The sequence below is a fragment of the Myzus persicae genome, unplaced genomic scaffold, assembly GCF_001856785.1.
Source record: "Myzus persicae strain clone G006 unplaced genomic scaffold, MPER_G0061.0, whole genome shotgun sequence".
NCBI classification, from domain to species: domain Eukaryota; kingdom Metazoa; phylum Arthropoda; class Insecta; order Hemiptera; family Aphididae; genus Myzus; species Myzus persicae.
Genome location: NW_019104015.1, coordinates 1793 through 73881, shown reverse-complemented (window position 1 = coordinate 73881; position 72089 = coordinate 1793). Strand labels below are relative to the sequence as shown.

At 29.2% G+C, this 72089-nt stretch overlaps 6 protein-coding genes and 1 non-coding gene across 7 annotated transcripts in view; 2 read left to right on the top strand and 5 right to left on the bottom strand.

Annotated features, from left to right (window-relative positions):
- LOC111037614 (glycine receptor subunit alpha-4-like) overlaps positions 1 to 5313 on the bottom strand; it is a 25733-nt gene extending 20420 nt beyond the window's left edge. Inside the window, exons 1-2 of the mRNA XM_022320280.1 lie at positions 5118 to 5313; positions 1819 to 1897 (exon numbers count right to left, since the gene is read on the bottom strand). Coding sequence (XP_022175972.1) covers positions 1819 to 1897; positions 5118 to 5121 — 83 coding nt within the window. The 5' untranslated portion in view covers positions 5122 to 5313. The remainder of the gene's footprint in view (positions 1 to 1818; positions 1898 to 5117) is intronic.
- A 6761-nt stretch (positions 5314 to 12074) lies between these two features.
- LOC111037611 (adenylate kinase isoenzyme 1) lies at positions 12075 to 19954 on the top strand. The gene is made up of 5 exons (XM_022320277.1): positions 12075 to 12202; positions 15967 to 16024; positions 16087 to 16250; positions 16366 to 16482; positions 19481 to 19954. Exons 2-5 carry the CDS (start codon positions 15988 to 15990, stop codon positions 19736 to 19738), a joined length of 576 nt encoding a protein of 191 aa, XP_022175969.1. The 5' UTR covers positions 12075 to 12202; positions 15967 to 15987; the 3' UTR covers positions 19739 to 19954.
- Positions 19955 to 21880: 1926 nt separating this feature from the next.
- Positions 21881 to 23967, bottom strand: LOC111037610 (jerky protein homolog-like). The gene is made up of 2 exons (XM_022320276.1): positions 22155 to 23967; positions 21881 to 22086 (listed from the first exon to the last, which is right to left on the bottom strand). Exons 1-2 carry the CDS (start codon positions 22234 to 22236, stop codon positions 21902 to 21904), a joined length of 267 nt encoding a protein of 88 aa, XP_022175968.1. The 5' UTR covers positions 22237 to 23967; the 3' UTR covers positions 21881 to 21901.
- A 32-nt stretch (positions 23968 to 23999) lies between these two features.
- On the top strand, positions 24000 to 30911 carry LOC111037609 (kelch-like protein 8). Its single transcript, XM_022320274.1, has 8 exons — positions 24000 to 24157; positions 24322 to 24568; positions 27408 to 27590; positions 28513 to 29251; positions 29313 to 29421; positions 29488 to 29606; positions 29673 to 29924; positions 29996 to 30911. Exons 3-8 carry the CDS (start codon positions 27417 to 27419, stop codon positions 30259 to 30261), a joined length of 1659 nt encoding a protein of 552 aa, XP_022175966.1. The 5' UTR covers positions 24000 to 24157; positions 24322 to 24568; positions 27408 to 27416; the 3' UTR covers positions 30262 to 30911.
- Positions 30912 to 38837: 7926 nt separating this feature from the next.
- On the bottom strand, positions 38838 to 38910 carry Trnan-guu. Its single transcript has one exon. It is a non-coding gene; the product is annotated as a tRNA-Asn (tRNA).
- Positions 38911 to 44311: 5401 nt separating this feature from the next.
- LOC111037613 (facilitated trehalose transporter Tret1-like) lies at positions 44312 to 53555 on the bottom strand. Its single transcript, XM_022320279.1, has 5 exons — positions 53355 to 53555; positions 53134 to 53269; positions 50500 to 50685; positions 45897 to 46685; positions 44312 to 44610 (listed from the first exon to the last, which is right to left on the bottom strand). The coding sequence occupies exons 1-5, from the start codon at positions 53388 to 53390 to the stop codon at positions 44366 to 44368; spliced, it is 1392 nt and encodes a 463-aa protein (XP_022175971.1). The 5' UTR covers positions 53391 to 53555; the 3' UTR covers positions 44312 to 44365.
- Positions 53556 to 60446: 6891 nt separating this feature from the next.
- LOC111037607 lies at positions 60447 to 68768 on the bottom strand. The gene is made up of 4 exons (XM_022320272.1): positions 68607 to 68768; positions 67278 to 67490; positions 66639 to 66780; positions 60447 to 60772 (listed from the first exon to the last, which is right to left on the bottom strand). The coding sequence occupies exons 1-4, from the start codon at positions 68766 to 68768 to the stop codon at positions 60447 to 60449; spliced, it is 843 nt and encodes a 280-aa protein (XP_022175964.1).
- Positions 68769 to 72089: the final 3321 nt, after the last annotated feature.

The following is a 72089-nucleotide window of genomic DNA, read 5'->3' as shown; positions in this document are numbered from 1 at the left end:
AGTTTCTATTTTGTGTGAAGAAACATAATGAAATTTCGTTAATTTTTTAAAAGTAGGTACATCGAAGATTTTATTTGTCTCTTGTGTTGTCCAAATCTTCTTAAATATAGGAAATTTAAACAATTCTTATGGCAAAATTGTTTATAATTTTTTTTTCTCGAGAAAATTAGTCAATATTATAATGAACTATATTATATGACAAGTAGTTATAAAATTGACAATGTTAACAAGAATGCCGAGTCAGTCTCGGTGGCTTCATCAGCCTTAATTCGTATGAAATAAACAGAGTAAACATTTTAAAAACAAAACAACTATCTAATTAAACATTTAAACAATGATCACTACAAGTTATGTAAAGCAAATTTAAAATTATTGAGGAACGAAAAATGTTTTTTATTTCGGAAGAAGTAATTCCTTAATTTAAGCCAGGAACGAGAAACGATTTAGTTCATTTTTAACAAAATGAACATGAACGTGAACTAATCCCTTTTTGAAGGATCTTTCCAAACACCGCAGTATAACGTGAGTTCGGTAGCTTAGTCCATAAGCTATTATAGTTTATAAACAACTTTACTAGTTTTATATGACTTGTGTATCACTTAAATATTAGTTTTTAAAATTATGAACACCAAATGATCACCCCAAAACACCAAAATATAAATATCGTTCAAATATTGCTAAAAGTATAATACAATTTTGATACAACTATTCTGCATAACTGATGCGTTTGTTATTAATGAATAAAAACGCATATTTAAATAAATTGTCGCCCATGATCATTGAAACTTTATAGGCTCTTTTATATTTTTTTTCCTGAAACTTTCAAATTGTATTTAAATTTCTGTGCATGTTCTTTATATTATATAATATTAGTGGTATACTGGTGGTAAGTTCAATAAGAATAAAAAGTTACAACTAATACGTGCCACATCATGTACTTAGTGTAATTTTAAATTGTTGTCAAATATTGAAATTTAAAAATAGTATAATATTTTTATAAAACAAACTTTTGTACATAAAAAATACGTGATTATGTTTATTCCGAAGAGACTATAATAACTAACAAGTTATCAAAATGCCTCTTTAAAAAAAATTGTTATTTCATATTTGTTATTAACTATGTTTAGCAAAAGCTATGGTCAAATAAAAATCTTTTTATAATTATTAATTACGGAAAAGCGAGAAGCAACAAAAAACTATACATTTTTTACTTTTAACTTTACTTTTCACATATTCTTATGTTTCAAACAATGCTGCACTAATTAAATTCGTTGAAATTTAATGTCTACAAATACTACATCGTTACCGTAAAAAATAATACGAAAATAAATTATCCTATGTTTTACTTTTATAGTTTTATGTAACTCTTTTGACTTGTTAGATTTCTGTTTCTATTTTTATTCAAGAATATTATGTTTAAGACGTTCATAGTATACGAAAGTGTAATAATGTTTTCGTGTACATGTTTATTTTTATGATGATTTAAAAATTAGCGTCATGACATACTGTAAGATAGTTTAGGTACTTAAATTGTAATAAGATCGACTTTGTATTATTAGTCAAAAGACATTTACAATCTATACGACTATGTATAACGTCATGTTGTAATTGTCATTAGGGCAGGTACATTGTACAATAATTGTACACACATATATGGTTTTTAATGATTATGGACGAACGAATAATCAGCCACGCCAACTCTGCATTCTTATAATATTATTATAATATTCCGACGCGTATATTAGATTTTGGAGTTAGGACTCGGTTGTGCTAGAGAGACGTAGTCTGTATAAAATTAAATAGGTGTCATTTACTTACTGCGAACTCAATGCGGTCTGACCGATAATAAGAAGAACATAAATCCCGTACAGAAAAAACAAATTTGTCATTAGACTCGCTGTAAAAAAAAAAAAAAATAAAGTCAAAATTTTGTTAGTGTATATTATTATTATTTTCCGACTTGTTCAGTGTAAAAATATTCGCAAAAAAATATTATAAAACTATATCGTGCTCATCGAACGGTCCTAAACACACTATCAGCTGCGTTAGATTAAATTTACATTTTGTACTACGAGGACTCGCAGTATATCATGTACTTATATAGAATACCTGTCCAATGCCATGGTAACGAACATAATATTATTTCTAAAAACTAATTAATTAATTAATTGTTTTACGTTGTGAATAAGTTTAATTGGAATACACGCGAGGATCGCATAATACAGTGTATGATATATTTATTGTAATAGTAAGTAGTACATTATATACATCGTTTAAATTTTATCGTAGTATATTATTGCTAATGATTTTATTGAGAAAAAAGTTACAGCAATATATTCTTAAAAATACTCTAGGCTTTCATCACATCATAAATATATCGGGACTTTAGTTTCGAGGCAGTACTCGAGTAATATGGTCAGTGGTCTAAAATTTCGTTTCATTAGGAGTGTAATCTTACAAAATATTAAAGCCCGACCCTTTTTTTATGGCGACCCTAAAATAATAATTGAGCACTGAAGAACATAAAACGTTGTCACTTCTAACGTTCATTTTTTTTGTATTTTTGTATGGGTATTTCATAAACTATACCTTCATTACTACACTTACATATAGTTTATTGTATATATATATGCAATTAAACCTATGTCGTAAATTTATAATATGAACTAATTCGCTGTTCATATATTATTCTGTTACCTTGTCGATTTTACCACCAAAACCGGGGATTTATTGTATTGTTATTATTGTTATGGACTTAAATACTTAATAACATGATCTATAATGTCATTTTATTTACCAGTTGTGATAAACCGTATACATTTGTCGCGTTTGTACGTATGGCGAATCTGTGTAAAGTAAGTTATATAATGGAAAATTGTAGAATTAAAATGATTTAATCCTGAAGACTAAAGACGTAAAGAATGTAATGTCGGTTTCAATAAGTATAGATTTATTAGATAGAATAATATATAGATATAAGAAGAACGACGATGCACGAAAAACGTGTGTATAATATACCTACTGCAGATATGATTTATTCTGGACCTGAAAAAAATCGTATTACTGTCGTTAACATGTTTGTATAAAATCGGAAGGTACTCTAGTCATACTTATAGGTATTCTACTAAAAGTTGTGTTTTTAAATTATGTGTGTGTATAATTTTGTATTTTATATGATATGGAAATTGACAACATTGCATAGATTTCCGTGCTCAATCATGTCATTTATTTTTAGGATTTCTATTGTTAAAGATTTTCTGTATTCAACCATATAATATCTGCGTGACCTGTGTTGTTAAAAAGGTACATTGTGCTCAATTGAGTCGCAGCCCTATATTATAAATTACCAGGGCTCGTAAGTTCATGAATTTGCATATCAATCTTGCTAAGTTGTATTTAATGCTAGATGATATAGAAATCCATTTCAAGGTACCGCGGTCAAATGTGTGAAGTCTTATTTTGCATGTTTTTGCATACTTAGATGTTTTTTTGCCTATTTGGCATATTTATGCATATTTCTATTTTATACATGATTTTGATATTCATATTCATATTATTATTGTTATATCAATATGTATTTTTTTATGGAAATACTGTGAAAGAATCAACATTTAACGAAAAAAAAAAGCGATCGTCTATAATTTTTCATTATAATATTAATATATTATTTATTTATATAATATGTTTGGGAATTCGGTAACAGTATATGTACAATTAAAAATATAAATTGTCTTATATTCTTGATTATTTAACAATAGTTTCTCGGAATTTGGAGAGTGATTACATTTAGATATAAAAAAATTAAATATAATAATAAAAAAATGAATGGATAATTCATGTTATTTCAAAAATTGTTTATGATTTTTCCAAGTAAGCATTTTTAAGTGGATAAATTCAGATGTTTAGTGCATATAAATGCATATATTTTAACTTTTTAAGGCATATTTCAATGAATATACTGGCAATTTTTAGTGCATAAGCGCATGCTTATTTTGACATTTTCAGGGCATGAACTTATGAGTCCTGCTTATACACTATTAAAAATTGTACCCGATTGCCTTGATAAAGTAAGAATTTAGCATACTTTATATAGGTTTCTCATTGAGTAAAAAGTACCTAATACCGCGGATAGCCCAAAGCATAGTACAAGTTAATTTAAATTGTTCTTACTCATAGTTTTATGTTAACATTTCAATAATGTAATCGAATCAAATGTGGTCTGAGAATATTATTTGAAAAACAATCTAATGTTTTAGAAATTGACATTTAAACCTATACGACCAGCCGCTACACAGCCACGGGTTTAAGTAGAATAATTAAAAATCGTTACGGCGACTGCTGCTGATATATAATATGTATGGCCATATAGGTATAATAATGTAGTACTTACCTACAACGTACATATTATATGGAGGCAGTTGTCGGTTATTGGTCATAATAAAATCGACAATAACAATATAAAATTATGTAAAATGAAGATCGAGCTTGTGTTATACTTAACATAGATATGTCCGCCGGGCGCAGGCTTTATTTTAAAGACTTGTAGAAAACTAAATTATATGTGATAGTGTTATGATATTGAGAGGTATGTCCATATATTATAGGTAGGTAGGTACTTACGCGGAAAAGTGTACATTTTTGTTGTTATATGCTTTAAATTTGAATTTGAATTCGACTTTTCCTAGTGCCGCTTCTCATTAACATCTATACCTATTTCTTCTTATTGTTTATTTATTACGTTGTTTTATTACGCGTTTTCTAAATGGGTGTTTGGGACCAAAGCATTAGCCGTACAGACTTCAAAAATTCGAGACAATCGGTACGCCTTTATCAGCATCTATAGAGCCTACACACATACACACACACACACACACACACACACACACACACACACACACATTTTAAATGTACATAAATAGAGGTGCACTAAACGGTAATATAATAATACACAATATATAGGCAGGTAATTATTTTTCAATAAAAACTTGAATAGCACACGACATACTCATTATATAGTTTATGTACGTCCTGTGATTTTATTTTTTTTTTGTACAAGATGAGCGTGTAAGATAAATTCTAAGTTCTAAGCTCTACATTACATTGGTACGACTACTCACCCATATCATTTTGAATGGCGGAATATGTTTTGACTCGTTCGACACCAAACAACAATCATAACACACACATATAGCTTACACATTGAGTAGTTACATAACATACAGCGGACACTGAGGGTTAAAGTATACTGTTCTTTTTTTTCACTATTATTTACACGGCGCTGACCCTTTGCAGGTGTAATAGAATAACACCCAAGCGTTGGTTATAATAGGATTCACTAAGCTGATACCATTGCGTACGCTCTAGTAAACCTAAATATACAATTTAGATTACTGATTACAATATAATGTTGACTTTTGTTTTTTATTTTTTTATTTTGCTTTGACCATAGGTAAACCTGCGCGTTTAGACAAACAATCGTAGACGACCGAACAAATCTCTTCGCGTCCACACATGTCCATCTATTGGCCGCCCGTTGACAAGAGTCTGACTATAAACACAGAATGACATTAACTATATACTAATATACTTAAATACCTATACCTATAATGGCACAACTAAAACATTCAGGTCTATACTATATCAATTTGTTTAAGATAATGCAATTAATGTACACATGTCGTTTTCGATGTACCTAACCTATTTTCTTGCTATCCCAGGGCAATTCATAAAAAAAAATCAATACTCCGTTTAATCAATCTCGGCGAGCGTACCTATAACCTAATACCTGAATATTTTAATTTGTTGCTAATAATATATACCTACCGCCGCGTCGCCGAGTAATATAAATATTTAAAACGTTGACTATGTATAATGTGTATTGTGTATAAACTGTTTGAATTTGACTGTTAATAGTATCGGAAATTAATGTTTTAATTGTTATATAGTACCGGCACCAGTTACCAGCTAATTGCATATACGGAGTGATCCATTTACATAGGGCACTCTTTATTTAAAAAGACATTAACGTTTTTGAAAATATTTCTTTTACGTAATTTTAAGTCGTTAAGACAACATTTTAATTTTTTTTATCGTTTTATTTTTTAAATCTTTTGAATGGCAATATACAACTTTAATGTCATATTCTGAAGCAAAACATTGTTCGGAGTACAATTAAAATTTAATTAAAATCAAATTTTCGGCAAGTGTCTAGAAGTCTTTTTTTTATTCGAATACTATTTTAAATACTTTTTGAAAAAACTATTCAAATAAGTATTCTGAATATTTTTTTTGTATTTATTGATTAAAAATACTTTTTTAAATTTGAAAAATAGTTTATATTTGTGACAAAACAAAATCTTCTCTTAAAAACCGAGCACTTTATAAGTTAAGAACAATAGTTTTTCTCTTTAGATGAAATATGATTTGAAAAAATTGTATTCTATAATAGTAATAATACTTCCAATACTTTTTCGAGTATTCAGAACATATCTTTTAAAATTTAACACATATTCGGAATACTGAAATACTCATTTATTCGAGTATAAAATAAAAGAATTCCTTACAAGACTGGTACCTAGTTTGTTAGTTATAATAGTAGGTATTTAAAGTTAAGATATGCGGTGACGTAGTGGACCAACATTTTGCGGGGTATCATTTCACTACGCTCAACAAAACTTTGAAATCTTTGAATACTTATTGATCTTGCCACTTGCATAAATTCGATTTTTATGTTTCTATGTGACTGTGTACTCCAAAAAATATTCTGCTCTGAAAAAAAGAATTAAAAATGCATTTTGTCATTAAAAAGTAAATAAATCTATTCTATAATATTTCTAGAGTAAAAGATCTATTCGAAAATATTTTCAAAAACGTTAATAGTTATTGAAATTATACCAGGTACTTAAAGATAAAGTTTCTTTATCTTAGAGCCTGAGATTTGGATGATTGATGTAGATTTATATCCAATCGATTGGCATAAAAAAATATGTCAAATATACGATCGGATAACATTAATTGTATATTATGTACCCTATTTTAGCATACCCGCCAACACATAATTTGTCTTTTACTTTTATTATTTGGAATATAATTTCATTCATTGTCATTTGTTAGTATAATATAATATGATGTTGCACACCTATACAAATACCTATAGTAAATCTAAAGTTAAAAACAAAAACTTTTAAGTATTTACTTTTGTGTAATTTTTCTTTAGTTTTAATGATCATAAAGCGTACTATAAATATTTTATTACAAGTTTAAAAAAAACTAAATTTCTGTATAAATTGGACTCATGCCTTAGGTACATTTTTATGTTATGCAGGCTTTTAATACAAATTATGTTATAACCGGGCGCTTCGTATAGGCTATTTCAGTAATTGTATGCGAAAACAAAAATAACAAAACATTAAAAATAGATATAATAGTTGGTTTGAATTTACTTACTTCAGATCTTATGTAATATGAAATTAATGTGTATTATAATAATAACTTAATTTATGAGTTTAAACCAAACAAAATATTATATTATATAACATAGTATAAATAAATCATAAAAAATGTATTTTACACATTGGATTAATTAAATTAAATAACAACATATTTTGAGTGAAATGGTTGTTTTCAAATTTAAAACTACGATATGCCGATAAATAGGTATAGGTATGTACTATAGTACCTACAGCCAGGTTCATACAAAATTGGTAAAATATTTCTTGATAATATATCTTATACAATGGCTTATTCGTATTTTAAAAAATTATCAATAAATTAAAACAATATTTTTTTTGATGTTGTAGTTTGTATCTATTCATTTTCGTTCTAGATAAAAAAACTTCCAAGAATTTTTTTAATTTTTACAGTTCCATAGAATTTACAGAAATAAAAAGCATATTATTGTAATTATTGTAAATAATGTTAAATTGTAAAGGCAGTGATATTTCATGATTAGAATTGAAAATAAAAAATATTATCTTTGACGTTACAATTTAAAACTAGATAAATAAATTACATCTTTTTAAGTGTATATACTATAAATGTATGAAACAACTGTTCATTTGGTTATACTATTAGTATTTCAAGACTTATGTTATTAAAATACAATATACATAATTTTATATAAATTACAAACTACTAATAACCGAGCATGTTGATGTATTTTAATATTTTTAATATTGTCGCGTCTTTAAAATGAACAAGTTATGTCTATTACTCGGCGTCTCGGTTCGCATACCTATCACTTCAGTCTATGTAACTCATAAATAATAAGAAATCATTTTTTTATTTAATGGAAGTTTACAATCTATATTGTGTGTACGATAATTAAATGAATGAAATATTATGAGGCAGTGGACAGATAACATTGAGTAGGCGTTTCACATGAGAAAAACCTAAAAATGGGTGAACTAATAATTATAATATTAATGAGTTAATGATGTTACAGTACCTATTTAGCGATAATTTGAATATATTCTATGATAGTTTTATGTTAGGGTTCATTAATTTGAATTAATAAAAAAATAATTTAATACTACATTCATTACTTTAATACACTTTAAATCAGTATTTCTAATCAATACCATTGTTTCTAAATAAAGATTTGAAATATTTGTTTAATCATGAATTGTAATCGGTCTTCGAATGTCCAATATTGCAGAATTCCAATATTTTTCAAAATTACAAAGTTTTTTCTGAGATGCAAAATGACATTAAATAATAATTCTATTTTTCATTGAAAACCAATATTTTACTGACTAACCATATTACAGTTTATAGACTATCACTTCGCTCGGAATCTAAAAAAAAGTAAATAAATATACTGGATACCCATATAGTGGTATAATATATTTAAGTATTAAGTACCAATATTTTTTTTTATGTATATTAAATAAAGGCTTCAACGTCTCAGATTATTAGCCTAGAGTAATTCAGATGCATATAAGTAAATATACATAAAAAAGAAAAAATACAGTTAATGATGATTCTTAAAGACATAGGCGAGTATTAGAATATTAGATGTATAAAATATTAGAACTTATTTATAAGGTGTGTTTTGGTTAAGAGTTTGATAACTTTGGTGGTGTTGATTTCTTTTAGCACTTCTTCCATATTTGGTGGGACAGAAATATAGGAACCTACGTATGTTTTGGTATTTTGCGCATTCTTGAATTATGTGTATGAAGGACAGTTTGGTTTGGCATTTGTAGCAAATGAGTGGAGGATTTTTGTCGAAGATAAAAGAATGGGTGACGAATGATTGACTGATTCTAGTTATTGTGATGACAACTCTCTGGCGTCTGTCGAGGTGCCGAGGGAAGATCCATTTTTTTATACATTTCTGAATTGGTTTAAGTTTATTTGTGTGTGTGTGGGGGGAGGGAATAGAGTCCAAATTATTTTGCCTCAAGGAATCGATGTTTTATGTTTGATAAATGATTTGACGCCATTAGTCGGTATTTAAAAATGTATTTACCATTAAATCTACTAATTATAATAGTAGGTAATGTAATATGTACCTTCCTAATACCTAACCAAATAATGGTAACCCTATAAATAAACAAAAAAATATTTTTTTTTCGTAAGCCTAAAAAAAATGAATGCAAGTAGAAGCTACCTTTTAGCTGCTTATATATAGGGATTAAAAATAAGTAAATACTAATTCGTTCTATAGCTATACAAAAATGTGAAGCCTGGAAACAATTTATAAATAAAAAAAAATTGTAGAAAAATCCTATTGAAAAAAAGCCTTTCTGCAGTTTTCCCCAATTTTCCTAACAACTTTTACAATTTTTCTTTCCTTAAAAACCTCATTAGAAATATTATGAACATTTACAAAAAAAAAAAAAATGAGCTAAATCTGTTAAGCCCTCCAGCCGTTTTCAATTGCTCTTACCAACGAACAGCTTTTCATTTTTATTATATAGAATTATTATTAACCGTACAATAGCACCATTCTTTAATTAATACAATTTATGTTAAAACGAATAACCATTAAAATATTGTTATGATGCGATTTCTTCTGAAAATGTTCAATTAACATCACTAATAATAACTAAAACAATTGCGCACAGGTTTTTCATTTAATGTTTTTTTTTATCCAACTAACTCATTATCAACTTGCTCTGTTCACATAAACACAATGTAAGTTAAACAAGAAAATAAACACAATAAAACAATTTGTTTTCTTCAAAAATTTGTTATATTTTATTATAAGGTATGAGGCATTGTTTAATTTACTAAAAAACAATAAGCACCAATCAGCCGTGAAAACCTATTAAGATTTTTCCTCGTTTAACAAAAAGATTAACATTTTTATCGTAATCACAATAACAAGTTATTGAGTAATCGTTATCCGTTATTATAGTACAACAATTAACATCGTAATGTGATATTGTAATGGTTGAATTATAGCTAAGCAGGTCAAATCGGGTGTATACGAAATAATAGCTGGTCTCACTCCGTATTATATGCTTCCAGACCCCAGGACGCGACGATATAGATTTTATTTTCAGGTCCACTGGCAGACGACAGTACCGTAGTTATTACATAGTTACGAACTAGGTTAATGATTTATAGTAGGTACATGTATGCCTATAAATAATGATGTTCTCATTGCAATTACTTACAACGTTTAGTATACTAATATAGTCATAGACATTCCTTCGACGAGCCCCACCTAGCTCTTCCGCGACCGAACCGTTTTGATTTGGCATTTTCCGATGGACAATTTACTATTATTCTGACTTACGAGCTTATTATTGTAGTGTAGAAGTTCAAACAGCGCTGGCTCGATGTATATGTATATATGGACGCGCACGCCATGCAACCTTGGCCCGATCAATACCATTTCGTATATAATACTATATTATATAAGTATATGTGATTATACGCACACGATGTATCGGTTTTATACTGGTGACATTTTTTTTTTTTTAGCTACTTCGTCCATTAAAACAATATAATATTGCGTATCTAAACATTTCTTCTTTTGAAGAATACACTCATCATACATACCCCATACAAAGATTTTACCGAAAAATTAATGTTCATATATTTTTTCAATATTTTATCTTAATGAATCTATAGACATTTCTCGAAACATTTTAAATTTCTTATACTCTGAAGCAAAACAGTTAACTGAAAACATTTTAGTTTTTGATGTCAACTAAAGGAAATCAACAAACTAGGTTTACCCGTAAAGTTTATATTCGTGAGTATTATTGATAAATATGATATATATTATCTAGCTATACCCATTTATAGACTCGTAAGTCCTGTGTGTACCTATAAACGCAGCACGCGATTTCGCTAGATCATAATAAACTACCCACTCTTGACACCGAACGTTATTTTTTTATCTTTTAATTAACATAATTCGATGCATTTTGGAACACATAACAAAAAAAAAACCAAATATACAAGGCTGCATTATCTGCAAACTTAAACAGGCCAATGTGAAATGGGAAAAAATAATCTCGCATACAATTAATATATAAAATTAAACAGCTATAGGTACGTTATTCGCATTTCGCAGGAGCGAATAAATTACAAAAAATTAGAGACATTTTATTTTTCAGAGACACGGTGAATTTATAAGCTAGTATTATATCATACTGACTGAATCCCTTTGGCGACGGTGCAAGCCAAAATGATACGGCTATACAATATTAATATACGTGTATATTACTTTTTTTCCCTCGCGAGAACCACGCTAGACGATTTTCACAATAACAAAAAAAATATTATGCATACACATGTAGTAGGTAGTGTAAAATAAAATACGCGGCCGTTAGTGGCCGCGTAAAAATAGAGACGACCTTAATTTCCGACCTGCGATACAAGTATAATCGCGGCAGCGACTGAGTGTAGCCGTGAAAATATTTTTTCGCAGAGCTGATTGCCAAAAAAAAAAAGTTTTCCTTTCCTCGCTCTCGACCCCCCCCCCCTTCACCACCACTACACACTCCCGTCGACGGCGCGATATTATTATCATCACTGGTTCAGCAGCCGCGCCTCCTGAGCCGCCGCCGCGCCGCTGCCGTCGCCGCCGCCGCCGCCACCGCCCAACGAAATAATAGCCGAAAACCCTCTCCCACGGGCCGCGCACTTTTGTTGTCGTGTCGACGTTTTACGGTCCTCCTCCGCAGCAGCAGCGTAGGTCTCTCATTCGCATAATATCTGTCCAGTCGCGTATACAAACACCGTGAGTATAGCATATATTATAATACTGTATTGTAATAATAATAATAATAATAATAACATGAAATACCTACTATGCAAAGTCCGCATGCGTACAACGTATTATCTCGTATAGCTAGGTCGAGTGTCGAAGGGGTTTTCGATACTGGCTCCTCGATACGCGCGTCATGTCGTCATTTTTTTATCGGTACTCAATATTATTAACACGCATGACGTGTATTTTTTCATACCGTAATATAGGTAAAATCACGTCATCAATTTGCTCGTGATAATTTTAAAATAATAACTCATATATACCTAGATACCTATAAGCTCATAACTAACAACAATGGTATAATATTGTCCGATTATAGTAAAGATCGGACGACAATATTATAATATTTACATACGGCGTGACAGCGTGTTGGGGATTAACTTAAATTAAGAAGTAATAAGTAACGAATTATTCAATTTAATTTTGTGTACTAAAATTACTAAATTGGGAAGGTACTCGCTACCTACTTGTTTTTTTTATATATTGTAAGAACCAATTTATGATGTGTGTACATTTATCGTATAAGTTTAGATCGACATCCTAATAGTACGTACAAAATAACTTTAATTGTAATGAACGACGCAAACCCAAAAGTTATGTCCTTTACTATACTTAAAAAAAAAGTATCTTATTAATAATTGAATCACAATTTTGAAAGGAAATCTGTGATGTAATTTAAGTACCAAAAAAATTAACTTTTCTAACAATTGTATAATTGGTATAGTGGTATATAAAATATATATACTTTATATACCTACCTATATATATAGTATATTAGTACGTACTACCATTGAGTATATTAATATATAGGTACCTATGGTATTGTAATGGTATTACTATCGTACACATGTCACATATAATAATGCATAATATTATATTACTGTCTATGTCTGCTGTCTGCTGTCTGTAGATTAAACAAAATCTATATGCGTCCCACACCTGCAATGATGATTACTTTTGTATTCGGTCTGCAAAAGAATATACCCTTATGCCAATTTGCATGAAAAATTTATTCATTTAATTGTCCAAAAAAATTTAATGGACCAATTGCAGGCCACTAAATCATGTTCAAAGGACCATTGAATAAGGCTCACTATTGATTCGTTAGATGTTTAGTGATTGTTCATGCAACCCGGCATTAGTGTATTATTATATAATGGTTGAATTGATTATTATAGAATTCTGTTATGCGCACAGAGGCACACGCTGATTTTCAAGCATGTATGCAATAAGCAGACAATTTGGAAATATTCTCTGTTATCATGTGTGCGTTATAATCATAATAGGAAGTCATATTTTGTATACGTATCCAGTAGAGATTGTAGGCACTCTTTTTCTCATCTCCATTCTTTCAGGGTAGAGGGGAAGATAATTTTATTTGGATAGCAAACATATCTAGTCATTACTAACGGCCACTTGACAACCGTGGGAAATACCTGCAGATAACTGACTAACCACACGAATATAATAATATTTAATCAACTGAAGCACACATGCAATTAATAATATATTATACAATAAAAAATCAGAAAAATAAGACATTTATAAGTAATATATATTATAACTATATTACTACAGTAAGTATATAGTATACCATACTCAAAAACATTAATAAATGGGATATAAATCTTTAATTATCTAGATATCAATATTGAAAATAGGTACCTACAATAGTACTGATGTTTTTCATGTTTGACCCGGGCCCGTAAGAACTAAATTAAAATTTGATTTAAAACCGTCTTTTTTTTCTCGCTTATTCCAATGAATAATGCCAAGTTTAAAATCGATTGTATAAATGTGTGACCGTGCGGGCTAGCTATAACGAACGTTCGTGTCATATAGTAGTAAAACAGTAGGTAGGCAGGTAGATATAGTCGGTAGGTATACTAATTTAAATACTAAATACATATCATTATTCATTAGTTGTAGCTTAAAGTTGCTAGTCTTAGTCCTTGGGCACTGGAGTGCATATTTATTTGCTAAAAAGGAGACTAGGTAGGTATAGTTATTTAATATCGATTAGGTAATTATTTTAATTATGTACCTCATTTTCAAAATCAAAATTATCTTTTTATAGGTATACCTTACCTTATCCAAAATTAGGCGTTGTAATGCTATATATATATATGCATTTGGAGCAAAATAAATTAATTTAAAACTAGCACAGTACTGGATCTCATTTATATTTACTCACCTAAATCGTCCTATATGTACTTGGACATTTTTCGAGTAATATAGGGAAAAACGACGTATAGTAAACCAAATGCTATAATGTTCTTCCAAAAATTATTAACTTAACCACTTAAGTGTTTACACAACAAACAATTTATCATTCACTAGTTACTTCTGGGTTTATTTTGTCATAATTCTCATTCATAAAACTATGAAGTTAGTCATCAACCTAACCTATGTTCATATTTATCATCTGGTCTCACGTTACTGGCACAACATCAAATTATTATGAGCACTGTTTGTTTTTATTGATTTAATTCACATTTGTCCTTGACGTTTTAAAACACTAGACGACGGATGCTTGCTATGTGTTAAATATGTACCTTAATAATCATAAATCGCAATCTGAATCATAATGTTACAAGGTTAGGTATACGTATTTATGTTTTTTCATTGAATACATTAACATTTCAAGATAAAACCGTTTATTTGACATGACAAAGTCAAATTGTTATCACTTAAAATAATAATTTAAATTAATTATGTTGAATAGCTAGAGAGACATAAAAGTATGATAGTATTATAAACATTTTTCTTAGGTATAATATTGTTTTAATATTTTATCGAATGTTTTCTGTTTATTTAAAAGAACGTATAAATATAATTATTGATTATGGCTACTATTGAACTATATATATTTTAAAAATTGTCAATTTTTTTAGATTTCATATACATTTTAATGTACCTAATGTTTGGCATAGGTCGTAATGTCGTATATACGTGCATGCGAGTATTTATATTAATCATATATCATTATTTTTATCCGTAACAATAAGAACCTAACATAAACTTTACAAATGTTACTGAAAATATGCATTTAAAGTAGGTACCTACCGAACTACCTAGGTATGCTTTATTTGTAAATTCTACTTGAATTATTTTAACATTTGAATTTGTTTCATTATATTTTATTAGCTATTCAAATTCGACTTTCGGGTTTTTTTTTTATAAAGTAACCTCTTCTGGAACTTAGCCAAACTAAGTATTATGACCTTTTATTTTTAGACTTACGTATTATGTTGAATATACTATTTAATTTGTTATAATATTTTCCCAAAAATCAATATATCAAATATTATCGTAAAGTACATAATTCATTTTTATCTAAACATTTTAATAATATTATTAATTTGTAAAAATAACATGTATTATCCATATTGATATTTTTGTTCATAAAAGTCATATAATTAATATTTCAATATTTAATTGTGTACGTTCCCATGAAAATATTTTTAAATGTGTCATATTTTGCATGTAATAATGCGACGCGTAGTATAATAATTAATAATATGACCTTCTATATTATCCTCCCGTTTTAAGTTAATAACCTTTATAGGCCTTATTGGACGGCGTGTAGTTACTAGTTTGTATATTATATATTATAATTATTAATACTTAGTACTATTGTCTGTTATTCTTCAATTGAATGTTATATACACTCAAATATAAATTATTTCCAAGTTTAAAATGTAATAGGTAATAACTTTATATTTTTTCAACAGTTGTAATCAATATAAACGAAAATGTCTGAAATCACTCTACCAACCGTTTGGATACTTGGTAAGGTGTAAAAATAAAATAGTTGAACTATATGTCATTGATATGGATATTGAATAAAATAGGGGGACCCGGTAGCGGCAAGGGCACCCTTTGTGACAAGATCGTTGCCAAATACGGGTTTACTCACATTTCGACTGGTGATTTGCTGAGGGATGAAGTGAACACAGGATCAGAACGTGGTCAAGAACTGGTGAAGATTATGAAAGAAGGAGCCCTAGTTCCCACAGTAAGCTTTCTATAACACTCCGTTTGGGTAGTTTAACTGCGAACGTTGAAAGTTGAAACCCACCTTAAGATATGTATAATCAGCAATGTTATGAATTTACTGGTGTGTGTTTCAGTCTGTTGTGATGGAGTTACTCAATGAGAAGATCAAAAGCAAAGTAGCAACATCCAAAGGTTTCCTGATCGATGGTTATCCACGTGAGAAGAAACAAGGAGAGGAATTCGAAACAGCGGTAAATTTAATTTTAATATTTAGGTACATAATATTATTCTGATAGTAAAAAGTGCAGATTCTTTTTTTTTTAACAATAAAACTGAACGAACATTTTGATAGAATAAAAATAGTTTTGTTCTAATTGCCAAGTAAACATTTGAAATAAACATAATATAGCATAGGTGTATTGTGAATTATTATATATCTATTGTTTCACTGAATTATAAAATAATGCAAAATTATTTATACTAAAGGTTATTCTATTAATAACTACTATTTCTAATAAAATTAGGGCGATATACAGAAATATTGTTAATTCTTTTATTTGTTCAGAATGATCTTCCAGTTGTTCTTTGGTATTTTTGAAACTAAGTTATCGTTACAATTATATTTAAAATAATCTATAATAATAAACATTTTTTTCGATTTTTTTACAATCCATGCTAATAAAAGTCAAGCTGTTTGTCAGTTTGTCTGTTATGTTTTCACACCTAAACTGCTGAACCAATTTTGATGAATTTTGGTATACAGATAAACCTTTGAGAAAATAATAGGCTAGATTTTGTCTCGAAACTTGAAGGGAATGATGAAATATTAGTCTAGTACTTTTTTGTTTACATAAATGGTTGGCATTCTTAACAAGTAATAATAATAATAGAAATTAGTAGGAATTATTAGTTTTTTGTAAGAGACATTCATTATTTGCAAACGTTATCTCCCCGTCGCGGCTACACAGTCTATCGTATTTGCGTAAGGTTATGTAATTAAAGTCTGTTAATAATAGTTTATTTATTTAAAAACTAATATGGTTTACATAGCCGTTTTTGATTGGTTTTCTATTCTTATAAGGTAGGTATTCTTCTTCTTATTAAAAACGACAAACTTGGTATAACTTTGAAACTTTAGTTAGAAATACCTACCTAATAAGCGATAGATGATAATAAACTGCTACCGCATAATCACAAAACCTCAAACCATATCACCTCATCGAGTCTTTCGGGCCCTCTATTTAGTACGGGCAACGCAGAGCGGGACTGCTAGTATTTAAAGGGTTTCAGCGTATCATGTTTTAAGGAGTAATATTTAGGCAATTTGTATGACATGTACATTTGGGCTACGTCGATGTGTGAATATTAAATGAACATTGGGTGTTTCTGAGAATCGCTGTCACGTCGCGTTAGGCAACCGTCGCTGGATAAAACTATAATAATATGTTAATACAAAGCGAAAAATATTCTTGTCTGCATAACTATAGAAACTACCTACTAAAGGCGGTAGTAAATAATTCCTGTGTCCTATTGAAATTTCGAAAAAAATGGGTACATTTATAAACTTCTAAACTTTGCTCTTTTTTAATTTAAAATCAGTTGTGCACAAAATAAATTTTAAAATAATACAATTATTTAATGGTATTTTAAAAATAAAACCCCAATTTTAACGTCTTTTAAAGCTGAAAATTGACTTCCTAAAAAGCCTAGATATTTAAAAATAAAATCATAAGACATTCCGAAGTATGTGTTATGTAATTTACCACCGTTTATTACATATTGGTCTAACACGTATGTAAAATAAGTGTGATTCGATTCCATTAAAAATTTAAATATGTTATACACCCCAATGTGTAAATTCAAATGTCAATTTAAAGAAAATAGCATATAATATATATATATCATATTATGCCAGCCCTCATTTTTCATAAAAATTCATACTTTACATTTTTTTCTATTTGCAATTATGGTACAGAGACAAATTATACTCTATTGATTGGTACATTTAACATTACTGCTGTTTATCATGTATTTAAAAAACCAAAAAATAAACTTATGAAATATAAATCTAAAAAAAAAATGAAACTATTAAAACTGAGTGAATACTTTTTTTAATGTATACTTCATTTAAAATTGAATTGATATAATATTTGATTCCTCATAGATCAATTGATTTGCATAACATAATATTATTTTGTACCTTGGTAATGTAACCTAAATAATACATAGATAACATTTTGAAAAAAAAATATGAAGAGGAATCTCCTTCACGGTACTAAATATATATAGTATTTAAATCTGCCATGTTCACTATTTTCAATTAAAAGTAGAGGAATAAAGATCAAATTGGTAAAATTTAACTGAAAACAATTTATTTTGTTGTCATTTGTTTATCGTTATTATTTTATTTTTTCTATTGTTATGTGCAGTATAGGTATATACAATATACTAGGTACCTAGTCAGTAGACAGCAGTCTTAATTATTAGTATACAGTTTTTAATTCCATAGAGCATTATCTACAGACATTGTGTTGAGGGAGGTTCCCTTAAAAAATAAAGGCTGTAATATTATACATTCAAAATCTTTATAAAAATGAATAACTTCAAGTGGAAAATAATATTAATACACTTGATTGATAACCGACTACCTACTATTCTATTTATTAAAAGAATGCCTACTTTATAGTATTACTGTAATAGTGTATAGGTAGATATACTAAATAAATGTGACTTAAGCGAGTAATTATTCTATTTATACAGATAGGTAGGTAAAGATAGTTATGTATAGGTAGGTATTTTAAAAGAATGTCACATTAAAGTTACATAGGTACAACTAGCTGTCTATTTTTAACAAACACGCAAGACATAAAATTAAAAAAAACTACGTTAGTTCTTATTTTAAATTATCATGGGTAATTAGTTCATTTTAAATAAAGTGTAATTATAATAAATGAAAAAACTTTGAAAAAAGTTTAATGAGATTTATAATAGCAAAAAACGTATAACATGGTTATTTGCTACCCAAAAAAGTATAAAATTGGTACCTGGGTACTCAGGTACCTGAGTAAAATGTTGAAATATAGAATGAAACATATATTTTTAGTAATTTTGAATACTACGATTTTTACTAATTTTACTTAAACATTTTATAACAGTATTTAAATTGTTGACACAAAAATTTAAATTCATTAGGTTTTGTTGGGATTAATAACAAAGAAAATATTATTTTAAGTGCTTTGTTTTTTATAGATAAAACCAGTAGACATGGTATTGTACTTAGAATCCAAAGACGAGACAATGGTGCAGAGATTGCTTAAACGAGCTGAGACCAGTGGTCGATCAGATGACAATATGGAAACAATTAAAAAGCGGTTGCAGACGTTCCATGACAATAACGATCCTATTATAGAAGCGTACAAGTCTAAGGTAGTGATAATATCGGCCGAACAGAGTGCCGAGGCTGTTTTTGCCGAAGCAGAGAAAAAACTTGATACATTAGTTGCATAATCTTAAAAATGGAAGTCTACATCAGTTTTGATGACAATTTAAATCTACAAAATTATGGCTAAAGCTCAAAGTTCCATTTGAAAAAATATGAAAATTATTTTTTCACAAATGTATATTCACACAAGCTATAAATATAGATTTAGGTTCGGATTAATAAAAAATGTTAAATTATCAGTGTTAACTTGGTTAATCAATATAATTATTGCATTCATTGTATTGTTGTAGATTTTAATATTTTAGGGTGATACAAAAATATAGAAGATAAACAATTTATGTGCTTGAATTCTTGGTTTCATTGCCGTATATAAAAAAGCATTATTTTTCTTTTACAACACTACAATTATTTTATATTTTATATCATAAAACAATTTGAACCATCTATTTATTCAGAAGGTTAGTTACCCTTTTTTACATACCTATAGTATACAGAAAAAAAGTGATTATGTTGATAATATAATAATGGCATATTTAAACATAATTACTATTGTTGTTAATTATAATAAAGTTGTTATTGCAGTATTTAAAATGTTATTGCTTTTTGAGGACAAAATTAAATATTTATCTTTTAATATAGTGTTGTATTGTTTTTTGTATTGTTGTTAGGAAGTTACCTATAATCATTTATTCATTAACTTGAATCAACTCAAGCAGGTAAGTCTATAATAACAATTTTAATGAGTTAAAACTGTATTGTGATGATGCAAGGAAATCTTTGTAAGATTGGAGATCATGTATGAAAAATATCTACATACTTAACTCGGTACTTACTATTTTATATGAATTTTTTCTGGTAAGAAGAGTTACAAGTATATCATACACCGTGTCGTAGTACCTATCTATTATAAATGGTAACCGAAGCATTTATCTAGGTAATATTAAAGCTCTTCAAACATCAAGTCAATTTCTTTTTCTGTTGATTTTTCTGAAGTCAAATGATAAGTGAAAATTCACAAAAACACGTGACAATTAATTTACTTTCAGGTAACAGTTGCTCATTGTATGCGAAATGCTCACTGCTTGCTCTCAAAAGCTAAATCTTGTGCAGTGGTGACTGGTGTTCACCTGATGCAACCCTAGAAATACATTAGTTATGTTTGCTATGTGATACTATATAATATATAATATATGTTATAGACTAGATCTGCAAATAAAAATAAAACCATTATTTGCATACTGGGGCCCTGAAATATCCGACGAAACCAAAAAGCCAACCAACAAGCAAAAGATGCAGCATCGTTACCAATAATCTCCAATCTCAACAAATTCATAAATTTATAGATCAAATAAACAATTTTAACTTGCACTTAGTAAAACTACTGGTCGAATCAAACAACATAACTCAACAAAATAAAACTAAATATATTACCTCGTAGCAATCTACTGGAACATCTAGAAAAATAGAAACAATAACAATCAACATGTTGAGAATCAGCCACACCCTCTTAACACATGATTACTTAATGGAAAACAAAGACCTGACAACATGCATTTCGTGTGGAGTGACAGCGACAGTAAGACACATTTTCACGGAATGCATATACTAAGAAAAATCAACCCAAATTTATCCGATTCCATAGAACCAGACTTATAATTTACAATAAAACCTGCCTTGTGTGGAATTGCACGGGACCAACAAAAATGTTCGTCTTTGGCAGGTTTCCATATAACTGAATAAAAAGGAAAATTCAGTAATATAGAGGTATAATATTCCGCGCGATTAAGGCTGTACATTTTCCGGCCAATAATAAAAAATATCATAGGCTACAATAAATTCTAAATAATTACATAATAAATATTAGTTAGATATTTTAAAATAATGATAAATTAAAATTTGAAGAACATATATAGTAGATATGTATTACATATATATTAATAAAATAAAGTAAGCAAGTTAGGTAGGTTTTTTCTTTAACAATGCTTTTTTCAACATGAATTTTCACCAATGATGTTTTTTCCAATAAATTTTAATTTTAAGGTTTTTGAAGGAATGGCACGAAAAAATAAGCCTGTTTCATCACAGTTATAAATACAATCACTATTATAATCTTTTATCAGCTCACCTATTTTTAATTTCCATTCATTTACGTTGTCAAAATTGACATCATTAGATTCTCTACATACTTGATTAAATGAAATATTATGTTTTTTTCTAAAACATTCCAACTATCTGTTGGATCCTTTGAAATTGGTGTTCCCCAATTTAACAGCGATGTCCTTGGATTTTTGTTGAATCATTGGACCACTAATTGGAATGTTCTTAGATCTAGCTTTAACAAACCAATCCCAAACTGCTTTGTTAATTTCATCATTGACATTTTTCTTTAAACTTCGTTTGCTTTTCCCATTTCCTATATGACGAATGAATATGACTTAAATAAAATTGAAATAATTATTTTATTATTTCATATGAACTTACCTTTTAACCACTCTTCTTTAACTTTAATTTTGTTTTTAATTATGTTATAAATTTGCGTTTTCCCGCATTTAAAAATATTCATTAATGATTTAACGCTATTTCCTTTTTAACTTTCTTCTATAACTTTCATTTTTTCATTTAAAATTAAACAAATCTTTGAAGACATGGTGAGGACAAAATATACGATACAAAAGACAGGTAAACTACGACTACGGTGACAATAATAAGCACTGATGTGTAGATTCAAGATAAAATGTACTTATCTGTCGATACGTATGAATCATTGACCTTAATAATTGTTTAGTAGCAAAATAAATGTGGGTATCAAAAATATTTTTGTTCATTTTATGCTGTGTTTTTCGGTGTATATGATTTGCAGGACCAATAAATAGCCTTCCGTTTTACGTTAAACAGGTTCCGTTTTATCAAGGGTTTAATCCTATGTTAAATTATAGAAATCTGCCAGGACCATAATAAATTTTGGCACAGAAAAGGGTTCGGATAAGACAGGTTTCACTGTAGACCAATAAAAAAAAAATGTAAGTATGTACTTTTTTTTTGATTATTATTATCAACTGGTAGGGTTTGATATTTTGACACATTTAATCGGCAACGTTTGAACAAAATACTGTGGAAAAGTTACCTACCTATCGAGGAAATCAAATTATTTCAGAGGTTGCGGTTTCAACAGTGTATTATTATTATGCTTACGTTCTCCGGCCAAAACACTCGTCTACGGTGTACGAATAATTTCAACCGAATTTCGAGTACCTATGTAAGAACGATAATGAAAATCATCTGATTTTTCGATATCGCGATTTCGTCAAGCAGTGAAGGAATCACACATTAAGACAGTAGTACGGTTTCATTTACCCGGGAGCGGCATTTTAGTTGAGCGTTGGGAGTAGGTAGTTCAGAACAGTGTAAGGCGGACATCGAGACGGAATGAGGACAGAGTTTTTTGATTTAAGTTTGCGTTCAAAACGGGTAACCACTGACTGGTGTGCGGGTTTCATTTTATGGCATATTAATTTTTCGACTTTTATTTTTTTCACGTAATTAACACTTATTATAGACGGTAATTTTTGCGTAGCACCGGTTCTCCTTATCACTTATCAGCGCTACAGCTGTTATCACTTACAATATTATTAAGTTTTGGCCAGCCAACAACAACAACAACAACAACAACAACAACAACCACAACAACAACTACAGCAGTGACGACAACCAAGACGATCAAAAAACGCTTTCAATATTTTTACCGCGGTCGTTGGTACCACGACACACACTGCGGACAGGCGTAAACAAACGTACAAAATGTAACGATGCGGACGCCGCTCACAGCCGTCCACACTGATTCCAGGTTTGAACACTGTAAGCGTTTACTGTGCCGGCGGACGTCGGGTGCGCATTTCGCGTTCAATCCTGCCGTGCCGCATGCGCACAGACGAGATGTCCCGCTGATTTGCGTCTGTCGTAGTGTTTGTACCGTCGTTTTCGATGTAGCCGGCTCAGCTCTGCGCCTCAGCCGCCAATCGCCATTGAGACATTGTGTGTGTGTGTGTGTGTGTGTGTGTGCACTGCTCGTGCGGCTGTAGTCCGTCCTGCGGTCCTGCCGCTCAATAGTTGTCGTCGCCGTCATCGTCGTTGCTGTTGCTGCTGCTGCTGCTCCTCTTGGTCGCGGCAGTTTGGGCGTTGTATCGGCCCGCAATTGGGCGTCTGATCTCCGTTTTCAACCGCCGCCGTCGGTCGTCATCTGCGGTTTCCGTCTGCAGTCCGCGCCGGTCGAAGTCAACCTCCGTCTACGGTTAAGGTAAGCGCCGCCATTCAACACACTGTGTGTGTGTGTGCGTGTGTGTGTGGAGCTTGTGTGCGTCGCTACTCGTCCCTGTCGTAGCTGGGTAGGCAGCCATATTGGCGTGTGATTTGGTTTGTTTCGACGTTTGTGCGGTTTCCAGTTCGCAGTCGGCGCCGGTCGAAGTCAACCTCCGTCTACGGTTAAGGTAAGCGCCGCCATTCAGACACACTGTGTGTGTGTGTGTGTGTGCGCGCGCGCGCGTGTGTGTGTGGAGCTTGTGTGCGTCGCTACTCGTCCCTGTCGTAGCTGGGTAGGCAGCCATATTGGCGTGTGATTTGATTTGTTTTGACGTTTGTGCATCGTTTTCAGTCGTTCCCAGCTTTTGCGGTTGCCAGTCCGCAGCGAGTCATCGTGATCATTGGAGAGGACCCATTAAAGGTGTTTCACGCGTCCTGCGACCTGAACCACCCGATGAACAGCCTCTGAACGTTGTGCCACGGCGGTGAATACAAACAAGAAGGATCACTGCCAACGATATTGTTAAAAACATAGCGTTGCCATTTGATTGTTGAACTATCCGTCTTGTTGACTGTTCTTATTTATTCAAGTCTCAAATGTAAGTATAAAATAATATAAATAATATAAGTAATCAGATACCTAATGAAACACACAAGAACTAAATTTGGGGGCGTACTTAGTGGCTGGGTCTCCTGAGACCACCACGGTTTTGAAATTATTCAATGGTAAATACGGTCGTATGGAAACCCTTTATTTATTAATTTAATTGATTTACACGTATTAGGTAATCAAAAAATATAAGAAAAATGCATAATATAATATGGAACTTAATTTGGCTAACTATTTAAAATTAAATTTTCATAAAAAAATAATAAGTGTTATTGTATTAAGAGAACTTTGTCGTACCAATATATTTTAGATTCTGAGAGCTCCTATGAATGAATCGATTTTACAATGATGTGTATTGTAATTTTTATTTTTGTGTCTGTCATGGGGGTTGGGGTCAGTAAAAATTTTCTTCAACCGAAACTTTTCTGGTAGGAAAATTAATCTAGTTAGTGCATTCGGGAGTTCAAAATTTAAAATTCCCAATAGTTTTCAAAAGCGATAGGTAAAAATGAGAATTTTTATTTAAAATCAGTTCAAAAAATCAATTTTGGTTTTAAGTGTAACTGTTAAAATAATTATCACAGATACCTGAAATTTTCACTGAATATTTGTTTCAGAATTTGCTATATACCATACAATTTTCGAAATATTTAACTTTTTATGAAGTTTTCAACCATTTATAGGCATATGAAATTTTCGATTATTATTTGTTTTTTTTAAACTATTGTAATACAGTTTTTTGCTCTGTTACAAAACTTGAAAATGTAATTCAAAGTACCTCGTAAGTTGTTGTTAGTAGAAATTTAGAAACTAATAATCCACAATAAATTTTTATGAGTGTTAGAATTTAGAATTTTGACAAAATTAGCAAATTGTTTTGAGTTAGAAATTCATAAAAAAATTTTTATCGTTCAAAATTTTTTTTTGTGTACAATAATATTAGATCATTGAATTCAAATTTAATGGACGCCTAATATACAGCAGAGCGACGTCCACTTACCCGCTTTTGTTATCTCCGTTCTACTAACACTCAACATGCCAAAAAAAATGTTCAGCAGTTCCAATCTAGCGTTGTTTTCTTAAATGTTAGAATGAATTAAAAAATTCCTTCAGCATGTCTAATCTTTAGGTTCGACAATGTTTAATAATCATGAATTTCGCCATAACATTTTTATTTTTTGGCAGTATTGTGACAGAGATGGTTTTGCATGCCGTCACATACCCCCTCAACATCAATGGTATGAGCACCAGTTTCTAGATTTCTAAATCGAATGGAGTGATTTACACTCAAATGACGAAATCTTTCCTCTTCTAAACAATCATATGCCTAACATTTTTTAAGTATATAAAAGTATTTTGTTTTATTTTAAACTTAACTGGGTATACCTTCCAGTAATCGTTGATTATAGTCGTGCCGGGTAAATACTTTTAAAAATCTTTAACGATTTTCAACAATGTTAGATTGTCTCGGGATTCAACGGCAATGAGGAAACATTGCCTAGATCCCCTCTCAATGCCTCCAAAAATCCATAAGCCCACATCTACACGAATTTTAATTCATCTATTTCTACTACTTTGTATGGGAGCTAAACTGCAATATAACTTAATAGTTATAACTGCCTTTTTTCTACAGTCTGAAATACCATCAATGATATGTTACAGATGAACAACTTAACTTTATACCTTTAATATACATTGTATATTATTACTTTTTAAAATTTAAAATTTATTAATATTTGTTGTTTCTGTCTTGGAATTGGTTGACATACAAATATGCAAGCTTATTGTTACTAGATAAATCTAATGATATTGTTGGAGATATTGTTCTTATGTTGCTTGGAATCTATATGTTACGGTCAATGTGGTCCTGCCTGGCCAATGTAAACCACACATTTTTTTTTAATCAGCTAATATTATTTTTTATTATAAATTATAATTATTACCTATTTATAGTAATGATTTTTTTTTTAAAGAATCATTAATTTTATTCATGTATCATAATACAATAAACTAAGCATTTTTTGAAACACTGTATTAACTTATTTTTGGTACTTATCATACTGTGTATTTAAGAATCAAGTGTAAGAAAGCAGATAGACTATGTAATTCCAAGTGCTTCTAAATCTTTTTCAAATAAAATAGAAAGAAAATAATTATAATATATTATAAAAATAAAATGATGATACTTCTTAATTTTTTTTTGTTATTCCATCAAAATATTTGTAATATTATGATATATGAATAAAATTTATAATGATTTTATTATTTAATAATTTTTTAAAAAAAATCATTGCTTTAAAAAGGTAATAATTATAATTTACAATAATAATAAAAAATAATATTAGTTGGTTCAAAAAAATTTGTGGTTTACACTGCCCAGGCAGGACAAATGTGGTCCAAGTGGTTATGTGTCCATAATATAATATGTACTGTGTACACTAGCTCTTATAAGGAAAATAGATTCTGGTTTCACGAGAGTCTACCAAAGTTGAATATTGTTTTCGTATTTAAAGATAGTAACTGTTCATTATATGAACATATATTAAAAAAATCTAGATATAATAGAATCTCAATGTAATTTCATCTGGTGTGTTTAGAAAAATTGTAAATTATTTAAGCTTATTCCCTAATTTATTATCTAAGGCCAATATAATATAATAATAATAATAAAATAAATAATTTTAATTATCTTAGACTTTTAGAGTGATAATAAATATTAAGACCTAATCATTTTTAAATTTATTACAATAAAATTGCATGTCAAAAATTAATGAAGAAAAAGAAAAATATTTATTTAAGTTACCTATATAATTATTGATTTGTTTTAGTTCATAATAATGATGAACATGGAAGAGGAAAATACTGATGATCAGCTTGTAACAATTCATTTTGATGATGATGTCAACGATACATTTAGTAAATTGCTTTTAACGGAGCATAGCTCATACTTTGAAGCTATGTTTAGTGGAAACTTTTTAGAATCTCGACCAGACCAAAGAATACATATACAGGTATCAATAATCAAAACTTATTTTTTCTTGTTTATTATTTAGCGCTTAAAAACAGTATTCTGTAACAATTAATTGCCCAAATCCATTCTATACTTTCCTCTATTCATTGATTTTACAAATATATTATTTTTCCATGGGTACTTAATTTTTTGTGTAATACTTATATTATCCATCATAGAATAATATATTCATATTTCTTGTTAGACCTCTGCAAATATACTAATGCCATATTGCGATTATGACAGTGATTAAACCATACATCCAACATATGTTTTCAACCAGTGCAAAATAAAATAAAATGTAGGTACTAACTACTAATGCACTTAAATATACAGATTGCGAACTGGACAATCATTTTTTTCATTGAATCTCAAGTTCACATTGGTGCATAATTTTATTACATTAAAACATTTATCCTTAATAATTACCTATTATATGTACATATTATATACTGTTATTTTGATCATAAACTTATTGTTTTACTTGTTCCTATTGGTTCAATATTCTTGATTAAAACTGTTTGATACTTAAAATAAATTTATTATAGTCGAGCTCATGAAAAGTGAATGCTAACTACAGCATTCCCAGTGCCATTTATAAATAAATGTAAGTCAACTGGCCTGCTTTTTAAATTTGTTGAATGTTAGTCATTTATTTATTCGCCTTGCGCACTACAGATGAAAAATAAAAGGATGTTTATTGAATATGAATTAAACAAAATATTTATTGTAAAGTCATATTAATTGGTTAAGGGACCCGTTGCAGTATTAAGCAATTAGTGCAATACTGTGAACTTTTTGTGCCAACAATATTTCTACTCAACCTATTGGCCGCCAGCACTCATTTCTTGTGAGCTCGACTATAGTTATATCTTCAAATGTTTAGCAAATTTATTAATTATAAAATCTGTTTTAAATTTCAGAAAATAAGCTATAGAGGTTTTGTGATGGTCATTGAGAGTTTGAAACAAAACAAAATAATTGTTGATGGCTTAGAAGATTTACTTACTATACTGGAAGTATCACAGATCCTTCAATTTTCTTTCATAATGGCTGAATCTATTAAAATTATCACTAAAAATTATCTGTTTACAATTTATGCATTGGATATATTTTCAATGGTTTCTAAGCTTGAAATTAAGAGTCTGTTAGAAAAATCCCATGCTTATATTTTGTATAACTTTAAAACAATTTTGGTTCAGAATAAAGCTGCTTTCTTGAAACTAAGTGAAGTAGATTTACAATCATTGTTGAATAACAATGGTTTAAATGTTGATAACGAAAAAGATGTGTTTGATTTGATTATTAATTGGTGTTCAGTGAATGATAAATACAATATTGAATATGAAATGGTTGTTAGTTGTGTGCGTTTTAAATCCATGAATAATGAACAATTGACAGATTGTATTTCAAAAACTAAGAATTTAAATTTACAAAATGTCATGATACCGTATCTGGATTTTACAAAAAAGAATGAAGACACTATAGGAGTATTTATTAAACCAATTAGAAATATTCCTTTTGGTTTGTGTGCTGTAAAAAATGAATTGGATGGTTATGCGTTTGTGTATCGCTGGGATTGGGCCTCTATGCAGTTCACAAAGTTTATTAGATTGGATCCATTGCCTCTTGATACAACTGGATATCATGTGATTGTTAAAGGTAACTAAAATAGTTAATACTGATTGTAAGAGTGTTTATGGTATTTATTTAATTGTTATAGACTTAGATATTTATGTGATGGCTGGAGAAATTGCATATGGAAGAGGATCGTGGAATAAGGAAGGATGGAAGTATAATTTACTGACGGAACAGTGGAAGAGATTGAAAGGGTAATTAAAAGTTTTAAAAATTCAATAGTTAATCATAAATAATATTAAATTAAACTTTTTTTTTAGTTTTTCTTCATCTAGTAGGCGCCACGGCGTTGGACATTTTGTTGGTAATTGTTTATACTTAATGGGAGGTCTTACAAAGCACCGATTGCCAAATCGAAATATCGAGCTCTTTGAAATAGGCAAGTTACAAATTATAATTTAATTTAATGTGGAGTTATTGACATTTTTAAATTTATTTGTTTTAGTTAATGATACACTTGGTAAAGTTCATATAAGTTCTTGCAGTTATTTTCGAAAAAGAGTGGATAGACAATTTTATGTTTGTTTGGAGTATAAAGGTCACTTATCCATAATAACTAAAGACAATGAACCATCATGGTTTGATCTAATTCCTGTTGGAGAAGAGGGAAGTTCTTATACTTGGAGAAGACGCTCAATTAATTTAGATGAAGTAGTTATTAGTGCAACTTGCTATAATGACATTATTTATGTGCTTAGTAAGTTCCGCATTTTCATTCAAATCGTATGACACACTCTTTTTACATTTTATTTTTTTTTATTCTTGCAGGTTACGACAAAAAGCGTATGATTAATTTACACAGTTACTGCCCAATGTACGAGTTAACCCGTAAGTTGAAATCTTTTAATATAGCATATGATGATGCTACTACAATGTGTGCTTTTAACGTGGATAAAGCTATGGTGTTTAAAAATGATACCCTTGAATATTATTCTGTGGATGACGACTTCTTCATTGAGTATAAAATTCAATTGGATTCTTTTCACTCTAACTATTTATTCAGTGTTCCTATTTATATAAATAAGACATTATAATTTAATTTTAGTAAAGTACCTATTGTAAGTAACTTACAATATTTCCTTATCATTGTAAGTTTATAGATTTTTTTATGATACAAACTACTAAGTAAAAATTGATATGTTTTACTATTTTTTTAATCATTATCGTACAAATTAAATTTTACTTTCCGTTATGAGTTTCAACGCCACTACCATCAATTGGGTGTGTTTCTGCGTGCGATATTAATTGTTTTGCTTTTTTTCTGTCAAAAGTATCAACTAATCTATTTACTTGTTAACATTTCTGAAAACATATTTGAGTTTGTATTGAAATTTACTTGATAACGACTGCCTTACATTTTTATACTAATTTTTTCACTTCAATATTATTAACATTCGAAAATTCTTCATGATTAAAATTTAAAAATCTAACTTTGAAGTGTTCAATTTCTAAAAAGTGGAAGTGGTTTTCAGTGAACTTAATGACAAATTAAATATATTTTTTGGAGGTTTATCCGATGACTGGGATAGTCATACAGGAATCAGTAGTATATCTATGATTTTTTGAAGGTCCGTGTCATTACAACATAATTTACTAATTGACCACCTCTATCAATGTTTGTATAATAATTCATGACCAGATTTGTATGAATTTTAAATAGTAGAATATGCATGCAAACATGCTCTAAAAAAATCAAAGTTTGCAAGAAAAGAATGCAAAACAAATAAAATGAAATTTCAATTTTTATTAAATTTTATATTAATTAAATTTTTAATCATAAATATAACATATATATATTTCATAATACATTATAAAAAATATTTTATTCAAATTAAATAGATTCATTGGTGTATCACTGCTCCTGAATGCCTGTGTTTTGTTCTGTATGCGTTGTTACAATATAAAATAATTGAATTACTTAACATTTTCGTAATTTTTAGTTTTACATGTTTTAAGTTTAAGTTGTATACTCATAAATTGTTACTATTATGTTTTTGTTCCAAAACCTCTAGAGATTTTATATTTTATTACCTTTTTAAATCAAATATTTTAACATAGTATTAAAAATTACTTTTATTTTATAATATTACACATATTTTCATCTTATTGAACTAAAAACAATAAATGCCACTTAAATTTTTCCATAACTATTAATTATTATTTTTATTCTACATAAAATATAACTATCACCTAACATTTATTACATTAATTATTAATTTGTACATTAAAATTGTCATTTTTAATTTATGTTTTGTTGCATTTTTATGTTATGAGCATAAATTATAATGTGGTATTAATTTATTAAATAACTTGGCCATGTAGAAAATAATTTACTGTACTAAAATTATATTACTAATTAAAGGAATCAATGGCTTAATAAAAAATCATAATTTATCTAGGTTTGTCATTCCATTTTATCTATTATTCCATATAAATAATGAAAATAAAATCAACTAGATTGCATTTATTTAGTAACTATGTGATGTTCAATACGTTTAATTTTTTTTCTTTGAGTTAAAGATTTATTTTAATAATAATTTACATAAAAATTCCAAAATGTTTATTCTTGTTAAAAAATATATATAAAATATAACGTTGAAATGATGAATATTGATGTTTGAACTATATTTATTTTATGTAAATAGAAATTAAGTTTAAATCTACATATTACAATGTTTATTAAAGTCAGCCTCCGGCTTAATACCAGTGTACTCTGGTGAAAAATGTTGAACTATCTAATCTGAATTACATTTATATTTTCATATTATTGAAACCCCCTACACTTAAATTCTATAACTGTATAAAAATTATTATTTTTATTATATTATAATCTTAATAAGTACATTAAAATTAAAATTTTTTTATAATATGATTAATGTATCAGAAAATAAATATATCCCGGGCATAAAAATTGTTATTTTTAATTTATGTTTTGTTGTATATTAATGTTGTGTGCATAAAATATAATGAGATATTGATTTATTAACTAGCTTGGCAATGTAAGAAATAATTTAACAAATAAAGGAATAAAAGGCTTATTTTTTATTATATAAAAATCATAATTTATCTTGGTTTGTTATTCCATTTTATCTATGATGCCATAAATATAATGGGTATACAATTAACCAGATTGTACTTATAATATAGTATTACAACTTATTAAATATTGTAACTATAATATAGTGTATAATACTTATGATTTTTTATTAGTTTAAGATTCATTATATTCATAATTTAACATAATGATTCCAAAACTTTTGTTTATGCTAAAATATATCTAAAATATGATGTTGAAATGATAAATATTGACATTTGAACAACATTTATTTCATTTAAATAAAATTTAAGCATAAATCTTGATTACTTTCTTATTTTATCTACATTATACTTAAAACAAAATCGTATTTTATCATTGTAAAATTTAAGTACATTAAATCAATTACTGTACAATTTTTGTTTGATAATAACAAAATATTTATATGAGTAAGAGTAAATTATGTACACTTCTGTAATATCTTGATTGATTTAATGAATAAATAATTTTAAATGCAAATAAGGAACATTGATTTAAAATAATTGTGTGTAATAGAATATATTGGAAACAAGTTTATAAAAACATATTTTTTTAATGTTGTTAACTGAATGTTAATATCAACAACAAAATCTAAAAAGACAATCAATACAATTTTCCCTTTGTTGATCTGATTTAATTAATTACACAATAATTTGATTTAATTCCTACATACACTTGGAAAGAAAGTACCTACCAGCGATATGTCACAATATTGCATCATGTTTTCATCGCAAAATCCACAAATAATGTATTGAATTTAGATGTAAGATGATTTGTGGACTAAATGCTTTATGAGTTCTATCTACTACTTATTTTAATGCTTCTGTCAAGTACCACTTGACATATCAAATAATTCCCCCATCACTTCTGTGTACTGTCTATTGCATCATCATTCATCAAGTAAGTTATGTGCTCGCCTGAATAATGAGCAGCTTACTATAGGTACTGTACGTGAGAGGTACTTATAGTCTTGAATACTAAATCATTCCTAAAATATTTTCTTTTTAATAACTTATTTTTTTTTTGTCAAATTAATACAATGTTCTATGTACTAAATGTATTGAAATTTTTCTATAAACATTAGAAAGGCCGAGTAAAAATACATAAAAATGTTACTACATGTGTGTAAAATGTAATATTAAAATGAGTTGATGAATGTATTTGTTTTTATTGCAGATAAGTTCAATGGAACTGAAATTAAACTGAAAACTAATGAAATAATTAAACGTGAAGAGTTTTGATGGAAGACATTCCCGAAGTCAAGGACTAAATTGAATCATATTACAACTTATTTTACGGTGTTTTAATGTTTAAGTGGCTTATGGGTTGATATTTTAAAATTCTCATAATTCACTTAAAAATTACAATAACGTAAAAAACCAATTAGGAGAACACGGATAATGTTCTTACCTTAAAGTTTGATAATAGGTCAATTCTCTTATCAAAACTGCATACTATTGAAGCTGGTGGATAAAAATTAGCTATTTTGTGCGTGTGTAGGATGGAGATAACATGCTGATACGTACATCTTAAGAGGACGTTACACTGACATTTGTTGAGTTATAACTATAACTATTTTAAGATGTACAAACAATTTACAATTTTTAAATATTCATAACTTGCTTTGAAATTTATAATGTTGTAAAAAGCCTAAGTGATGCCTTAGATAATAATATCACCTTTAAATTTTGTTAGAGGTGTCAATTAATTCTAATTTTTAAACTAACTGAGCTGAACGTGATTTTTGAGCTTAAAATTTGGTATGTTATGCACTTGTGTGGCGTGGAGGACAACAAATATCAGTGTAGTGTTCTCTTAAGTATTTATAATTGTAATTTACAACAACATGTTTCACAAATCACAATATTTAATTATGCAATGTGAAGGATTATATTGAATTTAAGTATGTTTTATTGATTCTTGACAGTAATATATTGTATAATTTATAACTATTTATTACTTTTATTAACACAATTATAAAGTAGAATTCTTTTCAATGTTATTAACTACAATAAAATAGGAAAGATTTTGTCGTGTAAAAATAGTAATTATCAAAATATAATCTACATAATAAAACTATTAAATGTGTAAAACCTTTTATGGAAACCTTTGTTGTTATATATATTTTTTTTTATTGATTTTAAAAAGCCCGGCGATTATGGCCATTAGCTATTTGTAGGTTTTTTTTGTTGGTTTGAAGGCGGGAGAAACGGTAGGTTTTTTAACTTGTGTGTGTGTTTGTGTATGGCAGAATTTTGATTGGGCACTTGTAGGTTTCTGCCATCCCGGTTGGGGATGGCTGCCTAACTCTCCGGACAGGTGTCTGCCCGGAGAAAAGTGTTACCCGGTGACCGAGGTTCAAACCAGCGACGGTGCAAGTTGCAACAGACGCCTGAGTCCACTCAGCCCCTTTTTGTTATTTTATTATACAATCTACAAATTTCGGAAACAAAATCCCACAGCGAACAACCCCCAGAAAAAAATCCCCAGGATGCAATATTACTCACTAACACATGCAAATTATTGAACAAATATTTTTTTAAACTCTTAATTAGTGTAATTATTAATATTTAATTACAAATATATACTTTATACTAATAACATTGCAAAATAATGTATAATTCTGTAAAATTAAATAACTGAAATAATTTTTTTTTACATTAGCTTAGCTTAGGTTATTTTCTACTACATTTTGATAATTTTATATACGATATAAGAATTAAGAACTTAAAATGTTACCTATTATAGTGTACAATTTGATAACCTGTATACAATTGTACTTTTGATAAATGATTTACTGAGTACCTACATTAATCATTTTTATTTTTATTTTATAATATTTTAAATATTTCATCTATACATTGATTAAATACAAATCAATATATATATATATCTAATTTAATCAATGATCTATATAAAATAAAACTTGTAAAAACGCTTCCTAATAATATTTTATTTACATTATAATGAAAATATTACAAGAAACGATAATACTTTATATGTTCAATCTTTAGCTAAAAAAATTGGACATTTTCTCCATTTTTAAGGATATATTACTACACTATAAGTGTATTTGTAATTTAATATTAATAATGCTGGTAATTATACTAATTAGAGTTTAAAAAAATAATTTGCATGTGTTTGTGAGTAATATTTATTGTAGCCTGGGGATTTTGATTCCGATTACCAATCTATACACATATTTACGAAGTGTTGGTATCTTATGATTTATGAACATACCATTTATACAAACTTCCAAAAAGTGTTTAGTAAGATAAGGTTAACCACAATTTACTACTCACAAGTATAACTACTTCTGGTTTTGGTGCGAAATTTTCATAATGTATAAAATCATATCTTACTTTTTGCCATCAAGCAGTAAAATGATCTCATTTTATTTCTAATTATTTTTTGGTGTGTCAAGTCGTGTTATTTAGTTCATTTATGAATGGTTTACCTTCTATTTTGATTCTTCAATAAATGTATTATTACTTACAGGTGATTCCAAAATATTTTTCGGTACCTGCTGGTTGAATCTCCTCTTGATGCATAAAAACTGGTTGAATGTGGACTATTTGGGTAACTGGAGTTAGTAAAATTGTTTACCATTAAGGCATTAAAAATAAACAAATGTAATTTTATTACCTTTTCATGTTTACAAATTTATTTCATTATTCAATTTATCATACATATTTATGGATCTTACTTATATGTGATATGTCTTTTTCATGACACATTAATTTCATTACTAAAAACGCTTTCAAATAGTAAGTTATATTTTTAACTAAAAATAATAAAAATATTTACTTTGAAATTATACTTCTCTCTGGTTAATAAGTCTCAAATAGAATTTTCCTTAATAGTATGATCCTCATTTGGTACTCTTTATTTTTGTCAGGCTGAATATGTATAGTTAAATTTCCTAAAATTAATTTGTAGTTAATTAAATGTTTCTATTGACCGAGACTTAAATAATTTGCATGGGGATTGGATTGACTTCATACAAATTAAGAAGAAAATTTACATGTTTGATGTTCTTGTTTTATTTATTAAATGATATCTCATATTGATTTCTCCAAATTGTTTTTATTGGTTAGTTTTAATTATGATAATTATTATATAAGGTCAAAAAATTGATTTTACGTTTAATTATATAATAACTATAGTTCTGCATCATACTTTTCTGGAGTTCTTGCTCTTTAGCAAATAACATTGTTCATTATATTGATTTGTTTTTATGTTTAATAACATCATCTTTTGGAACACTAGAAATGTTTCAGTCCATTATTCGGGAGATTGTTTCTGGAAGAAAATTAAATTAAATTTGTACTTATGGTGGTGTAATAAACAATAAAAACTAAAAAAAAAATTATGGAAAAACAAGCATATTTACATTTCAAGTATTTAAATTTTAGGTATATTATATTATACCTTCAACCTAGATGTTATATTTGTAAACCAATTAAAAAAAAATTATCTTTGCAGTTGAAATATAAATAATAAAATCCATAAATACCGTTAAGTTTCATAAAGTAGCTATGGAATTAATGAAAGATAAATAAATTTTGAAAGAATTTAAAAGTTACCTCTCGCCAGTTGTTTGTGGCTAAAACTCCTCAAGTCCCCAGTGTTTTTCAAATAGGTATCATACTTTTGAAAGTATCAGTTACCTGGTTTGATTGCGGGCAGCCGTAAAACTAAGACAGAGGACTTGTAGCTCTAAAAAATCACCAAAAATGCACTAAAATGTACAAAATATGATTTTAATATTATTATGCATATTATAATGCATTACAAAATTATGCATTAAAAAGTAAGATAATTTGTATGAATTTATTTAATTTAAATTTTGATGTCTGCGACCGACGTCTCCGTGGCCGGTATTGATAATATCTTATGCGGTGAACAATACCTGTACATAAATAAAATAAATCAAAATAAATCTAATTGGCAATTATCAAGACGTGTCTCTAGGAAAAATATGGGAACAGTCAATAACAATATTAATATGATCAAAATTTTAAGATGACTACTTATTTTGGTTGTATACTAAATATTTAATTAAATAAAAATGTCAACTGTATAAATATTAATAAAATAATGAATTATTGAAAATATGCATCTTATTGTATAGAATCGAAAAAATATGCATTAAAATAAAAAAAAACTCAAACTGTGCATTTATATGCAAAATAAAAATTCAAAACTAGCTTTGTTTCACAATGAAATGTATTTGTTTTTCACTCTGCTATTTTTGTGATCGTGCAAAATAAATATGCAAAATATGTTACAAGTTCTCTGCCCCAATAATAACCAATTACCAAGGCTGGGTAAGTTAATGATTTTATTAACTCAGTTAAGTTAAGTAATTATGCACCAATAACAAAAAGTTCAAAGTTAAAGTTAATTTGATTATAGATTAACTCAGTTAAGTTAAAAGTTAATACCAATTTTTTTTTTCATACAGTACCTATATTGCATTTTTAAGAACAGTAGTTAGCTATCTAATAAGTAGTAAGTAATAAACTAATAAATAATAACTAATACCAAAAGTAAAAAATTAGTATTATTTAGTTGTCTTTCAAAGAAATATATGTTTGTAATGGAGTGCTGTATATTTATTATGTAATAAAAAATCACAAAATATTTTATTAAATAGATACCTACTTGGAATTATATACTTAGTAAGATACAAAAATATTAAGTGAGTATACTTGTTTATACTTACATAATTTAATAATTATTTATTTATATCCATCATATTAAAACTACTTACCTAACTTAAAATTATATTAGAAATGAAAATATAATTTAAACCGAGAGATGCAAAATTAATTGAAATAGCTGGATAATATTTTAACATAATATACATTTAGTCACGTATATATACAGGCATAAGTCGGTTCCCGCTGTTTTGTTATCGCAAAACTGCTTATTATTGTTATTAATTTATAATTAGTTAATTTTTTTATAAATCTATATAAAATATAGATATTTAATTTGCTGTGTTAATTGGGGAACCGACTTATGCCGCACCCTGTATACTTAAACCAGAAGCTTAAACTTTAAACATAAATAGGTAGCATACATTTTTATGCTAAAAAAAATTGCATTAAATAATTATTTACCTTTAGAACACAGAGTAATTGAAAAAAATATAACATTTTTAACTTGAAACAATTCACGGCAAATATTTTTTTGAAATGTCATAGACAATAGGACATGACAATAGACTCAAATAATGAAATGCAAAAAAAAATTAAAAACAAAATAAATTAACTTAACTTATTTCTTAAAATGATGAATTAATTCGTTGATTTCACGTTGATTAAAAAATAAACTTAAGACGTTAATGGACATTCAAAAGTAACTTATTTGTTAAGTTAAGAAATCAAAGTATAATTAATTTAAGTTTTTAACTCGTTAATAGGCTCAGCCTTGCAAAATTATACATGGAGTTATATTCACACATACCATCACACTAAAATCACCAACGTTAGCAGTCGGTGGAATAGAAAAAATTTGCAAAAGGTTAACCGCCCCCGGGTGGGCTCGAACCACCAACCTTTCGGTTAACAGCCGAACGCGCTAGCCATTGCGCCACGGAGGCTTGCTGAATGCGATTTGTAAATATACTACATTTAGGTATGGTAGTACAATAAACATCTTATTGTTTAATAATTATTATGTGCCTATGGTCTTGATATTATGTTGGTCGTAGGATTTGTTTTTAGTAAATCAAAAGGAACAATTGCAGTTCAGCTCCAAATCGATTTTTCAATTATTTTTATTCCAACGAGTTTAAGTGGAAAAACGGTGCAAAAAAAATGTTCGCAGACCATTATTTTGGAAGTTATAGCCTTCCAAAAATTACGATTGTACATTTTCAAGTTTTTATTTGTGCGCACAAGTGCACAACGTTGTACTCAACTGCTAGTGGCACGTCTATAACGAATTTTTCAATGTTTTATTTTTTTTTTTTTGGAGACTAGGTAGATAAATATCAGTAGGTAATTATTATACAGGCAAGTTTGAATACTAGAAAGGTAGGTAACGTATTCTGTGGGTAACGAATTATAAAATTAAGCTTATAATTATATTAAACGAGGTAAGTAGGTCATTATCCAAACGAAAATAACGGGTTGACAAGTTTAAGTTAAATCGTAATTACCTATCGTAATCTCAACATTCTGTGATCGTGTACTTATGTCTCCAAACCTCCAATACTCTGGTTTTACTTCGGTTTCATTGTTCCTACAAAAATGATTGTAATATAATTTATTAGTGAGGTTCGCATAGACAAATATTAGATACCTAGTTGGCTAGTTGCTATCAGATTTTTAGTATACAATCACGACCTACTTTAAATATAATATTATATTATGCACTAATTGAAAATATTGCAATATTACAATAATTGACTTACACGGGTACTAATAAAAGTAAAACACATACTAGTAGCAATTATGGACAATATCAATAATACAATAATAAATATTATATACTTTAATAATGAAATCAACTTTTGACAGTAAAATGTATATTAGAATTTACCGTAAGCACAGGTTGATTTTTTGATTTCATATTTCAAATGTCTATAAATAACACAATATGAGTTTACATGTTTCGAAAATTTTATCAAGCATATAAAATGATAAAATAAACATAAACTGCAAATTTCAAGAATTTACGGTAACTTGTTTTTGAATTACAACTAATGAAAACCGTTCCATTATAAGCAATTGAGTGTATACCTATTACCTACTACCTATGACTTATAACTAGGTATCCAACATATTGTAAAAATTTGAATTTCAAACGCTCATAAAAATTTAATTTGAGTAAACCAGGTAGACATTATTTTCTTTTATAAAGGTATACAAACTTTTGAGAAATCTTGGATCACATCTTCAAATCTTAGATGTACAAAGAAAAATTTGACAAACTGTTAAGATTATGATGAATTTCGAAAAAATTGTGCTTATGGATATTTAAGATTTCGGAACTATTATGATGGGTACCTAATACCTATGCACCTTGTGTTAAACTGTCGAACTTTATGAACCAAAAAAATAAAATATTATTGACATTTATGTAATAAAAAAATAGTCAAATTTCAAATGCCTATAAAAAACTGAATACGAACCAAAATACTTTGAAAACTTTTGTCGTGAAAATTAAATGATTAAATAAATATATGATGAAAAATTCAAGTACTTACGGATATTATTTTATGAATGAGAACAAAAAAAGAAAATCGTATTATTATCGTATATGATAATTTGTTAATTTACGGTTGATTATCCAATGTGTGACCTTATTTAAAGGCGCTTAATTAATGAATTTGACTTTCGTGTAAGATTTTTTTTTCTTGTTAAATGTAGGAAACTTAAGGGGAATTGTGTGTTAAGTTTTCAAATCTTAAAAGAAAATTGTTTATGAATTTCTAACTAGAAATAATTGGCCAATATGATTTGTAATCATAAAAAGCGGACAAGTGTAGGATGTTGCTCTACCTACTGTACAGGAGGTTACAAGTGGGTCACTGTAATAGATCAGTTTTTTGACGGAGTGAAAAACTTTTTATAGAAATTAATTTAAAAAAAGTTAATAATGATCGAAAATTCGATGTGTCTATAAATAGTTTAACGCGAGTCAAACTATTTTGAAGATTGTATGGTCTATAGAAAATGCGGATATAAACATTCAGTGAACATTTCATGTAGGTATCTGCGGTATTTTTTCTGGAGTTTAAAATCTAAAACTTGGAGAAAATAAATAAAAATCCTCAAGAATATTTCATTATTTTTAAAATAAAACAGTTGAAGGACAACAGCCGTAGGTAATGAAAAATATATATTTATAATAAAATACTTGTGACTTATAAGACGTATACCTACCTAGTTTCCAAATGTATTTGAAATGGTAAATCTATACCTATTAACATAATCGTGTTATAATATTTGTTCAACCTGCACATAGGCAATGCTAATTTGGTCGGGTCGAGTTAGGTTAGGCTTTATAGTTATTGTATAGATAACCACCGTACAGATTTAACTGATTTAAGTCGACCTTTCTGTATATTCTATCATGATTTAAATTGTAGGTCGGGCAACGATATTACAACGTTGTTAGTTTGCCGCACTCACGCTACACTTAATTCAATTCGGTTAATCAGAATTATTCCTCCTAGGAATAGAACTATATCTATGTGAGTACACACGATGGATTTCGCTAGTAATTCTCCGCGCTGTAGAATGTTAATAAAACACACTTACTAACAAAAAAATATTTTTGTTTCGGCTAGTTGAAACTTACGTTTTTTAAACTATGGCATGGTGTCCAGTACCAGCAGAGAAATAAAACGGGACGAGAACTACAGTGGCATCCGAATTGTTATGTTAATTTTACTTGCGAGGACCGATCGAGTCTGCATTGTAGGCTAAAACGTGTCACACCAACCGACCTACTATAATATAGGTATATTAAGTATTTTGTAGGTGGAAATATTTGTCTGCAGCTATGTGGTCTCAACTTAGGTGTCTGAGTCCGCTTCACGTGCCGATTACTATTGCGTTTCTTTCCTTAGCTATGGCATACCTAAAAGGGTAGTCGTTACAGGGCTTTAGAGATCTACAAAATCAAAGTAATAAAATAAGCCCACACGCCGTTCCTTATACGTAAAAGCCTTACGAATAAATCTTTTTCATACAACGTTGACAAAAGCTATAGCTATTACCTTCTACGCGTATCGGATTTCGAACGAAAATATAATTTAATTACCTACTGACATCAGTAACTGATGATCAGTTTGAATGTTCGAATGAATATTTTTACAAAAAACTGTTTACATAAATATATTTAGGTTTTTGAAATTATAGACTCTTTTTAGTTTTTTCGATTTATGTCTGAATACAATTCTGTTTGTTTGAGTATAAAAGCTTGAACGTGTAATACAAGATCCTACATTATTCGTATTACTCGCAGCAGTTTAAACATTTCCAAAAAACTAAAGCACACTTTTTTTATAAAAGCTTTTCAAGATCAAATTTAAACATAATTTGTTAAAATCACGACAATTTGAAAATGATTTCGTAGTTATTATGCATACAATTTTAAACCGTCAGGAAAAACAAAAAAAAAAATTGACAAAAAACTAAGATTTTTACGCAAAACCAATTTCGACTTAAAATCGAATAATCGATTTTGTTTTTTTTTGTGTAACTTTATATACAATAACAGTAGATAGATGAAATTTTTACTGAATGTTTATATAAGCAATTGCTAGTACCACGAGAGCTATTTAAATTCATAAAAAAATGTCGTGTTTTATAAGTTTTTTAAAATTATTGTTAATTGTTGTTAATCATGTTTTACTCAGTCAAAAACTTGAAAATGTAATACAACGTTTCTCATAAGTTGTTGTTCGTAAAAATTTAAAAAAAATGTTGGGTGTAAATCCACAATAATTTTTTGTGAACGTCTAAAGTTAAAATGTTGACAAAATTCATCAAAATCACAAGGTAAATTATTTCGAGTTAGAAATTCATAAAAATGTTTTTATTTATATCTTAAATCTTTAAAAAAAAAAGTTTATCAGAAACTCAAATACATTTTTTGCGAGTGTTGAAATTAGACATTAGATATTCATCCTTAAATTGTCAAAAAGATCCATAGGCATGATATTTTTTTATAAGTAAATATTTAAAGTTTACAAGGTTTATCAAAATATCGAAAATGTTCAAATTGTTTTGTAGTTAAAATATCATAAAATGTTAAATTTTTATACCTACCTAAAGATTGAAAATTTAAAACAAGGATTTTCTTAAATAGTTCATACTGTAACCAACAAATCAAATCCGTTTCAAATTCTAATATGAACGAAAATATATAGCAAAACCAAGAATAACGTCTTTAGTTAGTTTGTTGCAATTTAAAAATATTATTCGTGGAGATACATGGAGGAACTTTTAGAGTATATTTTTATATTTTACACACAGAATGATATTTTCAAATGTGATTTTTTTAGCAAAAATAAATTTAAGCTATTGTTGTACTAATGCCTATAATGGTAAAATAAATTGATTTAATCACAATAATAGCATAAAATATGCTTAATAATAATTTAGGCTGACTGCCTTCGCTCAGAATTGTTTGATTTTATATTATCGAATTAAAATAAAATTCAACTCATCCACTTCGTTGACTCTCTAGACACCTGTACAGCAGAGTGTTATTATCACTTATTTTAATGTTTATAATAATAAGTGGCTTTCTAATAAGTTGTTCTTACTTACGCATAAAAATTATCTAAGATAAATGAACACAATGTTTGTTTGTAGACATTTCAAGTTCAAAAGGTGACTGGCGTTGACAATTAATTGTGTATTTAAACGATAAATAATGATTTTAGTTTTTATATTTTTTATTCAAATAATATTATTTTCAGGTACTTGAAACTTTTTCCCACTATGTATATTATTATTTATTGTACAACATTAAATTTCAAAAAGTGTCATAGGTAGTAAAAAAAAGTTGGTTTTATAAATTGTAAACAAAGTGAGAAATGTATAGGTAATAGACGATAATAGGTAGGTAACGAAGTAAGTATTTAAAAAAAAAATGTATCATTATAATTATTTATCGAATGTGATTTTTAAACACCTGTACTATAATAATTACAACTTTTCAAAATAAATATTTTATTTTATCTGTTTCATCATCGTAAGTAATAATAATATATTATGTGGAAATACTTTCTTCACACTTAAATTCGATATGGGTACACGCACATTCATAACTTCTGCAGTTAACTTCTTGTTTATAGAGTATGATAATACCATATATTATATGGATAGGTACAAAGAACGAATTCATTAAGTGGATTTGACAATTATCTATATTTATATAAATAATATAGTATTATACATATTATTATTATACATTTAAAAAATATAAGTACAAATAAAATTGTAAAAAAAATATTAAAACTTAAAACTTATTTTCTGTTTTTTAGTGTATAGACATTATTATAATAATATTAATGACCGAACAATAAAATATTATTACGGCACGTAGTTGAGCTTTTTTGTTTTCTTTTCCGGTTCAAAATACGATAAGATTTCGTCTAAAGATTTTCCTTTTGTCTCTGGCATTACAAATATGGCGAATAAAATGTTCAAACCGCAGAATATGGTGAATATCGACCAAACACATATTATTCCAAATTGTAACACCAACGATGGATACATTTTGACAACCAAAAACCATAAGATGTATCCAAACGTCTGTACATATCCGTTCATGGCACCTGCACAAGCACGTAATAAAAGAAAAAATTAAATAAAAGAAAAAAGAAAATTCAGTAGTTATAGGCTTGAATGCTCAATTATCTTCTACGGGATAAATCCTTCGAACGTATAAATACTAAACAATGATAATAAATATATGCAGGATATGATGAAATGAGGGGAAGGGCTAACTTATTTGTATTCCAATTTCCCGCTATTATTATACACCAATTATACTATATTATACATATAATTATATATATATAATTGTATTAGTATTTATTGTGTTTCTAACAAACTACCTATGCTTTTATTTTACGTGATAATTTGCATGTATTCGTAAATTGTATTAGCTGTATTTTATAAAATCAAAATAAACTATCACAAAGTAACAATGATTATCAATTATAAATTATAGCAATTCACTAAGACGATATTTAGTTTTGTTGATTTGTGGATTAATTTATTTCTAAATTTATTTTCATTATACTTATTCTTGAATAAATAATAATATTATAGACAATGCAGATAAATACCATCAGTTATATATATTATACATACTCAACAATAAACACTCATCTTCAGAACATTAAACTAATAGTTATTTACCTAACTTGTAGGTGTAGAATGCATGTATTCTATACTGTAATGTCAATACTTGAATCGTATAAAAAATCGATTAGTTTAATGCTTCACTTAAAATTAATAGATCCGTATCATGATACACTAGAGAGTCGATAGCACTAGGCGAGTTTACTAGCATAGAATGTCCGGGTTTCAAAACGATGTATAATTATTTAATAAAGTGACCTTCAACATTGAAGTAGTATATATATTATAGTATTAAATTTAAATTTACTACTCAAAAGTCCTCCCTCCCGCCACTGACGGTTAAGAATCCGTAACGATAACGAAAACCCGTCGTCTCCAACCACGACTAACATAGTAACTTGTAAAATGTAACAAAACTGTTGCCTCTCGATATTTTTGCTCAGTTCTTCAAGATTTTTTGGCAGAGGTGCAAAATCCTGAGATTCTGCACTTGTGGATTCACACTTCACGATTGCATATAGATCGCACCCAAACCCATGATTTTTTGAAACCCGAGCATTCACGACACGCGGGGATTATAATAATGTTACGCCATGTTGCATAAACAATTGATTAAATAACTTAATGGTTCACTAAAATTTAATGAACCAATTATTGGCCACTCACTCGTATTAATAGGACCATTAGCTCACTATTGATTCATTAAATGTTTAGTGTATCTCGGCATCAATACATCACATAATACGACGCTTACCCGAAATTGCTATTGGGAACACCTCGCCGCTGAGTATCCAAGGCAGTGGAACGATGCCCAGTAGACCGAAGAACATGAAAGCGACGAACGCGATGACAAGTGTGCCGGCGTACGGCGGGTGTTCGACGTTTCGGAACGCTGTGATGTACGCGATGATGAACGCTAGTGACGCTGCCATCAAGGCGCCGGAGACTACAAGCAGCGTGCGGCGCTTGATATGGTGCAGCATGCCGAAGCTGAGGCCGCCTAGCACGCGTGCGGCAGCAATGAACACGGCTATGGTGACGCTGTCCCATGGCAATCGGAAATCCCGGAGCACGTCAGCCGTGTAGAACATCAGCACGTACACGCCGCTGCAGTGCTGGCAGACGAAGAACGTCAGCGTGATGAGCGTGGGCTTCCAGACGGTCGGCTGAGCGTACAACGACCAACAAGACGCGTGGCTGGAGAGATTTCCACCCTCGATGGAGGGATTTACGCCCCCCGACTTGGCGCACCCCGGGTCAACGCGTTCAAGATCAAACCACTCGTCCACTTTGTCAGCTTCGGCGTCCCGTCCTTTGGACCGGAGCCACTTGGATGGTTCCGGCACCCAGAACAACACGACGAAGCCGCAGACGCTCAATCCGCTCAGCACGCCTGCTATTGTCTGCCACCGGAAGTACATGGACAGGACACACTCCAGCATCATGCCTACGCCCACGAACAGCGTGGGACCGGCGGCGTGCAGCGCCCGCAAGTGCGCCGGAAACACTTCGGCGAAGTACAAGCACATGCAACTGCTCGCGCCTGTCACGACATCATGTGAACATTATTATTTTATTGTGGCGTATATTATAATATGGTAGGTATAGGTAGGTGGTAATAATCTTATTAAGGGTTTGTCAAACATACAGTTATATGTTTATGAATTCGAAACCCAACCAGAGCTTTAATCATATTGAAACTTTCAAAAATGCTTTAAAAATAAAACAAATTTTGAAATTTGATTTGAATTTGATTAAGTTTGGGACCAAATCCTTGGGCAAGACGCACACCCAAGCAAAAAAAAGTGGTGTGTGATGTAGGTTAGGAGGTTTGGTATGTGCCCAGCCTAAGATTCGTTTTCCCTTCAGCGTCTAACATCAGCTATCGGTCATAGCGTCATGACTCATCCGTGCTGTTCTTCTACAGGGAACAGGCACCTTCAATATTAATTAATTCTTAATATATGTAAGACATCCACATGTACTTAGACATATGTATATAATTATTATTGTCAAGTCTTCTGGAATTTGTGAATAATACTATGTACTAGGTGACTGTACTATCTACATGAGTGTTATAAATTTTATAAATTAGTATTAGTATTATAATTTTTTACTAGGAACCTTTGCGTTTCGAAAGTGTTGAAAATATTACATTGGACTTTTATTGTTTATGAAAAACTGGTATGTTGTTTTTCAACTGAAATCTATTAAATTTACTAAACTTCCATTTTTTTAAATACCTATTCTTTTAGTCCTAATTTTCAAAAATGAAAAAAAATTGATTAAGTTAGATCAGGTAAGCATTTAGATATTAACGAAAATCATCAGTTGTTATATTGGTAAAAATAATATTTTATTAAGCTCCTACTAAAATGTAGAAAATTTTCAGTCTGGTCCTCCGGATTGGAGGTTAAGCTTAGGACTAACTACTCTGCCCAGTAAAAAGAACTTTGTTATGAAATCAACTGCACCTACGCCTTGGACAAGATTACATGGATTTAAGACTGGTTTTTGAAAGTGGAAAGCTGATTTTAAGATTGTGACATGAAATGTGACGAGCTTATATAAAATAGGTGCAAGCCAAAACTTAGCTGATGTCCTCACACGTACTACATTAAAGTAGCAGCCATACAATAAATAAGATGGCTGAGTGTGGGGCAGCTAACGATTGGAGAATACACAATATTTTTCTCTGGATTGGAGAATATACATCATTTTGGTAGCGGTTTTGCAGTTCATAGGGCATTAGTATCGTACATTAATAATTTTAATCCTATACCTGAATGGATATAAATATAAACCATCAACCCTAGCCAATTAATATTTGTATAATAATTGGATACGCACCAACAGAAGTAAAGAAAACAATGTGAAAGATGTCTTCTATTTTGAACTGACCAAAACATACAAGAGTATCACTGGAAACTTGATAAAGATTGTATTAGGTGACTTTAATGCAAAATGTGGACTGGAATCACTGTAATTTCCGTGTATATGGAAGGAAAGTGTGCAGTCACAGAAATGACAATGACAAGCGAATGATATAATTTGCAACACAAATGGGTTAACTGTTAGAAGTACTAAATTTCCACACAAAGATAGTCACAAAGCCAAGATCGGCAAATGAAAAAACCCTGAATTAAATTGACCATGTTCTTGTACAGACTAGATACCGCAGTACGATTTACGATGTAAGAAGCCATTGAGTTACCGATTGTGACACGGACCACTACTCAAATCAAGTTAAAAAGTCAAACGAAATAAAAATGAATCGTTTAGCAATAAACTACAGACTGCAATGAATGAAAATATACTTAGGGGAAGTAGAAAGATGTTTAGTCATTTAACAGTTTAAGCAATTCAACTCAATATGGAATGTAATCAAAGACCAAGACGGACAAATATTAATGGAGCTATTGTCAAGAGTTGACAGATGGAAAGGATACATTAAAAAATTACTAAAAGGTACGATGCCAGTTAAGCTAGTCGTACGTACCGAATATGAATCCACATAGAGGATGTTAGTTTAAAAGAAATGAAAATTGCAATATTTGGCTTAAAAATTGGAAAGCGCCTTTAGTTAGCCACGTAGTGATCTAAAGATTTTTTCAGCTAATATGGATTGAAGAACGAGTACTGGATAGTTGGAATGAGGCAACTATCATACCACTACACAAAAAAGGGGACAAAACAAAATGTGAAAATTATAGAGGGATATAATTCATTTATCGCTTTTGAACTCTGCGTACAAAGTTTTCTCTAGGACATTACTAAATCGCATTGCCCTTTATGTGGAGGAGTGCCTAAGTGATTGCCAATGCGGCTTTCGAATGGGCCGTTCAACCACAAAACGACTATCCATATTAGGTCAAATAATTGAAAAGAGGTATGAATTTAGGCAGAATATGTGGCAAATTAAATTCATAGATTTTAAAAAGGTCTATGATAGCCCACAGAGACAGTCATTCAAATATTATGTACGAATAAATACAAAGCGAGGACATGAAATGTAACATCAGGAACTTTTACAGTGGAAACCGGGCTGAAGCAGGGTGACGCTCTGTCCCCTGCACTTTTCAATCTTGTCTTAGCGATTTTAAATATTTGGGCGCAACGTTAAGCACAAAGAATAACTGGTTAAGGGAAATAAGTATTCGGATAAATGAAGTCCAAAAAAAGTTCTATTCAAAATTCTTTACCTCCATAATGCTATTTAGGAAAACGAAAGTAAGATGTGACTATTATGAGACCGACTCTCACGTATGATTGCGAAGCTTGAACGACGACCAAACAAACAGATAGAAACTTGAGGACTTTCGAGAGTAGGGTATTGAGGAAAATATGTTTACCTATCATCGATTAAACGGAGGGGAACACAGGAGATATAAAAAAGAGCTGTACGATTTGTTGGAACTAGTACCAGTAACAAGCTTTATTAATTGTCAAAGGATACAACGGGTAAGTCACTTAAAGAGAAGAGGAGATAATGAAGCAGTTAGAGTAGTATTGGAGTGGAGACCACAAGGAAAAACACCCAGAAGAAGACTTAGAAAAAGATGGGTTGACGTGGTGGAAGAAGATCTAAAAACTCTGTGAGTTGAGGATTGGAGAAAGGTAGTCCATGAAAGAGATAGGTGGCAAAAACTCTTAGAGAATAATCATACTAGAGAAAGAAGAAGACTTATTTTAAATTGCACTCAATATTTCTACTAATAGAAAGTTCTATTTTTATGAATTGTCATAAAAATTCACATTAAAAAGAAATTGCTTAAGACAAGTTACGATTTGTTGTAATGTCTGATGATTCTTGTTAATAACTTTATTTCCCATACATTTGAAAAACTTACCTGCTCTAATGCCTTCAACTTGGTCGATATTTACTCAACTTTAATATTTATATATTTTTAATTGTTTAAGGAGACATGAATTTAAAATAGCAATTTAAACTACTTCAAGAAATCAGTTTCACAAACAATTTTTATTTACTTTTTTGCCATTTACTCAGATATTTTTAAAAACTGTTTTTTGTAGGATTACTGCTTTTCAATGTAGCAAATGCCCCGTACAGATACTGAGGGTGAACGAAATAATTGGGATCGACTACATTTTTACATGCGGGTAGATAAAAACTAGTTGGATACCTACCTACTAAGATTTCTAGTTGTACCTATTCGTATTTTATATGATTATGAACCAATGAACCAAAAGCAGAATACTAAATTAACTGTCAATGTATAGCAATATGCAGAACTTGTTATATTACTCTGCTACTAATGGTTGGGTACTTAAAAATATTTTTTCGATCTCGCTGTAATCATATATAGCACCTATGCTTAAATTAAACTAGAACTTACCAAAAGGATATCCTAGTAAGATTTTTCCAATCATAATCGTTGTGTAGGAGTTAGCAAACGTAAGTGTTAACCAACTTAAAATCATCGGTATGAAAGATATTTGAAGCGCTTTTTTTCTTCCAATCCTATCCGCTAATATTCCAGTAATGATTAAACCAACAGGTGTTAGAAGCATTGAAATACTAGCTAAAAAAATAATATAATCACATATTTTTTTACTTTTAAGTATAAATTATCTAACATATAAGTGCTGTGTGCAGGTAATATAATTCAAATTTATCGATAAATAAACTAATTAATTTATAATAATACATTTTCGGGTTGTGTGATAAAATGTGGTTGATACTCGCTATACACAAACACTTAAAATTCAGTAGGTTCTAAACATTTTTATACTACTCAAGATTATTAGTAAACTGCCGTGCTAAGCCACTAAGATATAGGTAACCTAACCAACTTTTTAGGAATTACATAAAATGTTTTTGACCTTAATTTGAACCGTTTTATGCACATGCCTGGATTAATGATTTTGAAAGTGATGTTATTTTAATTGTTTTTTTTTGACACTAAATCTGTATTTTACTAAACTTTAAGTTTTTTGGAATTTTCGTGTATTAAATGTTCCTTAATGCTCTTTTATCATAGTTATCAGAAAAGGAAAAAGGTAAATCCAAATTACTTACCGACTTACCTTATTATTTATTCAGATATTCTTTGACACACTTAATGGAGAAAATATGTAAATCCATTTTATAGTAATAACTGTAAAAATATTTTCTGATATGACATCAGAAATTTAAATTAAATACTTACCAAGTAACAGTTAAACCTTTTTATTGAAAACAGTCTGCTGTTATTTGATTACTTGTCTAGCCGTATAAAAACTTAATTTTTTTAGTAATTTAAAATTTTTAGGAACATAAAAAATTATATTACTTATAATACGTATTTAATAAAATAAAATTGTTTTGTCTACCTGATGTACAATACTTACCTACCCATCTATATATTATTACTTACTGTTGTCTGCTGCACTTAAAGAATTAATAATAACATATTGAAATATGTCTTAGATAGTTAAAATGTTTTACATACTTCTACAATAATGTTTTATGATATATCTAGACAAAATTCTCAAATACTTAATATGTAGGTACTAATAAATAATAATTCTCATGTCTTCAATTTTAAACTTACCGTTTTAGTTGACCTAGCCTCGAGTTATTGCCTGCATTACCAATTGTTGAGCTCTGTTCCTTTTAATTTTAAACAAATTTAGACGCAGGGCCGCGAAAAATGTTAATGAATACTAATTAATTTAATGTTATATTAAATGATATGTAAAACGTATTACGAGTTATAAGTCTATAAATTAAACGTGCATAATAATGAGATATTTTATTTGGAGGGATTTTACAATTGTTTACCTGGTTCAGTGATGATTGGTAATAGAATTGTTCATCAAACTATTAATACTATCAAATAATTGTTGTTCATAATCTTATTTATATCAAATATCTATAGAAAAATGAATCATTTAATTCCTTACAAGTTTTGTATATATCGATTTATAGATTTTATTGGAATACTGCTTAGGCTGTAACTCGTAGTATGGAATAGTACAAAAAGAACTACCTACAATATCGTGTTACTTACCGTATTTTTCTATCTGAATTATTGGTTTTATTGCTTATTTTCAACTGTTTGTCAGACATTATTGTACTTACCTTGTTTTCCATTTTTTAAATGTAATTTTAACGCCTTAAGATTAGGACTTACTTTTTTTTCATTATAAAATAAAAATAAAAATAAGTTTATTTTTTACAAACACTAAACCTAACCTTAATTATGACAAAATTGGAGTATTATTTCTTAAAGTGGCTTAGAACGGTAGATTATTATAAGTGACTGTACACTTGAGCACAGATTAGTCTATAAATATGTTATTTCCAATTTCTGTGATCATGGTCATTTCTCACTTAAGTATCAATATTAAAGTTAGAATTATATTAGAAGACTACTATGTTTTAAATTATAAGTACTATCGTATTTATATATTAAGACAAACTTGGTAGACAGTAATTTACGGTTTTGTGCAAGGATCAAGGAAATTATATTATTATTGTGAAAATTATTCTTGCCATCTAATGATTATAATTAAATGTACCATAAAAAATGTTTTCTGTAATCCAAAAAAATAACTGCCGTAGAAAACTGTTTTTCCAATAGTAGGCTAACTTAAATATTTTAAGGTTAGGTTCTATTAGTTTTCAGTGTTGGATAAGTATTTGATACAAGTATTCAAGCATTGCCTATTGGTACACTTTATAAAATTTAATTTTGTTTACAAAAAAGAAAATACTCCGTTCCCAAGAAAATTGAAAGTATTTTTTAAGGTGTCTTGGGAGGAGGGTTAATGAATAAAAAAAATAACTCATCTTAATGAAAGAAAAATCGTTTTGAAAAAAAAAACAAATTTGTGTGATTAACACACATTTTACTGAACTGGTGCTTAAAAAATAAAAAAATATCGAATATTTACTCTAATACTTTTTAAATTTATCTTTGTACACAACTATTTTAAACTTCGTTATCATTGCATAAAAATTTAGGTAGGTAGGTCAAGGTACATACTAATCCAAGATTCTTGTTCAATATTTAATTTTATATTTGACGAAGGTTCGCGAAGTTGTGTTAAAAGTGTAGACGAGTATACATATGAACCACCAATTAAAATCTCAGCAAAACTTATTGAAACTGAACAAAATAGCTAAATGTGAAAAAAAAAAATTAAAATGTTAGCATCGAAATAATAAAACTTGTGTGGTTTTATTGTGCAATTTGATTATACTTACCAGTTGTAAATGACACTTTAATTGTGCGAGCTTCATTTTTCAAAAATTCTCTTATGAAATTGAATATAAATTTTTTTTTTAAACAATTATTATTTTCGCTGGGTTAATGATCTTTGCTTATGAAACAACGACTTTTACACGACAGGGAACAAATTAAAGTAGTAAAGTGCAGGCAGTCCATTATATATAAAATACTATCTATTTTAATAACTTAACACCTCTTGAATGTATTCAAATTTATTGATAGGGAAATAGGTAGATTAAAATTAATCTCAAATATGAAAAAAAGTTATTCGAGATAAGCATGTTACTTAAAATTTTTTGTGTACTGAAAAATATCTATGATTATAGTATTATGGTATGGTTATTATAATAACACTTGAAAAAATTATAAAGATAAAACTTAAAAAAAAATTACTCAACAACAAATAAAATAAGTTTCGGATATAAGCTGGTAATTTAAAATTAAAATACATTTTCTTAATTATTCTTCAAAGAAATATGATCAGTTATCGAAAAAAAAGTTTTCATTGAAGTAGCAGATAGGCTAACTTGTTAAGCTACTTGATGAAATATTACACTAAATACCTATATTACTTATTTTTTACTACTTTATACGGCTGGCTTACAATACTACTCCAATTATAACTTAAAGTAATTTTTTTAAATAACATAAAGTTGCTAAAAACTTTACTCTAGGCGTCACAGCGAATTTCAAAATATATGATATAGGTAAAATTATTAGTTGCACTTCTCATTGGTTCTCCAATACTTCTGAGTTTTAACTCAATAATTATAATCTAAAATTTTTTTACGATGACTTCAATAATTATATTTCAATTGCTGTCAAAAATTGGCAAATTATATTATTATTATTGATGGTACACTTTACAATATTTAAGTTAAAAAAAAAATAATTTGGTAAAAATATTCATTGTTATAATTACGTCTTTAAGGGGTGGTGTTGGTTTTCGAGTACACCTATTGGTTTTACAATAATTAATTTGGTTATCAAATAAGTGATTTCAAATGTATTTAATTGTAAAATTTAAACCCATACTGTTTTGCACAAGCTTATTCTTTGATAACCTGCATATGCACGCTCAGTGAACGTTTAAGTTTCGCCAAATGTATGTACTTACCTAAATGGTTAAATTCTATATGTAGGTACACCTATCCCAGACAACGAAAACACGACAAGGTTCTTTATATACTGGCCATTTCGACAATATCCTATTTCCCGTATGAGGACATTTCCAAATGCTGCTCGCAGTGTAATTGTGTACAATACATGTTTAATTTCATGTACGTTTTATGTACCTACGTTTCATGTACCTCCTAATGGATAAAATTGATTTCCGTTTCAGAAAACTATAAAATCACATTACCCTCGGTTGCACTGAAATTGTGAATGTGTTCTTCCAGTATAGGTACTACTTTTTGAATCAAAAGTCAATGTTAAATGTCCACCTTTACGAGATGAGGATCTTAGAAAGTTCAACTGTCCGACATTATTAATCGTTGAGTAAATATATTAAGCTGCAGGATTATTAGTAGTGTTTTAATAAATCACGTGTAATCGATGTAATATTATCTTGAGAAGTCAGAACGGTTTTCAAACGCGTTAATTGTTTCGATATGATGTCATCCACCCTGCAGAATTAACTGTCGTATAATATAATAGTCGTGTTTCGAGCGATTTCAAAACCTTAACAATTATTATTGCACGAAACATATTATACGGTACACACTATACGATCGCGATCAAAGCTGTAAGTTTGAAAGTTTTCGTATGGGAATTTCAACAACAGAAGATTTGAATTTTTTTCTCAAAGTTAGTTAGGTAGGTTTTTTAAGCGGTTACGTAAATTAAAAGAGGTAGATGGCTTTCAACTTTTGTAATTATGGTATTAAATATTCGTAACAATGTTACGTACTTAGTAATAATAACACAAACTGTGATCATCATGATATAATAACGATGGCGACGATATATCGCTATATTGTCGGTAAGTGTTTTGTGTTTATAGTTGAAAAATTGTCTGTAACTTAAAAAATATAAATTTTTACAAAATGCCACGAAAACGTATAGCTCTAATTGCAATATTGACGTGTTCCTCGCCAAATGTCATGCGTTGATATTTATTACGATTAAAATTTTTTTTTTTACAATTATTATTGATCAAATAAATGAATGTGACCTCGGAACTCGGCGGGATAGTCGTTGGAAACACTTCATCACACTGTGCGTATATTACATCCGAGGCAACGGCAGGATTTCGAGTAGCTGCTCGACAACAATAATTATTGTTTACGCACCCGCCGCCTACGTGGTGAACGCCAAGATTCCTAATCAAGCCAAACTAATAGCGCGCATCGCCTACATAGCCACGTATTGCATTGCATATTATGCTAAGTATGAGCTTGTCATTATGCCTATAAATTATTTTATCCGCGCGGCTTAAGTGTCGTACAAACATGTATGCACGATTGAAAACTATGACTGCAAAACCATAACTTAAATATTTTCCGACTGAAAAAATAGATATAAATGCGATCAACTTATTTTAATTCAGTCAATTACTCGATGAATAATGAAATTGAGTACTCACTGCTGGCTGTTATGCGTTTTAAAGTACCCGTATAATATTGATCTATTCAGAATATTATGTTTGTGTGTTCATCGTTGCGTTAGGACGTGTTCGGCGAGCCGAGGTGGAGTCGTTAAGGGGTACATTTCTTATATCGGTTGCAGGAGACAATCTGTTTGACAAGGTTTAAGTACATGTGACCATATATATTTTTCGTGGTCCATTCACGTATTTCACAGTCGTTCTTACTGTGATATTACTCATTACCTTTTTTGTGTATTTCTACTATAGTACGTTTCCCGTAATATTTTCCTTTTTGCTAATTTTCATCTATATTTCAATAATCTACCACCTTATCGTTTTTGGGCTAGTGTTTTCATTATTCATAACTGCTTCGTTTCTATTTGAAACTAATGAATGAAAAATGGCGAGTGTTGAGTAGTTCACTAAACGTACGTCTGGCTTGCGTATTGTTGGTAAAGTTCAATGTGCAGTGTTTTTGTTTATCAGCTAAGATGTATTTGAGTGTCGAAAATTGTTTGAAAAATTGTATGACTATGACTGCTTAACCCTTGATTCGGCAAGTCCGTTTGATTTCGGATGGAACAGCACTCCTGTTAAAGTGCCTAATATACCTACTAGTGAATTATAGTTTTTTCAATAAGATTATGTCCTTTGCAAGTTGAAATGGGTTTTTTTTTTGTATAATATAATATATATATAATTATTTATTAAATTATAAGAGACTATCTTATTTTCTTTTATATACTTACATTTATTCTGGGAAACGAGTACAATTGTTGCTGAGTATATTGCTTACCATCAATTCAAAATATATACGTATTATTTGTTTTCGTCTCCAAGCTTCCAACCAATAATACAATTATTTATTTAAAAATTCAATGGACAATTTTTCGCGTTGTTATGTGCGTAGTTTCTCTGTCATAGTTGTCCTTGTGGCTCGGATTAATCACCAACTGACAGGGACGGATCTAGCCCGAAAATATTGGGTAGGCCTAAGTCCAGGTTAGTAACTTAATATTAGCTATATTGCCCTCGTGGTTTAATTGTAAAAACAACTGCGGAGCAATAAAATATGTATTGATTTTACAATGATTTAAACATTTTTTTTCTGTGTCTCATTGCTTTATAAGTACCTAGTTGAAATTCTACTTCGATTTTTGACTCCAGTATTTTTGACAAAATCGATTTTGGTTTTTGGTGTAACTCTAAAAAAATTACAATAGGTACTTGACAGTTTCATTAGCTGTTTATACTAGACATTTCTATGCACCATACTATTTTGAGTTTTATTTGTTTTTTTTTTTCATTATTGCAGATCAAATATTAATTGTTCCGTCATAATTTTCAAATTATTACGAGTAAGAAATTCATAAAAATGTCTTCATTTACATCTAAACTTTGAAAATGTAATACAAGATCCTGCTTAAGTTTTACTACATTTAACGAGAAAGAAAGTTTACCAGGAAGTCAAATTAATTTTTTACGGTCGTTTCAAGTTTGACATTGGATATTTACCCGTAATTAACAAATATCCATCACACAAAGATTTTCTTATTTTGTTGTTAATTAAAAACTGTTAACTGTAGATAGTTGACATTTTTATCAAGTGTTTATTTTATTATCTTATATACATGATAAAATGTTCAAAATATTTCAACTCTATAAAAGTTATGTATATACATTTGAAATTTACAATTTTTTAGTTTTTTTTTCTATAAATGTCAATACATTTGGATTCGTTGGATCGAAATTGGAGTCATTAAGTATGATGTCTAATTTGCAAATTTATAGTTATACTAGTTATAGTATCCACGTAAATCATTCTGACGTACATACGCTTGAAGTTTTCAGTGTTTCTGAGGTCACCGATACATAAATTTTAGCATTCTGTCATTACGTGTTTGACTGTTCGATCGTCTGTTGTACACCGAGGGAGTTCCTCTTCAATTATTCTGTTGTATCAAACTATTATTATTATAATAATATTCGCATTGACATTTCGGTCTCGGTTGATGCGATGCGCCTTTTCGTATTATTATTATTATTATAATAACTAACACCTCGTAAGAAATCGACAACGACAAAAAAAGTTATCTACCTTCGAAATGCCTGCACGGCAGCACACAGCTCAGTGCACCGCGTCGAAGCTCCAATGAACCGTTTCTGGCCTGTTTTATTACTATTTTTTTTTTATTTTTTGATTCAATTTCGAGCGAATCGACAAAGAATGTGTTGGTTTTCCAGCGGCGATGTTTTATATATTTTTTTTTTTTTTTTTTATAAGGTAGGTGTTTTTTTTTGTGGACACTTTTTCCACGCAGCACAAAAGCTCCAAAACTTTATATAAAACGACAGTCTTATATATATTTAGACCACGGGGTAGGTACCTCTATACTTTTAAACTTTGAGAGCACAGCGTTTTACGATTTATTCAGCGGTCCCGAGAAAAACTTCGAAACCCACGGAACCGTGAAAAATACGTAAGCAACTACGCCATACGATTAGTTAAGAATTGTTAGCTGCGGCGCTCATAATCATTTTTCAAATCCGATGATTTATCATTGCTTTCAAATGTTTATATGTGTACAATAATAAAACGTGTCGAAATGAGCGATGCCAGGCGATTCGCAGACCAACCGCCGATCTCTGTGTTATTACGCCTGCAGATGTACATCGTATATTATATAATATAATATTATGTACCACGAACATCTTTTATTTTTTCTGATACGTCATCCGGATGAATTAACGCAGTGACCACCGAAGTATCGTACCCACGTAATATATTAAGTGTGCTCCGCACAGTGGGCCAGATAACAATAATATTATACTTTTGTGGCCAAAACCACGGTATTCAATTAAAACATTTGATTTTAGTAGTGTGTTTTAGTTTGATACACGAATTGGAATTAAAAGTGGTTTTTATTTAATATTATACTGTTGCTTTGGTCCTATTCATTTTTTTCCATCGTTGAAAAATGTCGCTGCTAACACGTATGCTGTTAACTGGTATAGGTACCTATGAATTGGTTGATAGAATCCAAGATTTTATTAGAATATTTTACTCATCCTAACACCTTATTTAAGTTCTTTCGCTCATATTGAATTTTCGAACTCTTGTCACCTTCAATTGTTTGTACGAATTAAAAAAGATCGCGACGAGTTTCCATAGTTCAGATGTACAAGCAAAACGTATACTACAACCTTAAAAATGTTTCATTGATAAACAGTCAACGACAAGCAAAATGATTTTTACCGATTTTTCAATTACTAAATTTGAAATAATTTCAATTAATTTTAAAAACACTAGGAGCTCAGACTAAAAAAATATACTGTATCTCAAAGGTATATACTATTATGCAATTCAATAATGTCGATTTAAATACCTAGCTAAAATGTAAGATTAAAAAATGTCACTACATTTTTTAAATAATAAAATGTACTTGTCGACTTCCGACGAATCAATGAAAAAATAATTAAAAATAATTGTGTTTGAATTAAATTTTTAACAGCCGAATACGTAGGTAACAAATATAACAGACAGCAAACTGTATAGTGTCAAATACTCAAATGAGTAGAAAATATACTATGATAATCATAAATATCGAAGACGATGTCGGGAACAATAATTAGTGTAATGGGTACTTATTTTTAATCTATAGTTAGATTGATATAATTGAATAATACAATGAAACCTTGGCATCTAGAAGTCACGAGGGACAAAAAAAAAAAAAATTGTCACATCGGAACTTCAAGTTACCGAGGGAATTTAAGACATGTATAAAAGTTGAAATAAAAATGTTTGATTATTGGGAAAAATGTGTAAATATAGAATGTATTTATGTATTGTATACATATTATTAGTATTCGTAATTTGGGAAAGTGCACATTAGCACATTATTTTCCACGAAAGTAGAAAATCTGTCATTTTTGTTTAGTATTAGAAGTATTTTCAATAAAACTACCCAAAATATTAAGTGTATACAATTTTCTATAGAAATAAATGTTGTCATTAACTCCTGACTGTTGTTGGACGTATTTTCGAAGTTTTTACTTTATCTAATCTGTGGAGTTTGTAAATCGTAATGGGCGGCGGGTACCGGATAATGACTTCGACTTATAGAAAAATGTGACTTACGGAAATTCGGTGCACCGAAATAACTTCACACGCAAGTCAAATACAGAATGATCGTGACCGAAAAAAAATTCGACCTACAGAAACTTCGAGATAGCTAGGTTCCACTGTATAGAGAAATCAATTACTGATGATAAGTTTTATTTTGGGTTTTGACCGATTATTGTTATAATATTCTGGCGCACTGTGCCCCGCAATAAACGTGTTATAATTCGCACGCACGCCTTAAAATTAGAGTTTGTAAATCAAAAATATTGTGCATAAAAAATAATATGCGATTCAAACCAAATACAATATCACAATAATAATTATTATCATCCGATCGGTTGGTGAAAATGTCTACTAAACAATATTGTCGTGTTCGTCGATCGCGCCCGACTGACGACCGCTGGGAACCGACGACGACTGGCCCACTTTGACAGACATCACTTTGGCCGAGTGATTTTCCCGAACGATTTTCTTGAAGAATTCTTCTTGTTCGCCGGTCTTCTCGTTGGTGGCCGTCCACGCCGAGTATACGAACTCATACAATGTCACCATTCCCAACGACTCGGCGATTCGCTGGCTCACCATGTCGGTGAACACGCCGCCGATCACTTGGATGTCGAACCATTCGTACTCGGGTAGTTGTCTCTCCATGACGTTTCTCAGCAACTCCGTGCCGATTCCTGTACCGGAAGAAGAAGAGCGAACAGAATTTATTAGACGGGGTTGGTTTTTAGAGACCACTTCGCATTGTGGCATCGTCGCAACGTACCTACTCTCGAGTAAAGGTTTATTTGAGTAAAATAGTATTCAAATAATATTATATAAATAGTGCTCAAAGACAGTCGTGTGTTCAACACTTAAAAGTATCATTTTTTTTAAATTTTTATTTTCTATTTAATCACGTTAAACGCGATATAAACACATCTACCCGTTGAGAACATAATAATTTATTATAAAAGTCGTAAGGGTTCTTATAATAATATATTTGTTGTCATGTGATGATTACGCAAATGAAAATCAAAATACCTAGACATAGAAAACAGATGAGTTATTTACAGTCACTTCAAATGATACGGTATTCAATTAATGACAAGTGCTATTAATGTAAAGCACGAAAACCCTAAAAAATTTGGTTAAGTTTTTTAAACTTTTTTTATTGCAATCAATTAAAATGTACCTTATTATTATAATTATTACACGCACATAATTTATCATACTGCCGTAAATGGCCGGTGACTAGGTAGAGCTAGGTTTTACTAGTTAATGCTAGGATTTACTGTTCGTACTCAGTGAAAGCCAAGAATCATAATTTCATTCGGGATTTTACCAAACACAATAAGTAAGTAAAAGCTGATTCACACAGGAGACAAATACAAATTATACTGTGCAAAATTAAAAATAGGTACATAATATTATTAAAACAAATGAACAATAAGTTTTAGTTTAAAGAAAAAAAAATATCATTAGTTATAGTAAAAGCTGATTAATAGGTACACTGATCGAGAATTGATAGAACATAAAAATCGTGTCGTTTAAATAACTTCAACTAGGTACCTAATAGTTACTTGTTTTAATAATATTATATGATATTTATAATTTTGCACAGTATAATTTGTATTTGTCTTGTAGGTATTAATCAATTTTTACCAACTAAATTTGTATATTTGTATATTATATAACATAACAGAATACTTAATATCTTATTATTAATTTTACATACATAGTTATTTTATTATTTGATATATTGTGTGTTTTTACATATCATTAAAATCAACGTTTCGAGACTTAAAATTGTAATCATTTTGAATAAGTCATCTGTGCAATAATTATTTTCATAATAATATTTTAGCATTATTCTAATTAGAATTCTCAGTATTACATTACGTTGTTCCGAGGCATTTTTGTAAGCTGACCACCACATAAGCAGAATATATTATGACAATATAGATTGTACTCTAGTCAGACGTATTATTCTTATGGTATTTTTGTCTAAAACATTTCGTAATTGTTCTTTGAATGTACAAAAGAATTTTCTGGTATGTATACTATTATATTTTCAATATGTGGTACCCATTTCAGACGTTCGTCGAATATAATTCTTAAATACTTAGTGGATTGTACCCTGTGCCATTTTCATGACATTTTTATTACACCAGTCTACAATAATAAAACAATAATAGTTTCCTTTGAAAAATTTATATTAGATAAGGAAAATAGAACAAACACGGATTGATTATTGCCTACGTATATTTAGTGACAAGCTATTTTTTTAATTCCATCTATTTATTATTACTAATCCTAAATTTGCTTTCGTCTCCACCTCACATAAGTTATTAAATATCAAAAATAATTTAGTAAATAAATAAATAATAATAATAATAATATATTAATCATTTACGAATATTGAAAAAAGAATAGCCCAAAGTGGAACCTTATACTATGTAATACTAGTATTATCTCATTGCTTGAAAATCACTAATATTTTAATTTGTTCTTAATGCTTGTAATCCATGGCCCTATACATATATATAAACTATAAACAGAGCCAGAAAATATTCGCAAACATTATTTTTTTTAATTCATCCAATAATTTTTCATCTCATACCGAGTCGAATGCTTCTGCAATGTTAAAAAAATATTCCTAAACATAATATTTTCCTCTTTATCCAGATAATTGTACACCAAGTTAGCAAAATAAGATATTACATTTTGATTTTTGTCTATCAATATTGTGTTCTTTAAATTTAAATTGACTTCCATTTATGGAGTTTAATACGTTAAGTTTTATACAATTTTTAGATAATACATGTTTGTGATTGAATTTTCTATTATTTTAGCAAATGAAATAGCAATTCGACGTTTCCTTTTGGCCGTTGGAATAATAATGATCTTTTGTTTGTGTAATTATTTGTGGAAATATACTTTTTTAAACTCACGTTCGCTAAATGTATGATTGGTTTTAAAATGTACCTAATCCGAAATTCGTAATAATGCGTTTGGTTGGAATATCACCATATCTTGTTGATGGATCCTCTCTTAATTTATTTTACTATGGCTATCAACTCTTTTTCAGAGAAACATATTTATGTCTAATATCGTAGTTATCATCGTACTTGAATAATAATAAACTACCTAGTTCCGTATCCGATATTATATCTTCTTGTATGTGTTTAGCCATATTTTTTTATCTACATTTACAAAATAACTGTTAAATATATTAACATGATGCTAATATTATAAGTTTTATTGTTTGTATCAATTGTATATCATTATTATGTATAATTCCTGGGTGTTAGTATTCAGATTTTGGTTGCCATTGCTATTAGGTGTCCATCTCCCTGATAATATTACAAGTTTCCTATCCTTTGGATGCCTTTAAATTTTTATTAAAATAATCATTTCCTATGTATTTTATTCTTATATTTTTTAAGTATTTACTCAATCGCCAATCGTATATAATTTGGTATTTAAGTGTCAGTTTACACCTATCTTATCTCTTGTTCTAATAGAATTCAAGAATTCAAGAAATCAATCGTCATCTATGGAGTTTTTTCCTTTTTTTTTTATAACCCACGGATAGATAAATACAAATTTAATATCTTAATAAATTGATTTATACGTTGTCGTTTTTTTTTGTGTATTTTCATTATTGTCTGGATCTATATAAATAACACCCAGTTGTAATCTGTAATATTAGACTGAAGGAAACATATTTTGGTCAATACAAGAATATTTCTACGGTATTCGTGTTACCGAAATAGTCTATTTGCGGCATTCAATTTAAGTTATTTAGTTAAATTATCTGTACTGACTTTTTCGATAACAATAATCCATTATTTTTGGCCATTCATCGCAAATTCGTTAAGCAATTGTTATGTCTTTTTTGTGTGTTGATAATCTGATATAAACTCGTTTCTTTCATTTTCATCGGACCACCAAGCAGTTATTTTCATTTTATTTTTATGTGATATTGATAATCTATATGCGTTTTCTACATTAAATTCTAAACTTCGCTTAGGTCGATATTTTCTTAGATTTACAATCTGTACTTGGACTTGTTGGTCAATGCCAACTATTTAAACGGCTTTATTAAATTACTTTGCCGAGTCATCAATTTTTGTTTTTAATAACTGTATACCTCTGTTGTTAGTTAGTTATTATTTTCAAGTTTAACATGTACTGGGGTATTCTGTCATCTAAGTTGTTATATCTCATTTAAACTACTCTTATCGTGGTATTAAATTGATCAAATTGATCGCATATATATCGTACCAGATTCCGCCAAAGCTTCTATGTAAACTTTTTGTTATTCACCAGTTGTTGTATTTTGCTATTCCACTCGTTTTTTCACTCCCTACATTACTATTTGTTTTTCGTATTCTTGGACATTACTCACACTAACCTTTTTGTAACGTCCTCCAACTTTACATTCTGAACATATAAGTTCATCATCTTTATCTTTAATGGTAACTTTATTCCATTTTACACAGTTAATTTTACGAGTACTTAGTACCTATATAATTTAATATACTTACCATAAAACGTAAGTAATATACAGTATCAAAGTATAAAACCATTAAGCACTTTTGCGATATCTAACCTACGATAATTTATTATAGGTAACGGATAACCGATCACGGGTATGGTCAAATGAGCCAACTCAGATCACAGATTATTATATAAAGCCAAATTATGCACTGCTGACATTTCTGATTACTCAAACCTATCTCAATGCGGTAGGATAATTTATGAGAAATAAATTATTGTATAATATATTTACTACACTTATTGAATCAAATAGTATTAGGACAACGGTAAGGAATTTGGCACGATTGATAAGTATCAGTGACACGAGGTTAATAATCAATCATTTCTCACAACAATTGTTTTTCTCTATTACCTAGCGGTGATACTGATTTGAGGTACATTTTGGTTGTTTACATTTTTGAGGATAGCATGACTTGAATAAGAAGTGCACCATCTGGTTTAATTTAATCTGTGGTCAGATTATAACAGTAGGCATTTATTTTGATACTAGAAATCTAAAAATATGTATTTTTTACAACTGAGTACTCAAAATTCAAATACGTATACCCATTAAATACATTTCAAAATAAATACCTGCGACTGTATTTGAATACTTGTAAAATATATATTATATAAAATCATTACTAATTCCGGAAATTCGTCATTCCACACAGGTCTCCGATGTGGAGCATCGACGAATTTTGACTTTGCTTAAGTCATCCCGTCAGCTCGCCGAGTTTCACCTCATAATTTTTAGTTTCACCCTCTAGACCAGCCGTACCGGGGAAGTTATCATACTTAATTTATACATTGGTTTTAATCAGTAAGTGTGAGTACAGAAACCTTTGTTATAAATAATTTATATCGAACTAAATTAACCATTTGCGGAAAAAAAATGATAGGCAAAATTTATATATACCTTTATCTATATATACAGTTAGTCTTCAGCTTGGCCTTGGTGAATTCATCAACTAGGTACCGATAGTGTCACAGTTATGTAAATTTGTAAATATTTAAGATTGTAATTTATAATATTTTATCTAATTTTGAGGTAATATGTTAATCTGGTAGTGTGGTTGTATGCACTGTTTGATGGTAATAAGTAATAACTAGAACAAGAACTTTTATGCACTGAAATATCATCAAATATAGATCAAAATAAGTAATAAAGACTCAAATATGCTTTGATAATCTAAAATATGTCCTTTAAATCCAAAAATGTAAAAAATGTATTTTACCTACTAATGTGTATTTACTAAGCATACGATTAAATTAACCAGAAAAAATACGAAATGTTTATTGAAAGTAGTTCTCTAATAATAGGTAGCTAATAAGATTTAGTCATCGGTTGAAAACAATTTAAAATCTTTCGAAAATTCGTTGGAACTGATATCATCTGTCGATAATGACATTGCTACACTGAAATATAACATTGGCCCTTACATTTTACCTGGGTAGTTATAGTTCTAATAAAATAAAATATAATATAATATTGGCTGAACAGAAACAATCGGCAATTACCCATAGGGCTGCTTTAAAAATCAAACAGGGGCAAATGTCCACCCTTACTTGACAGTAAAATGATCTAGCGTTTGTCGGTCCTGTTACCCATTCGACGACGTATTATTTTGTAGATGTACCAATATACTATCTACAAGATGTATAAAAAATAATATACATGCTGTAAAAAATGTCGAATACCTAATAACGTAAAAATATATGTGATTATACCTAACATAATATAATGGTATAACATTTATGAATGCTTACATTTATAAAACATTTATCTCAAAACAGATTTGAAAGTAAATACTATGATACGCATTATTACTCGTATACCACAATATTAAGTGAAAGTCACTATAGATAATTAAAAACTAGTAAATACAACAAAACGATAACAACTGTAGGTATGAGAACATATTTTGAACCATTTAAAAAATATTAACTTGTAAATTAAAATTAATCAACTTATTCACATTCATATTACCTGTAACAAGTCGGATAATAGATACAAACCTTTATTCCTGTATTGGGGAAGCACAAACCACGAATACACTTCTAACATTTTGTCCACGTTATTGTGTTTATATGCATTACCCCTTTTTGTTAAATAGTGTTTGAACTTTTTCAGCTCCCTCAATATCGAACCTTCATATACCTGTTGATTAAATAAATGTGTATAATAATTTTCAAATTGAAAATGGGTCTGGTGAAATGCTTACGGTTGAATTATTATTAGTCTTATTAATATTTTTTTTTTAACAATTTGCCTATAATAAATAATACATATTTTGAAGGAATGATAAATCATGAGAAAAAAATTGAAGTTTTATTTTAATAATTAATGTGGGCAGATTTTTTGAAAAATATAGAAATGTATACATTATTTATATTCATTGAGAAACAATCCTGTAGAACTTTGTCTAGTTTCGATCTGACGTATGCACTTGTAATAATTGGACAATGTACGTTACAAAATTCTATTTATATTTATACAAATATATTATTCGTTTGAAGTTTTGATACCTACTACTGTAGGTATTCGAGTAAACGTGCCGATATGTTTGCCAAATTAATGAAAACTCATAATTAATTAGTCCTTGGCTATCTAATGCGCTCACATGTGTTGGTAGATAGTTGAAAAAAAGTTGTTACCCTATCTTTGCTGAATTCAGGATCTCTATTATGTATTTCGTTGAATCGGCATACAAGAAATCCTACTAAATTTCCAGTTTTCAGCTCCACAGCAACAGTTGAAAGTGTGTCTTTCATCCAAGTTTGAACCAAGTACAAGTATTCTTCAACAGATCCATTGTCCGTATACATTTGACTACTTTGAATTAACGGTTCATCATAGATGTAATGTTCCTATTCGTTTTTAGAAAATCATAAATATCATACAACACTATAACTCTTATTAAGTAGGTACCAATTATTGCAGTTTAACAGCTGACCGAGGAAATGCAGTTGTGTTTTGGATTCGCACTAGAGTGAGAAATGTATATTGGTTTTTTACAACGAAGTGTTTTTTTTTGTGTCATCACCCTTTCGAGCAGATTAATTCAATATTCAATATATATAAAGGGTGATTCCAGGTAGAAAACGTAATCTAGTTAGGTACTACTGTGCGGGTTAAAAAGTAGAAAATCCCAATACTTTTCATAGTGATTGGGAAAAGTTGAAAAAATCTGCGATAGTACAGGAATAGTTATAACCAGATTTCCACAACGTCGATTTTAATAATCGTTATTTATAAATTATAATTCAGAAAAAATCTATACAGAGACTTGTCGTCATCACAAAATATAAATTTTATTTAAAAAAAAACAATTTTAAATTGAATAAAAGTTTCTTTACAAGTTTTTCTCACAGCAATAACAAAATGTCCGAAATACATAGTAATCAATTTTTAAAGCATTTTACGAAATTTTCAAGATCGAAAAAATTTTTTCAAACTATTTTGTAGTTAAAAATCAATTTAGTTTATAATTTTTGGACCTAAGATTTAAAATGTAATAGAATAATCATTAAATAACTCATAGTCTTATAAACGTTATGATATTTATAAACGTTTGAAATTCAAATAAAATTCGACAAAATCATTGGAATTTCACTCCATGTCTCCATGATTAAATTGTCATTCCACTTTCATCACCAATGTAATAAACACATAACGATGTCAAAGTGCTTGTGTTATTAATTTACAATTAAATTATAAGAAGAGTTTCAGTAAAAAACGTTCCTTATTAGTGCAAAATTCCTAATTGAAAAATATAGTATAAGAAATAACTTATGCCAGATCGTGTGAATCAGGTATACGAATTGTTACAACAAGTATAACAAGTAATACATAGAAATGTAAAAAACTATAATATTTAACTACGTAGTGAGATTTAATAGGTACTCTGTACCTCCATAAAAAATACATAGTTTTATACACATCAGCTTTCGACCATCTAAATTCAACTTAGTATTATGTTTTACCTTGATAATTTTAAGCACTTCATCAAATCTATCAGATTTTAGTTCTTGTATTTCAATTTCGTCGTTTAACGTGACCCAAACTCGAGGTGATTCGATAGCAGTTTCAATTAAATACTCATCCTCCCAATCTTGCATTAAAATATTAGGCTTAGTTTCATCCATATTGCTTGAAAAGCATTAAAACTGTTTTAAAAATTAAATTCAATACTCTTACATTCTCGGAAAATATTGGTTACACAACAATTAAAATTTTATAAAATGAACAAAAATGCATAGTGTTTCTTGATACTTATTTTGTTGATTTTTAAAAATAACAATAAAACCAGAGTATAAATAATATTATAATACGTATAATATTTATTTAGGTACCTACTATAAGTACTAAGTACCTTCCTATTGTTGTATTTAGATAGAGATAACCAAGTAATTACTGCCACGAGTCAAGCGTTTAAATCATCTAAGAATGAAGAAACCTGCATTTTTTTCCACCCGTTCTCACTTGTCTACTTTATTAAATTAATACCTGAGTGCCTATACGAAAAAATACAATTGAAGCCATATTAGACCAAACAAATCAAAGAAACAATTTTTCATACAAACATTTTAGACTGTGTATGAATGGAATGGAATGATCATGTTATGTATTATAAACAAATTTTAATGTGAATTGGTTTTACAATCACGCATGTGTGTTTTTTATGTATTTTTTTGGGTTGAAAAGTGTCTTAACAAAATATAGAAAGTGTTTTTATAGTGGGGAAAAATGGATTCGATCTTCAACTTCGAGAGTGGTTTATGATAGGAAATTGGATCCAAAGTAAAAATTGTTTATATTCAATTAATGACGTTAAGAGAAACAAAAAAAAGATATATTATAATAATTATAATCGATAGTCATAACAACCGAAATTTAAATGAGTTATTACAAAACAGTTCACGCGATGTATTATATTTTGATAATATTATCACAAAATGATAATCTTAAGAATGTATAGTATTAAAACTAAAGTGCTTATTATTATTTTTTAATACCTACTGAATAAAAACCTGATATTTTTGTATGAACTTTTTAAATAGTTTGTTTTTGAACTTCTATTATTAATAGCCGTCAAATGATATAGCTGGTTGTTAAATATTTTGCCTTGTCAGTTGTCTTGAAATTTGTTCTTGTCATAAACCGTCGGTAATATGACCCGTGTATTGCATGGTCGTTATAGATAAAATATTTGTCTACATTTACCAAAAAGAAACTTCATTACATCCGGTATGGTCATTGGTCATTATATAAATGTCATAACAACCGATACAAATGATCACATAAAATATAATATAACAGTTATGCTGGGGAGTTAAAATATATATTAAGTCATTAAACGTGGCATGTCTCTATAAACCGTGTCATTTTATGCAATATTATCTACTATACTAGATAATTCGGGAAAATAAAAAAATTCTAAGCAGTTTACTAAACAATCATAAAAAATTAGAAATTTAAGAAACACTAATTTCGACGTTTTTGTTATTTTGTTGATATCGACAACAAACAACCGAAGATAGTTGATGAATATTAATATTAGCATTTTCTAGACTCTGTACAAACGAAACATTTTGGTTAACTTTGAGCAAGCTAATTTTCGAAATTCCCCCAAGTGTATTTTGCAGCTAATCCTATGCAGCCATAGTGGTGGATCTCAGTTTGAGTGTATCTCAGTTTAGGCCAAATTGCCAACTCATAGCTTCTGCGGTTCTGGCTAGGTGATGACGAATCAATCAGTCAGTCGGTTGTGGTCAATGTAGTGTTTATGGGATGTCCTGTTATCTGTGTCCGGAGTTTAAAGCAGCGAGTGTTATCACCTCTGGTCATACAGTACTGTCAGTACTCCATATTATTATAAGACTTATATAAAACTGTGTTTGTACTTTGAATTATGTCGGAGGTGATGAACAAGACGTCATCATCTCTGTAGTGTGTCATCTGTGAGTTTAAAGTTTTTCCGTGTTTTTAGAGTCTTAGGATCCTGTCACCCCGTTTCTAGGTTCATGTGTGTGTGTGTGTGTGTGTGTGTGTGTGTGTGTGTGTGTGTGTGTGTGTGTGTGTGTGTGTGTGAATCGACCGTTATCGTTATATTTGAGCACGGGCGGGTGACTCATTCTTCTTCGTCGACAGCCGAAAGTGGTGCATCAAGTGATCAATGTGTTTTCGTATAGGTTTATGGTAGCAATCTGTGGTGTAGTATTAAAAAGCACGTGACAATAGTAGGCTGCTATAGAGTAAACCTTGTGTTCTATGGTCTTTGTGACAAACTGCGAATTATTGTCCGTGTCCATTAATAAGTGTACCTATGGTTCACCCACATTGAATTACCCCATATTAATTTATATTTTCGCAGTTAGGGTGTTCAACTGGTACTGCGTGCAGTGTTGTATTGTGGTGACTACGTATATCGAGACCACTTGTTTTTCATTGTAGGCACTTTAACAAATTATCATTATTCATTACGGATTTCTTATCATTATTATTTATCATCATCAGCTGTCAAGTAGACAAGTATTATGTTTTTTTTTTTGCTTACCTATATTTAATATTTATTGAAACGGTTACTGTAATTATCAATGTTGACTTAATGTTATACAGTCCATTTAACTTAAAATTAGTGTTGATTTATTGATTATTTAGACGTTAGTTATTACCTCTATAACCACCCTGACACCTACACAGTCCGTCAGGACAAGTTCTTTTTTACATATAAAAAGTGAATAGTTTCAAATTATTCACTAGGTAAGGACAATTAAGATTATACTAATCAATGTGTACCCTTAGTTTAAATAAGGGTACCAAACTAGATGTTATGTGAATTGTATCGACAGTAGTCGGGTGAAATGTCTGAAAACACATAGGTGATGACGTGATGTAATTCGTCAGGACGTTTACTTTAAAACGGCTTTTTCACTTTTAAGAGATTAAACTCAACTTCAAAATTAGATTTTTAAATTTTGAATACTAAAAATACTTTTAAATGTTAATAAATATATGTTGATTGAACTCATAGTTATTTAAAAATGTAAGATCAAATGTAAAAAAAAAATACGGTTTTAATTAAACTTTACAACGAATTCAAACAAATATTATTTCATTTATCGAAATATTTTCGGATAACTAGGTCATAGTTAATGCAATTGGTAAAAGACTGATAGTCTTAAATAAGAAAATACAAAATAATTAATATTCATGTAGCACGATACTGACAAGTGCGTGCACGTGCCCCGCTATTTCTAGTAAAGTCACACACACACTCACACACAGAGTAATGATCACTTACTACGCACAAATTTACACTACACACGAGCACGTACTTAGAAAATTGCTTATATTGAACTCCTTAAAAAACAGTGGATGGCGAATCCCTCTCAAAACATAAACATAATATAACTTTAAACCATCAATAAATAATAATGTTTTTAGTTTAGGATAAAACTAAAAAC

Excerpts from the sequence above, each read along its gene's own strand:
- LOC111037611 (XM_022320277.1), top strand. The coding sequence starts at position 15,988 with ATGTCTGAAATCACTCTACCAACCGTTTGGATACTTG. Across the intron at positions 16,025-16,086 it reads ACCAACCGTTTGGATACTTG|GGGGACCCGGTAGCGGCAAG; the intron begins GTAAGGTGTAAA and ends TGAATAAAATAG. Across the intron at positions 16,251-16,365 it reads AAGGAGCCCTAGTTCCCACA|TCTGTTGTGATGGAGTTACT; the intron begins GTAAGCTTTCTA and ends TGTGTGTTTCAG.
- LOC111037610 (XM_022320276.1), bottom strand. The coding sequence starts at position 22,236 with ATGAATATTTTTAAATGCGGGAAAACGCAAATTTATAACATAATTAAA. Across the intron at positions 22,087-22,154 it reads TAAAGAAGAGTGGTTAAAAG|GAAATGGGAAAAGCAAACGA; the intron begins GTAAGTTCATAT and ends TTCGTCATATAG.
- LOC111037609 (XM_022320274.1), top strand. The coding sequence starts at position 27,417 with ATGATGAACATGGAAGAGGAAAATACTGATGATCAGCTTGTAACAATT. Across the intron at positions 29,422-29,487 it reads CAGTGGAAGAGATTGAAAGG|TTTTTCTTCATCTAGTAGGC; the intron begins GTAATTAAAAGT and ends CTTTTTTTTTAG. Across the intron at positions 29,925-29,995 it reads TGACATTATTTATGTGCTTA|GTTACGACAAAAAGCGTATG; the intron begins GTAAGTTCCGCA and ends TTATTCTTGCAG.
- LOC111037613 (XM_022320279.1), bottom strand. The coding sequence starts at position 53,390 with ATGAAGCTCGCACAATTAAAGTGTCATTTACAACTG. Across the intron at positions 50,686-53,133 it reads TGAACAAGAATCTTGGATTA|CTAGTATTTCAATGCTTCTA; the intron begins GTATGTACCTTG and ends TTATTTTTTTAG. Across the intron at positions 46,686-50,499 it reads CTTACTAGGATATCCTTTTG|GCGCGAGCAGTTGCATGTGC; the intron begins GTAAGTTCTAGT and ends ATGTCGTGACAG.
- LOC111037607 (XM_022320272.1), bottom strand. The coding sequence starts at position 68,768 with ATGGATGAAACTAAGCCTAATATTTTAATGCAAGATTGGGAGGATGAG. Across the intron at positions 67,491-68,606 it reads AAGTGCTTAAAATTATCAAG|GAACATTACATCTATGATGA; the intron begins GTAAAACATAAT and ends AAAAACGAATAG. Across the intron at positions 60,773-66,638 it reads TCCCCAATACAGGAATAAAG|GAATCGGCACGGAGTTGCTG; the intron begins GTTTGTATCTAT and ends CTTCCGGTACAG.